The sequence below is a fragment of the Zonotrichia leucophrys genome, chromosome 2 (assembly GCF_028769735.1).
Source record: "Zonotrichia leucophrys gambelii isolate GWCS_2022_RI chromosome 2, RI_Zleu_2.0, whole genome shotgun sequence".
NCBI classification, from domain to species: Eukaryota; Metazoa; Chordata; class Aves; order Passeriformes; family Passerellidae; genus Zonotrichia; species Zonotrichia leucophrys.
The window spans coordinates 126,441,890-126,513,978 of record NC_088171.1 but is presented as its reverse complement, the minus strand read 5'-3'; the positions used below and the strand labels follow the sequence as shown (position 1 = coordinate 126,513,978).

At 38.7% G+C, this 72,089-nt stretch overlaps 1 protein-coding gene and 1 long non-coding RNA gene across 4 annotated transcripts; one reads left to right on the top strand and one right to left on the bottom strand.

Annotated features, from left to right (window-relative positions):
- Positions 1-13,174: 13,174 nt before the first annotated feature.
- Positions 13,175-36,075, bottom strand: EIF3E (eukaryotic translation initiation factor 3 subunit E). Of its 2 annotated transcripts, XM_064706315.1 has the most exons (14): positions 35,849-36,075; positions 34,015-34,129; positions 31,926-31,976; positions 30,927-31,044; positions 28,170-28,212; positions 27,596-27,700; positions 25,626-25,751; positions 24,071-24,195; positions 23,221-23,347; positions 21,236-21,337; positions 20,452-20,561; positions 14,964-15,066; positions 14,379-14,513; positions 13,175-13,337 (listed from the first exon to the last, which is right to left on the bottom strand). In XM_064706315.1, the coding sequence occupies exons 1-14, from the start codon at positions 35,936-35,938 to the stop codon at positions 13,299-13,301; spliced, it is 1,389 nt and encodes a 462-aa protein (XP_064562385.1). In that variant the 5' UTR covers positions 35,939-36,075; the 3' UTR covers positions 13,175-13,298. The 2 variants fall into 2 exon arrangements, with proteins under 2 accessions (XP_064562385.1, XP_064562386.1); XM_064706316.1 differs by lacking the exon at positions 31,926-31,976.
- Positions 36,032-63,456, top strand: LOC135444531 (uncharacterized). Of its 2 annotated transcripts, none has more exons than XR_010439235.1 (4): positions 36,032-36,339; positions 50,252-50,421; positions 52,420-52,569; positions 62,203-63,456. It is a non-coding gene; the product is annotated as an uncharacterized LOC135444531 (long non-coding RNA). The 2 variants fall into 2 exon arrangements; XR_010439234.1 differs by lacking the exon at positions 36,032-36,339 and adding an exon at positions 48,201-49,331.
- Positions 63,457-72,089: the final 8,633 nt, after the last annotated feature.

The following is a 72,089-nucleotide window of genomic DNA, read 5'->3' as shown; positions in this document are numbered from 1 at the left end:
CCAGCACTAGCACTGTTTGCTGAGCCTCATTCAGGTGCCTCAGACTGAGCTGTCTTCTCATCCAAGTTAAAGGCAACCCATGCAAAAAAGCTTTGTGTTGGTATCTGCTTCTCCAATGTCATTTGATACACTGCTGCAGCCAAGTAACTGCTTGCTGGGTCAGCCGAGGAGGCTGTGGCTCTGTGAAAGACTGTGTGAATATTGCTTTGCTACCTCAGCTTATAATTCACACATAACGCTACAGAATTTTTTGAGAGATGTTTGATGCAGGGATGCAGACAGGGAATACCGCATAAAACCGGTCTGTCTAGGTGGGTTTATCCATGCTCTTCTTTTTGTAGAAAGAAATGACTGCTATGTGGGTGCATTTGAATTCCCGAATTTCAATTCTCTCTGTGCTTGGATGTGATCTTGGAGCAAAAAGCAGTGGACACAGAAGATGTCTAAGACCAGGATGATAGGGTTACATATATCATTATATATTTTTGTGAGGAAACTGTCTTGCTAACTTTTCCAAAATGACCACTGCCTGCTTGGAAGACATCCGGAGAAAGGGAAATGGCATTATCCATGCAGGGAACAGGAGCAGGCACTCTTGCCCAGCCAGCAGCAGGACATCCAGCAGCTGACAAAACAAAGGAAACCACAGTTCACAACTGTAAAATCAGCCATTATTAAAAGGGAATATGAAGAGAGGGGAGAAGTTTTGAAAAGCTTATGTGAGTTTACAGGGAGGAAAGGTAGAAAATCATACCAGTGGCAGTAGCAGCAATAGAGTATAAGCATACAACTCTTGGCAAGACTTAGAGCAGATTTTTCCATTGCACTGATGTTTTTTTCACTCTAGCCATATATCATTCTTACATTAAAGTTTGTTCCTGAAAAACGTTTTGCTCCAAAAAAACGTCCTTTGCACCTGTAAAATGCAAAATGCAAACTGTCTTTAATGAAGATGATTCCTCCAGGACTTCTTCCATTCATGTTTATGCTCAGGGTATGACTCAGATGTTCACATCAGACACAAGATATTACTCCATCTTCAGAGGACCCATCAAACCAAGCTTTCTTTCAGACCTGCATTAGAACTCAGCCCTGTCCTGTCCTGTGCCAGATCCTGGCCACAAACATATTGAAATTGCTGGGAGAAATGTATTTTGTACATTTCCAACTATTGTTCTTGTGTGTGTAGTTTGTACTAGGGGAGACCTTGGACCCATGTCATGCCAGCCTTGAAGAATACACTCCTAGCAATTTCTGATGCCTGATTTACCTCTGGCACAGCTGCATAGCCATGTTATGGGTATTCCATCTGGGTGCATTGCAGTGTTTGGTACTGGCACATTTCCATTCACTGGTCTCATGTACGAAGAAATTATCACAGAATCCCAGAGTGGCTGAGGTTGGAAGGGACCTCTGAAAGTCACCTGCTCCAACCTCCCTGCTCGTCTAGCAACAGCTGGTTGCCCAGATGGCTTTTGAGTATGCCCAAGGAACATTTTGGCAACCTGTGTTTGATCATACTCAGAGTAAAAAAGTGGGGGGTTTTGTGTTCAGATTGAATGTAGTTTTTTAGGTTTGTAGTCACAAGCCTCTCAACTTGTCACCAGACCCCACTGGGAAGACTGGCTTTCTCTTTTTCATTCTGTCCCACCAGGTATTTATTTATACATGTAAGATCGCCCTGTGCCTTCTCTTTTCCAGACTGGACTGTTGTAGGTTTATCAGCCCCTTCTCCCAAGTGAGATGCTCGAGTCCCACTTTGCTGGGCTCACTCCAGCAAGTCCATGCCTCTCTTAACTGGGAAAATGAGTGGTGGGTCTTCTGAGCTGGCACAGAAAGGCCATGTGAGATGGACTCTTGTTTTGAGGTGTCAGGCCTGAGACTGCTTAGGAAGCCTGGGGACAAAAGATCTGAACCTGGCTGGGGACAGTCTAATGAGGCTGATAAACTGTCACAATTGTACAATCCCAGATCCAGCAGAACAGAGGCCATAAAATTCTGTTATAAATATTGTTTTAACATCTAACCTGGTGGTGTTGTTTACACCAGGCGAGAGATTTGGCTGAGGTAGCTGCAGCATGTTTAGTTAAATGCCAAATTGTCAACAACTGTTTTTCCATTTGATTCTGCAATACACACAACATAATAATTTTCATTATTTGCTTTTTCAAACTTCCAGCAAGATGCTCTGTAAGGGGAAAGTTTTTCATAAAATCAAGTAGTACATTATTAGAGAAAATACATCAGAATAGCTGATAAAAAAACTTAGTATTTTTAGTAAAAAAATATATGTTAAAACCCAAACTATATACATCATACATGTCCAGTCTGAGACCATGGACAAAAATTCGTGCCATACTTTGTAACTTGTTCAAACAAGCAGTAGAAGAAAGCCACCCTTTGAGTAAACCACCTGAAGTAAGCAATTAGCAGAGCTTTGGTAAGAAGAATTCCTGTTGCAGATATCTCTTATCTGTCAGATATCACTAGCTGATACCTCAGTTAATATAAATCCACTTTGTTTACACTGCTGGAGAGTTTTCGTTATACCAAAACCTTTCCATAAACTGCATCATATTGTAAACAAGGTATAGAAAGCATTTGTGTTGGGATTACTGGATTCTCAAACAATAGATTGTTTCTTTTTCTTACATATAGCTGGTTTGCTTTGAAAAAAGCACTTAAACATTGATTATATGGGAGCAATTATCAAATCTCCAGGGACTGACCTGATCCAAAAATAATTTAAGAATTGCAAAACCGGAAAAGCCTCCTAATGAGAGGTGAGATGCTGAGGTTCAAATCCTTGTTCTATAATCAGGAAAAAGAGGGATGTAAGCCTGGTGTTAAATGTCCTGGGTATGCCCTCAGGCTATACAGCTGACAAATCTCTCTTCTTGGTTTGTTTTCCTGATAGGACAGATCTCAGAGAATGCCCACCAGGTAGGATGGACTCCAGGAAAAAGAACACAACTTCAGCTCCTGAAAAGTTCAGCCTGCATGTATGAAATTGGGCATTTAGCCATATGGGGAAGTCACAAGTCTCAAGGGTTAGACTGAAGCTGTAGAAGGCATAGCAAGTTTAAATTTTGGATGTAGGCACCTGAAAACGAAGTGATTTTCTATCACTGATTCAGCCTGTGGGGTGATAACAGATGGAGCAATGGTTTTCAAAGAGATTCCCCACTAATTGCAATCCCACTATCTGGCTGAAGAAAGGTGATTGAATATTGTGTTCTTACACATTTCTGCCCATGAGACTTACATAACTCTCTTCAACTCCCTGAAGGGTGACTGTGGTGAGCTGGGGGTCGGTCTCTTTCTCCAGGCAACAACAGACAGAACAAGAGGACACAGTCTCAAGCTGCGCCAAGGGAGATACAGGCTAGAATTAAGGAGGAAGTTTTTCACAGAAAGAGAAGTCAAATACTGGAATAATCTACCCAGGGAGGTGGTGGAGTCACCATCCCTGGATGTGTTTAAAAAAAGACTGGATGTGACACTTGGTGCCATGATCTAGTTGGGGTGATAGAACATGGGTTGGACTCGATGATCTTAAAGGTCTCTTCCAACCTAGAAATTCTGTGATTCTGTGATAACCTTTTCTGCAAACTACCACATCTCTTCCTTCTGCTTTCTTTATCAGTAACTATTGTTGAAACAAAAAATTATAAAACACAATTATCTCAGTTTTAGAAGATCTGAGTAAAGACTGCAGGAAACCTGTCACAGACTTGAGGCCAGATACAGAAGTACAGACAGCTGTGCTGTTCACCTGAAAGCAAGACAATTTTGGGAACACAGAGTGTGCCTAGGGCAATAGTGCTGTAGGAATATAGCAAATCCTTACTTTCTGATATTTACAGGGCAATCCCATTGCTGTAGTTTAGGGGATTTTTAACACACAGATTAAACCTTTCCTGAAAGTGAAACTCCAAGGGTAAGCCAGCAGAGAGGTGCTAGCAGAGCACCAGTGGTTTGGGATTCGCCACGGGCTGTGCACACCTGCTGGGACCACCCAGACCTTCCTGGGCTTCTTCTGCACTAAGTCCTGTGACATAGCATCCTCACTGCTATTCATATCTTTATGAGGTGGCCTAAGGCTACTTACTAAAACTTTTAGGAGCAGATCAGAAGAATGTAAAGAATAGGCTTGAGGCCCTAGTTTTTCAGTGAACTTTATACTTTTTCCATTTATAAGTTTGACAGATGCATCTGGAAACACCATGTGGAAGGATCTCGAAAGCAGGTCTGGAGCTGGAAGCTCCTGACCAACACAGCAGTCACATTTCTAGTTCCATATTCCAGGCCCTTTGACAGCATCAAGACACGCAAGCCACCTATAGTGCTTGGAACAACTATGCTCTGGAAACTTTTATACTCATTTTAGATCAGTCTAGCAATAATAAATTGATTCTTAAGGCTCCTGGCAGGCTGCCCCAACATAAGAAGCCTTCTATCCCTTGCTGAAACACAGGATCCTTCAGCCAACCTTCTCTAGCTCAGGGAGGCTTGGACTGCAGTGACTTCTTGCTCTCAGCCATCCCCACATTATGTTATTTATTTGTGGCATTTTGTATAAGAGCTCCTGTGCAAATTAGAGCTTGGAAGCTTTGTCCAGTGCATAGCAAGAGCTGCAGTGTGCCATTCCCCCAGTGGCAAGTCTTCTTCCCTGTCACTTAATAAATCACCCTTCCAAACACAAGAGAAAAAATATAAATATGTTGGAAATTTAAAATTGGATCTTTTCTGTCATTCTTCTCTCATCACAAATAGACCAAAAAGAAAAGAAAGATGCTTGTACTAGAAGCCTTTGGATTGTCATAAATACTAACCAAAACCTCCAATAAGCTGCCAACCAGACTACTTCCCTCAAGTTTATTATTCCATTTCTGTTTCTGCCATGAAACTCCTCAACTGTAATATTGCTATGCAAACAGCATGGTGTGTCCAAAATATCTTATCTTATGTTAGAGAGAAAACAATTTTTTTCAGGGAGAACACCGTATCTTTTCCCCATATGGCTACAACTATGCAAATCCAAAATGGTTTCTCTCTTGGCAGGCAGGCGGGATACCTAATGAGCCAACACACAGAAAACAGATAAAATTAAGAGACAAACAGCAGAGCATGTTTCATCCTCTTTCTTTTCCCACTATGTTTGTCCAGGTTTTATGTCCCAGTTATAACCACTAATGCCAACAAATATTTAGAAATTATATTTCAACCAATGTCACTGGCCAATGTGCCCCATGCACTGATCCAAATGTAATATTGCTCCCCGATATTTGTGGCAATCTGGAATTTTTTTCTTGTCTATATCTCTGTTCTAATTTCTTCCTAAATTTGCCTAGTACTTTTTGATTCTTATATGACAGCTTCTTTTCTCTCTTTTTTATAACATGCCCTATGTTGTTTCACATTGTCCTTGTACTTTCCTCAGGCTTCTCCTCCCTTTGCCTTCTCCTGTTTCGTTAGACAAACCTTTCAAACACTCCTCTGGAGTAGAGGCTTCTCCCATGACTTCCCTTCACATCCTTTATCTTTATTCTCTTATATGGATCCATAATAATTCCTCAGTTTGAGAACAAAACAGATGGAAAAACCCACAGGAGGAAAACACCACATCTCAAATTCCCTGCTGCTCCAGAACCGGTGATGTTGAGTTGATGGTTCCTGCATCACAGATATTTAACAAATGGATGGATGCCACTCGTTACCCAGTTGGAGCCTGCCAGCTGATGGATATCCCTTTTATATCCTCTCTTTTTTTCTCACAAGTGCAGCACTGACAGAGAGGGAAAGGGAGGGCTGTGTTGTCTCTCCCCATGGGACCAGCTCAGAAGCTGTAGGGGAAATGAAGATAAAGAGAACACGGTGGGGTACTGGAATATGTGGCCTTAAACTAACACCACATATATCTCTTTGTGGCTCCCTCTGCCTACACATACAACAGTCCTGCTGAGTCTGGCTCTACTCAAGAGCAAAGCATACACACAATAGCTTATTAATAATATTTAATATCTAATTTTTCCTTTTTTTCACCCCAGGAAAACACTTAGTATTTTATCAGCTTTCAGTTCTGTTGACTTCTAACAAGCTTTTTAGGGGGATTTTTTTTTCCTTGAGTTGGTTTTGGTGGTAAGTAGGAGTGAAGAAAGAAATTCAATAAGCCATCAGGCAATTGCTGCATTGGCAGTGTGTATTGCTTTTCATTTTGGAATTGGCATGAAGGCCCTCCAAGTAACATAAGCTCTCGTTTTTGAGGGAATTGACAGATAAATTATATACACAAGATGTAGTTGGATAGTTTTTGGGGGGATGAGGATTGAGTGAAGTCAAAATGGAAAGCTCATTTCTCATCAGGGATATTCCTTCACTGTTTTATTGACACAAGACACCTTTGATCCAAAAGGCTCCTATAGCACTCCACTAAATGTAGCCAAAATTTGAAATGATGTGGCTGTCTAAATTAAGTTCCTCAGTGTAGAGTTGGCTATACTAGTAACAACTCAATAATCACAAGTGTTTGACCTCTCATAAATTCTGTTTACTTGGCGGGGACACTGCAAATTATTAGTACCTTTAAGATGTGTAATCATAGTTTCGACACTATATTTGTTGAAAACACTCATTGAATTTGTCCAGGAAACTAATATCTAACCTTGTTGAAAGCCAAGATAAATGAGTGCTCTTGTTACTTTTAACCTAATTTGAACCTCCTGGAATTCACAGAAATTATCTGACATATCCTATTCTGGGTAACATTTGCTTTATGTTCAAATTATATAAAATATTGGGTTATATTTTTACTACTAATAATTTCCAATAAGTGTTTTCAAAGCTTTGGAAGCTGACTGCCCTGAGTGAGTTTCAGATCCTTCAGGGAAGCAATATGGCAATAAGGCAATATGAAGTGTGGAGCAGGGAAGAAATGAAACTGAAATAAGCCTCTCCACACATATGCAGTAAGGAAGGCACAGCACCAAACAAATAGTACCAGTTAGATCAAAAATAAACCCATGGAAAAGAAACAAACAGGTTGTTCTCTGTTCTTTACACTGAGAAAACTTTAAAATTTCCTGTATTGCAAGCAAAATTTCTTCATTTAAATTCATTAGGAAAACGGTTTTTACATCCAGGAAATCATACAACACAAGGTTTGTATAAGTGAGAAGGAGGAACTGCAGCTTGATGTAGGAAAAACTATTACTGTCTAAATGTCATCACCTTTTCTCTCTTCAAAAATACCTCAATCTGGCATCATAGGAGGAAAAATGCACCTTAAAGCAGAAGAAATAGGGGAAAATGCCTAAATTATGCAATTATTATCAAATACCACAATGCATTTCTGTGGGTTCTACTGTAAAATATGAAAACATACAGAAATAATTTACACCGCAAAACTCCAAAGCAGTACTTTGACTTCTAATTCCTACGAGGGGACACAAAGCATACATTTCTTTGCCATGAGATTAAACAAGAAATCTCTGTCCATATGTAGAATCTTGATCCTTCTACAGGTGAATACTTTTACATGTTCTTTACAATGGCTCTTTGGCACAGTACAATATTTCCTTAAATACCACCACTCCTGATCTCTGCAGGAACACAATTTAGCCTTCTCAACATGGGTATAAAAAGATAATTGCCTTAAACAATTGCTTCTACATGCCCTGCCCAGGGTCCTTATAAGAGCAATATCATCTGCATGTTCTCAACTCTTACAAACTCACACAGTGCAGTTTTCCAGCCTGTGGCCACTTCAGCCAAGGCAGCTGGAGCTGAGCAGCATGGTCAGCACCTTTCCAGATTCTACTGCAGTGTGTGCAAGCTCTCACAAGCACCTCATTTTTTTAAGGCAAATTCTTGTATTTACAGTAGATGTTCACTGCAACAAGAAGTTCAACCTACTGAAACAAGTTTAAACTTTTATGTTCTTTGCATTAAAATTTCTCCTCATTGCCAACTTAGAATATTCAGGGTTGGTTAGCTCCAGAAAGATGAGATCCAACATGACAATAATCTAATTCATACACCCTTTAAATGCCTTAAGCTGTGGAATATATGTACTGCATTATGATTTCACCCTTCGCTAAAGCTCAGCTTTGTTCAGTGGCCATAGAGCACATATGAACACAACCCCTCACACTGAAGATACTTTGGGACACAGTGGATGGAGAAGTTTAGATTTTTCTACTGGCACAGGGCAGATGGGTGAGGCCTGCCATGTCTGGCCTAGTGTGCTACCATGCAGCCTACTTTTTTACAAGGAGAGATATGGATTATTCATACACTTCATTCAAAATATCATCCTGTCACTGAGGATGCACCGATCAAGAAACAAATGGATTACTTCCGAAGATGTGTGTGATGTGAAGTCAAGGAAGATGTGGTTATGTGGCCTATTTCTTTGCCTAAGCTGCTAAGAAACCATAGCCATCCTCTGAGTGAACAATTCATGGAGAGCTGTACATCAGTGGTGGTTTTGGTCTTGGCAAAGCATTATTCATTCTCACACAAAATCAAAGTATTCCTTAGGAGGCATGCAGATTTGTATTTCCACATCTTTACACTTTATTTAGTCAGGGTTGCATGATGCAAGTAATCAGCTGGGTACTCATACATGGCAAAGAATTTGTTTCACAATTTGGCTTTTAGTGCCAGTTGCCATCCTTTCTAAGGACACCCCATTCATGAATCCAGCTGCAGGGAGCTCACATGCACCTCCCAACGTTCCTGGGTAGCCAATTCTTGGTGCTAATCACCTTACTGTGCTGTTACCCACAGGCCTTGGAAATCTTTTTCTACAGAGGAAGGCACCTACCTGTTGCCATCTTGTTTATTTACAAAGATAGTTCATACACCAAATCTTCTGCTGAGCTACAAAATGATCAAGGAAAGCCAAGTCCACTTTTCAGCCCCTCTGTGCTCTTGGCATTTTCTGTTGATCTCCTACGTTTGCTCATTCCCCATTGTGACTCACAACAATTCCAGCAGTCAGTGCTTTTTGTTGGCACAACAGAGTCTTAGGCTATAAAACCTAGTGACAACTTGGAGTAGAAAATGTGTATGCCTTTCCAAGCTGCAGGTGGGATTTAGGTTAAGCTTTTATTTTAATGTACAGCTTACACTCATCTGATTTTGCTTCTCTCCTGGATATTAAAGGTTATATAAACAATTGCAGAGAAGCGTGGCAGTCCCTCATGCAGTTCTTCCACTCTCATCTGCTATAAAAGGAGCTCTCTACCAGAAGCAGAACCGTTAAAGCTAACTCTCCTGTTAAAGATCCTTGAATGGCTTTTGCAAGCTTAATTTCTGATGGCATTTCTACAATGGGAATTGAGAAGACATTTATTGAAACTATTAAAATTTTATTAAAATAATTACAAACATGGCAACACATCTTCTCTAAATAGGATAGATGAAATATTTTAACCCCCAGACAGTCATAGCTTTACATGTTACAGTTGCTTAACGGGAAAACAACAATCTTTATAGTCTCCAAAAAGTGGGAAAACTTGATATTATAACATTGTATCTGCTCAACAAGTTTATGGAAAAAAAAAAAATCTTGATTTTAAGAGTCCTTGGAGCAGAAGTACAAAATTTCTTTCACCCTTCACCATTCCAAAACCTGAAGGAAAGTGAAGCAAGTCTTAGAACAGTCTTCCTCTCCCCTTTCCAAATCTTCTTTTAGCAGTTACTACAAATATTTTTTTGTACAAGCAATGCCAAAACAAGAGATGAAGCAGACCTTATCTTCATGTAATTTAGAGAACAACTATTCTTGGATGTTTATAAAATATTGCTACTAATGAGATTGCTAAAGCTTAGTCAACGGAAAGTTATGACAGAATTTGCAATTGTCATGCTTGAAGAAAGCTTCATCTACTGCCAACCTACTGCAAACTCACGCTCTGGCCGCATCACCCTCTGCCTGAGAATAAACTTTGCCTTCCCCCTTATACTGTCCCCTGCCTGTGCAATTCAATCATAACTCAGTTCTTTGGGAAGGTGTCCCAGATTGCCAGGCAGGGAAGGCAGCTCATTCTCCACAACCACAGGGACAGTCCCAGCCAAGCACACGTTCAGCCGCATGGAAAAGCCCGCGGGTGGCTGCTGGCAGAGCTGAGGGCTGTTGCAGCACCATCAGCAGAGCCCATGACAGGGCTTGTGTCCTTGGAGATGTAGATTCAGCCAAGCTTTCCTCTCTGAACAGCAGCATTGGGACATACAGAAAAAAATAAGTGAATTCTTACTGGGGTGCTGAAAGCACAGTGGATTTACTTCACCAAGAGGTACCTGGAACCAGAGTCCTTCATTAGCAACATTTTGAATGAAGCATTTCCCTTTCAGCCATTGAAACCAGGTGAAATCTATCAATTTACAAGAATGATTTTTAGAAACATTATTTCATATGTGTAGCAGCAGGTGGGCTTCAGAACACTTACACCACTCTCCAACTATACAACCACCCTTCTGTTTCATTTTTTGTTTTAAAGAGGGACAAGAACATTTTTTAAACTTCTAAGAAGAGATGAGGGGTACTGACAGAAGTACTAAAAATAAATCATTAGCTTAAAACCCCTCCCATCTAAAATTGGAATTTCAGAAAATGGGAAGTATTTGAGATGTCACCAGTGAATCTGTTCACTCTGAATCTTACATCCATTATATGATTTCTATTTTAGTAAACTAACTAGCAAATGTCTCTTCTGGAAATCAGTATGAATTATTTTGAAATCTTGTCCTGAAACCCATCTGTGTACTATAATCCTCAGTGGTGACAGCACTAGCATTTAAATGACAGTGCAAAACCAAGCAACTCCGAGCCTGCCACCCTCCTTAAAAACAAAGAAAAAAAAAAGAAAAAAGCTTTGCATCCACAACTTGAATAAACTCCACCCTTTGAGCTTCCTAAGGACCAAATAAAAGAGTAATGATTGTTTCTTTAGTGAATGTCAAAGTCATAAAAGTGCTGGGGTTTGTGAGCTGGACTGAAATCTTTAATGGGAGATCCTCTGACACATACAGCGTCATGATAGTGCAAGAATTAAAGGCTAGAGATGACTAAGACATTTTGTTGCTCAGTACTTTTACAGAAGATATTGTTATAATTTTGAACCAAAGTTTTGCTTTCAGGTTTTCAAATTTACAGAACATTCTCAAGCCTAAAAACTTCATGGAACTGACATGACACAAAGTTACCAAGCATTTTACTAGTGCTACAATTTGCATGTACCTTTTCTGAGCCTAAACAGCTGGTACTTGAAGGGTCCAAAACACAGAGAAATGAATGCTAACACAGTATCTCACTCCTGGGATGAGATTATTTTAAATCTGTACTTTTAATTCTTCCAGTCAAAGGAAAAACTGCATGTGGGCCCTTTCCCTGCTGTTTACAAAGAAACATTCCTATTTTATCTCATTTAAAAATTCTTTAATTATTACACAACTGCACTTCTATGATTGTGTTAACAGGGAACATGGCTATTACACAATCTGAATAGTTCTAAAGTAACTGCTTTGGGGCTGTAACAATATAGAGTGAACCTACAGATTGCAATTTAATCAATCCCTTGACAGAAAACTTGGGGAATAAGGAACTTGGCATAGAGCATGCTCAGCCTTATGAAACTGCTCTCCAAAAGCAACTTGTTAACTTCAACTGTGTTTCAGACTCCTCAACCCCATCCTAGGAACCAATGTTAGACATAAAGTGAATCCTTGTGCTGTAGACCAGCTTTCTTGGACCATGGTTACACACCAGCAGCTATCTACTTTTAACTGCTTATTGCCACCACTTCTTAAATTCCAGTTGCTCAGCCAAGGAAGGGACCTCTGAAGGCCAGAACTCAACTCCCTCCTCAAAGCAGGTTTAGGTCTATCTGGGTGCTGAGGTAACTTAGTAAATCCAAATGAGGAGAGTGCATATCCTTTCTGGGTGACTGCTTCTAGTGCCTAATGATCTTTTAAGCAATAAAACAAAATATTGTTCTTCCCACTTAAATCTAACTGGATTTTTCCCATGTTTTAATTTGTGTCCATTGCCACTGATCCAGTCTCCGTGCAGCTTGAAGACTTGTCCTGTTGTGAATCTACCCAGTAATACAACAGTAAAAACTTGTCTTCACCTTAAGGCTGTACATCACTAAACTGTTTCTCCTTTCCCAGGCAACATGTAATTCCAGACAGCAAGCAGGAGTGTTGGCAAGCTCAAATGACTTTACACACATAGATGAATCCCAGAACTCAAGGAGTTAAGAGGAAAACAGGCACACAGCTGGAACAAGCTCAAGACGGGTCATTGGTGTTTCCCTCAACCCTAAACACAAAACTGTGTGCAGGGATAATGCCTCTTCCTTTCCAACATCCACACTTCACCTCAGTGATCAGTCACTATACCTGACAGAACTCATAAATAGGATCTGTGATTTCTCTTAATGATACTGAGGCATATTCTGCAGTGCAAAGGTACTAAGGAATTCCAGGCAAGTGTCAAACAGTAGTTGAAAACCCCAGAAACTTGCAAACCCCCTCCAAAATCCAATAGTTGAACTAGAGTTTTTTGCTCTCTTATATTTGCATCATTTATCTTAATAAATAATCTGTAAATTTCAGAATGAAAGTTTCAAACCATATGCAGCTCACTTGTCAGGCCTTTTGTAATCCTCCCTCCCAACCAAAAATACTCCAGAAAGTTTACAACACAGGGCAAGATTAAAAACGTGATTTCAACCAGGAAAAATTCTGAAGCATGAACACAAGAAGTCTAGTCAAATTATTCTACATGTAGATTACGTTAGGTTTCACAGAAGACACTGGCTGTAAGTGCCTTTGCTCTTCCATGCTTCTCCCTGTAACAAACAAAAACATGGAAGCACAGAAGATGATTTTGGCTTAGACCATGTTTGAACATGTGATCATTTGTTTGTTCCACACACATCTAATTTTTTTTACATGCAATGTTTGCAATAGGTAAGAAAAATCTCTAAATCCCTGCTTCCAAACTCAGCCCAGAGAGCAAAAGCATCTTTTGGTACAAACAGACCTAATACAAGTGACATCCTAAATTTTGCAAAATGTGATCAAAAATACTGTAGAATACTATTATGTTAAGAAGTCCTTAGAAAACATAGGAATCTATTTAAATCAAACACACACAGACTGATAAAAGTAGCCAATTTTATTCAAATAACATAAGCGCTAACACATAATTACTTTTCTCAAAAAGGTTACGTATTTATGTGCTTTTTTAGTCAAATAAACAGATTCGTCCCCACTGCAGAAGTGTTTCAATAGAATCCAGAGTCTTGAGTAGCCCAGTTGGGTGCCTAAAAAAATGAAAAAAGATTAAAAGAAATTACTATATTACCTAATACTTACTGAAATGTATAACACATTAATTTAAACAATGGGAATGTTGCTAATAATGAAGGATACCCTACAAGATTAAAGCCAAGTGTTCACATACCAGACACACATACTGTAATTGAGTTGTACAGCTAGAGTCCTCCAAGCTAGTAGTTTCAAAAGGGAGAAATTCTGGAAGATCCCAATATAAATATAGGAATAATTTCTCAGCTATATTTTTAAAAGAAAGCAGCGATACACAAGTTTCACAAAACTTCCCATTAACAGAATAAAACAGTGCACCACTGCCTGTCCAACTTCTACCAGTACTTCAGCCAAGCACTGAGGAAGCACAATAAAACTTATAATGTTTAAGCTCTTTTACTGTGTAGCTTGCTCTGATTTTTGTTTGTTTTAAAGATGTATGGCTGGGCCTCAGAGCCATCCCCATTACAGTGCTGTTCTGCCTCACACAGCTTCTCATATTATAATATGGAGGGAAGCAAAACCAGATGATCTAGCCTACTTTCTCATTTTCACTGGTTCTACTTAAACCTTTCAATGACAACTACATTTTCTAGAATTTCACTTAACAGATTTAACAGTTAGGGTTTTGCACAATTCTTCCTCCATATTCCAGTCTTAAGCACCATTCGTTCTCCTTTCAATACCACATATGCACCGACAATACTTCTGAGTACAACTCACTTGGAAAAGCATTATAACTACTTTCATAAGTGTCACACTTCATAATCTGCTCTTTCCTAGTGGTGAAGGAGACCATTTAAAAGAAGCAGAGCAGCAAATGACAAACAGTTATGCAACAGAATAAAATCTAATGATGAAGAGAAAGGCTAAAGGAAGAAGCACTGTGTTTGTGGTCACTATGTCTTTTCCAACATAATTCCTAGTATTAGAAGTAGAAGTAGGCACACCTGGTGAATTAAGGCATAGGTTAAGAATTATACTTAAAATAATCTCTTAAAAAGGCAAGAATTCAGAAAAACAAAACTTATACTGACCTCAGATCTACCACTCTGATTCAGTTTCTTCTCAATGTTCATAGCCAGCATTTGACTACGAAAAGACAAGCTTTTGGTCTTCTCAATCACTTGTTGATAAGGTGAGACGGCATTGTTGCCCATGACTACATGGCCCTAAAACCCAGCAAAGACAGAATAAATTTAACAATTGCTCAGCATGCAAGGATCTTTAATGTAATACTCTGCTTTCAGAACTTTCACAGGTCTTACAGACAAGCACAAAACACAATAAATGAAATCCACTACAGTTTATCCAGGAACAGAAAGGTTTTTTTCTATTGTTTTTCTTTGCCCATGAAGTAAAAGAAATTTAATTAAAAACTCAACAAACTCACTTGGATTTATCTGGCTTTAAAATGAAAAGAGAGCAGGTTTCGATTAGATTACTGTGAGGGTGGAACAGAAAAACTGTGGGTGCTGCATCCCTTGAAGTGCTCAAGGCCAGGCTGGATGAGGCTCTGAGCAACCTGGTACAGTGGGAGATGTCCCTGCAGGGGGGTTGTACCAGACAGTCTTTAGGGTCCTTCAACAAAAGCCACTCCATGATTCAATGATCAGCCTCACCAGCTTGGAATCCAGTTTGGCATCCAATCGCGCATTCCGGATCAGATTGACAATCCATCTTTCTGCTTCTTCAGGAGTCATATTCAGCTTATCTGCCAACATACTAAAAGATAAACAACTTATTAAATGGCAAATTAAAATCTCTGATGTTGGTAAACATAACAAGGGACTATGGAATACAAGTCAAACCAACACAAAATACAGCACAGTCCAAGATTCAATAAATACTGCATAGCTGGGAAGCTTACTTTAACTGGACTGAAATGACTTAGAAATTACATACAGGCTCTCCTGCCCATCTCCCACCTCCTCTGCAAATAAGAAATTCATATCCCGAAGTGTATACTTACTCATTCTGAACTACACCACACTGCTTTTAAATCTTGACCTGCACAGTTTTCCTATGTTCCTATTAAACCTTGTCTACACAAACATTCTTGGGAAAACTGTCATTTAAGTAATTTCACTATTAGCATAAACCACCACCACTATAAAAAAAAAAAAAGGTCAACTGAACTGCTTTTATTCTTACTTAAATGTAATCAGCAGTCAAGAAAGTATAGATTACCTAGTAGAAAAAATACGTTTAATAAGAAAATTTCTCTCCAAAGTTCAGGAACAAGACCCATGAGACAGAGCTTGGTATAGAAGATATGACAGATGCAGTATGTTAGAACTTCTTGCAACTTCAAGGAAGGAAGGTGGGGGAAAAGAGAGAAAGGAAAACTCTTAATCAAACAAACACTCTTGTCCAGGAATAATTCCTCCTAATAGTGCTTCCTGTGGCTTTCCAGCTAACTCCTCCAGCTTCCTGCTGGCAGCTGGCTCACACAGGGCATTAGTAACGCTCATTCTTCCATCAGCTTGCAGACTAAGGTAACAAACATGAGGTAAAGGCTACAGGCATGACTAAAAAGCCAGCTGACTACAATGAGTTGCACAAGAGGTCAATTTCTCACCATTTTACAGAATCTTGCCTAAACATCTTTTTCTCCACCTGAAAAAGTGATTTTTTTCTTGATGATTATTTGCATCAAGTAACTACTTTATAACATCTACCTGACTGGACTTCTACATACACTTCTTTATAGAGTTGTCTCTCCTATACAGTCTTGATCTTTCACCTTTCTCCCAACTATAAAGACAAATTCCATTTTTTCCACAGATAAACATGAAGTGAATAGAAAAAAAAAAACCTAAGTAAGTTAAAATACTGAACTTACACTGACTCACTTCAGCAAAATAAGAACACAAATGGGTAACAAGTGTTTGAATTTGGCAGCAAAATAAGAACACAAATGGGTAACAAGTGTTTGAATTTGGCAAAGTAAGGGGAAGTAAAACCCAAACCCAGTTGCTACTGTTCCAGTAGACCTTTTAATCTGAGTTTGAATGAGCAATTATAAAGGCAGAAGAGAGCAGAAGACATCAGGCATGGAAATTTTTGTGGAATTATCAGTCACCTGGACAGAACATGAGACACTTCAATACAAAAAAAGTACAATAATTTTATTACCCCCAATCAGTGATGTTAAGCATTTGACTTGAAACTAAAGACATTTTAAACTGCAAGTACAAGGGGGTGAGTATAATTCTCAGATTTCTCTTTTAAAAGCCTTAGTAAGATTTAGATAAAGTAAATTCCCTTCCAGATGACCACAAGAAAGGCTACTGCCACTACACTGGAGATTAAGCAACCCAGCTTTGGGATTACAGTGTGGAACCTCCATTGATGCAGACAGGAGGATTTACTTATGGATTCCTGACTAAGCAGCACAATGGAATACTGCTGTGGGACCTGCTCAGAGCTGCAACTGGGTTCACAGGAGATCAAACCAGATCACTTCCAATCTACAGCACCTATAATTTCCTTTTTCCTTAACACAGTTCTCATGTAGAGAGTAAGAGGGCATATATGTCTAGAGAATCATTCCAAGCCAGAAACTATGAAGTATTTTGCATTTGTTACTAGCAAATAATTTTACCTTTTTCTATTATATCTACATTTTCCTACTAGCTCAGCTGCTTGAGAAGTGGATTTTTTTCAACTAAAAAGTGTTTTGGAACAAACATACAAAATATATGTAGCAACACAACAGTAGTAACACTACACAAGTATTATTTTCCTGCATATGTATTTGGAAAACTTGAAAATCAGAGAATGAAAATGACAGCAGAGCAAAAAGGACGTAAAATCTGTTTTATCTCATCTTGTAGCTTTGAGACTTACACAATGTTTAAATTTTAGTACAAAATAACTGATGTTATTAGGTAGCAAGTATCCTCCACTGAATAAGGAATAAATCTATTAAAAACCTAGAACTTTAACACATCTTGACACAAGAGATAACCTTCCTCTAGTACTTGGGGCAACTGGATTCCCTTTTAAGAGTCTCTCCTTGCAGCCTACACTGAAGCCAGGACCACCCAAAGTGCATGGATGTATAACACAGAGGTATCTTCCTCGTAAAGTAACACACATGACCAAAAAAGTATTCTCTATCTTTCCAGAGCAAAAAGCACAGATCTATCCTGATTACAATTCTGTAACAAACACCACTATTCTCCTATCACAATTAGAACATGTATTTAAAACTCTTGAGATATAAAAGACATTCAAGTTTGACAGCTGAAGTAATAGTGACACATTTAGATTTACAAATACATATTAACATCACTGATATTAAGGAAAGGATGCAACACAATCTGTATTATAGGTTACCATTGTTTATAAAGATTCCTGATATAATTCAATAAAAATCAAGTCAATTATAATGAAATACTATTAAAATTTAAAGAATGGTCTACCATATCAAGGTAGAGTTAATTCCAAATAGCAGACTTTTAAATAATTTCTGTCCCCTAGTTATAGAAGGAAATTCACTTATTTGGATCATGCTAGGGCTAGTGTTCCTTAAGTTTTCATTTACTTAAAAGGCAAGCTGAATTCCCCACATGCTCATATATGAACAAGTCCATCTTATATAGTTTTCATGTATGTGCAGTACAAAAGAAGAATGAAGCATATTCAGCTCTCCAATTAAACACAAGTATATCAAACTAAAACAGAATTAGCATCATCTATTACTTCTGATAAACATGATATTTCAAACAGCAAACCAATTACAGGGTTATTTAGGATGTGCAAACTTTAAGTTGCAACTGATAAAACAAATATAAAGAAGTTTCCTACTGTTTTCAAAACCATTCTGAATAGCTAAGCACTGTGCTACAATCATTTCGTTTTTTGCTCCAGGATTAGCAGTGGAAATCACTTGTAAACAAGAAAATGCAAGAACTATGTCCCAGCCCAACATTCATTTCAACTGGCTAATTTCTTCAAAAGCAATTCAAATACACTAATTATGTACCTTATTTCATCAGCTCAAATATAATCATTGTTACAGCTTGCAAAGAAATTTAAGGCTGATATCCATCATTAAACACACAATGACCTACTGAGAACCACCTCATTACTGATGACTGATTCCATGTGCAATTAACTTAGGGGCATGTGGTAGAAATGTCCATGTCACACTGAGATAAATGTCTCAACTCCGAATCTATCACTTACCTCAGAACACATTAGAATGCTTATAAAGAAAGGACACTGCTACCTATATTTAGGAATTACACATAACAAGGACAGCCAACTACATTTATCATACCTAAAGTTGAAATATCATACACAGCACAAAAAATATGAACTATAAGTAATAAAAACAAAATAAATGGCAATTACCTACCACAAAATTTGATAGAGCTTGCAATTTTTGCCATAATGAATTATTGGTATGTTGCACACAGTTTATCGATATCTTTTGATACAAGACTTGAAAAATTCTTAACATACACACTGCAGAGTGTTTGCTCATTGACTGGAGTCAGGTAAGAGAGATTTCTTAGAAAGCCATCTAGTCTCTAGTTAAAAAAGCTTAAACATCTAATTTCATTAAAAACTTGTGCTTGAAAATGTGCAGTATTCACACCACAAAAAAGACTTCTAAGAAACAGCAAGACACTATTGGATTTTAAATTCCCCAGAAACCCATCTTTTAAGACCACTATACACATGGGTTTTTCTCCTTTCCAAATACTAATTCAAGCCCCCCTTATGCCTAACCATGCAGTACTTCTGCTTTAAGTGATTTCAGACAAAGCATTAGCCCTCTTATAAAAACAAATATTAAGTATGGAAAAGTTCTGCTCACAGAATGCAGTTCCATTTCCTATTAGGACTGTATGCTTAAACCCAATACACTAGAGCTGACTAAAATGCTCAAATTCACTGCTCCCCTTCTACATCAAAGCCACTATTTTAAGTTGATACAAAGGATAAAAATTTTTCCAGAGGCAATGAAAACAAACATCAGCCAGTGACTAAAGATTAAAATTATTAAGAATCAGTCCATTTTCCAACTATACCTATTCATAAAAAAAAGCAATCCTTCGAAGAAGTTTGCAGTATTAAGACAATTTTCTCTCAAATCCTTTCCTTTGAAATCAGGCAGTGTTAAATCCTTTCCTCAGAGGACTAGATGCACTTATTTGCTCTGGATACGAGCTAGTAAGAAGACTGCATTGAACTTGATCAATTCAACAGCCTTCATTTCTCCTGTCTCAAAGATCTCTGCAGTGCTCTCTACCAGTGAGATTTTTATAGCATTCAGAGTTTTTCACTTCCTCCTTTTTAATTTAAGGATGTGGAAATAAGGCAAATGTGGGCAAAGGCCAAGTGGAAAAAGATCTCAAGCATACATAATATCTTCTCATTTCGTTTTTTTTTAATATATATATATATATATATATATATATATATATATAAGAGGCATCAGACCTGATTCATTTGAAAAGCCTGCATTTATAAAATAAATCTGAATAACCAACAGACATATTTGCTAATAACAATTCTTACAGCTGAATCACTTTGTGTCACAGGGAATTAAATCCATTGTTTTCTATTTAATTAACGAAAAAGGCAATGTGATTCAATAAATTTCAAAGAACATATCTATAAGACACACATGGGTATCTGTATCTACCAAATAAAAATAAATTTAAGCAGTTATTGTATTTGCAGTTTGTATTTACTTAATATTAACACTCTATCTCAACATGTGGAATTGAGGCCCAAATGAGGTATTTCCACCAGGACTTTGGTGACACTGGGTATCAAAGTTTCCATTAAACTCAGCAGAGATCCCACTTAAAATCACAGCAGTTGTAGCTTGAAAGTACTGCTTGTCTGGGGGGGCTAGGGGTGGTAGAGAAGGGTTGTTTTGAAGTTGAACACAATAATTAAATTCTGAAGTATAATTATAATTCAAGTACATCACATTAGAGTTATAAAACTAGAAAGAATATTATGCAAATGAGATTCCAGTTAGGATTTCACCTGACAACTGAATACTTCCTGAAGTTTGCACTGTCTGTCAAACTGCCCTCCATGACTGATTTTCTGAACTGAGGAATAAAGACATTCTCTTACCCAATGCTGATGCACTGATGGATGCGACAGAAAGTCTCAAATATAAAGAGACGGGCATTCTCAATGAAGTCCTCAAGGCATGCCACTAAGAAGAAATCATTCACAAGCACCTGCACGTGCCAGCAGAAAGGGAACAAGGAGCAAAACATGTGAGTAGAAAGGTACTGGTAGACACTGCTAGTAAATAATGCCAATAACTATGAGCAGCCCACAGTATACCTAAAAACATTACTGCTATGTTCAAAGATGTGGCAAAAGCGCTATGGACAAACAATATTCTTCATTGTTCAGCATCTTACTAAATTTAAATTGCATGCTAACGTGATCACTGAGGTCTGACTCAAGAAGAGAGTAAGGCTGTAACTCTACTGAAGGTCAAACTCTACTGCTGCCCTTAGTACTGAAGATCCTTTCAACACAAAAGTTGACTCCCCACTCATCTTTCACAACAAAAGGCAAATCTGAGCTTTTCTTCAAGCATTTCTCAGAGTTTAATGGAACACCTGAAGCTCAGCCAAATGCATGATTACCTATTTGCTTCTTCTTCTGAAACTTCTTAAATATAACATTATTACAACATTAAAGCTGTATTCTTAACAGTAAGTCACGTGTGTTACAAAATGAGTTGCCATAAAACCCAATACCACCCAATCATGAATTTAAGTTTATCAGAAAACACTGGCAATGTAATCAAAGACCACCTCAAAGAAATTAGCAGTCCATTGTGAATTTTAGAGGTCTTTACTTAAAGGAAAAGGAGTCTTAAAAATATTTTAAGTCTTACTGTTTCACACTCTCTCAGCTTCTTCTGCGCTCCATCAAAATCGAAGTTAACGTACAAGCATTCCACAAACTCTGTGATAGGGTCCCTGTATGTGTAGGACTCCTATAAAAAATTGGGAACAACATCAGAAATCAAGGCCATGTGGTCACTCATGCATTCCTTAGAGTCTTAAAAAAAATTAATAGTGGAAATAAGCCCATGTATCACCTTAAAAAAAGGCCAAACTTCCAAATTCCTGTTATAAAAGCTACATAAATATGCTTCCTCCCAATAGTCTGGTAAAACAACCACAGGTGTAGTTTCACCTTCAGCATTTAATGCTGCAATCTTTGGGTTAGGAAACAGTCAAGAGATTAGAGCTGTCTCTGTATCAAACCTCCAAATTTCATAAAGTAAGATGGAATAGTCTTCCTAAATTCTGATTTCAAAGATGACTCCAACATCAAATCCTTCATATTTGAAACTGAATGATAATTCGATTTTCATAGACAACATAACTAACCAAAAATGCTACTTTCTATACACTAATTACTTCGGTATTACTGAAGTTACTCAACTTTCTCAATTACCAGGGAGAGATAATGCTACATCTATATATAATTGTGTAAATTCAAGTGTAACAAACATCCCTTCAAGTGTTTTTAATGCATATTATAAACCAGCTTAAATCAGCATGTATCAGTATCTGCTTTAGCATACAGTAAAATCAACAGATTAAGGGAATTCCTAAGAGATATTTTTCTTTCCGGATCAGTTATTTTTTCCTTCCCCAAAGAACTGTACTTACAATCTCATTATTTAGATTTAAAATTCAGTTCTATACATGTTTTTCACATCAGAATTGCACTTGTTAACCATTATTTGCAAAATGGTCATAGAACGCATACTTATCAGTTCAATACTTGCAAAGATGTTGCAAGTTTAAACAATCTTTTACTACTACTAAAGCAGCACCACGAGTTATTTAAAATCTATAAAACCTCTACCACATCATCATTTAATATCATGAATCATACAGAGTTAGAGGAGTACCAAGAAATCTGACAAGTGATTTCAAAACCAAAAGCCCAGTTTGGTATTTTCAAAAGGAATTCCCTAATGGTGTGCAAGATTAAACAAAAGCAAGAAGTTGTAACATGTTACTTCAAGTATTAGAAATTCATATTCTATTAAAAACTCAATGTCACAATCAGATTTTAGATAAAGATAAAAGCTGAGTCACAAGACTAATCACAGATTTATTGCTTATGGTGCCTTTTGTGAGCACTAACGCTTAAAAACAGATTAAGTTGTAGCTAAAATGTGATCTTTGCATTGACTGTGCTTTGCACAGGTAGTTTCCCAAATGCTTGAAGTGGTTAAAACTGACTACTAGCCTATAATAACTGTACTGTCATATTTATATATATACACACAGAGATACAATATTTATTACTCACAACATTATCAAGTATTTGAAGTGCATTGGTTTGTATACAAGTTGTTTGGTGATTTCAGATAAAAATCTGGGCCTTAAACCCCTATTGATTGCTACCAAGCAACTCTTCTATTGCTTCTCTCTGTATCTCCATCCTCATGTCACTGGGACAACAGAACCATTTTCACGAGAAAGCATGTGAACTCAAATCAACACACACAATTCAGCGGCTTTGAAATGTAAGAAAGAACTCTTATTCATAAAACAATTCACTGTACAGACAGTTGAAAAAGAATCAGATCCAAAGCCATTTCACATCTCACAGAATTTTCAGCATTTAGTAATATAGAAAGTAAGAATGGCATGCATACTCTACTGCACGTATGTGTACATGCAGTAGACATGTACGTGAAAGGAGAAAAAAGTTATTCCATCCTCCCACTGACTGATATGCATTTTACTTCAGTAAAAACTTTCGCTGACAAAAAACAAATATCAAAATACCTCAAATCCTAACCCCGATACGTTACTAGAAGAGGCAAAAAATATCAGAAACTGCAGTCCTTACCTGCTGAATGACCTTGACTAGATCTTTCAGCACTTGTCTACGTTTACGAACATCCTTATTTGTTATGACTGCAGTAGTCAAATATCTGAGGATATGTGGGCACATGGTCTGAATTGCATTGAGATACCTAGAAAGAAAAAAAATGTATGTAAGATTCAGAACTCAAAGGTATACTGAAGTTTGCTGATGACACTAAAATGAGAGGAGCTCTCAACTCCTCAAAGGCAGAGAGGCCCTGCAGAGAGAGCCTGACAAAGAAGTCAGAGGGCCGGACAATCACCAACTGTATTAAGCATAACAAGGGCAAGTGTCAGATTCTGCATCTGGAACAGGGCAACTCTAGATCTATGTACAGACTGGGGAATCAGAGGCTGGAGAGCAGAAAGGGATCTGGGGCTCCTGGTCAACAACAAGCTGAATGTGAATCACAGTGTGTCCTGGCAGGCAGGAGGGCCAACTGTGTCTTGGTGGACATCAGGCACAGAATCACCAGATGGGCAAGGGAGGGGATTGTCCTGCTCTGCTCTGCACTGGGGCAGCCCCATCTTGGTATTGGGTGCAGTTTTGGGTGCCACAACATGAGAAAAGCATCAAGCTATCAGAGAGCATTCAAAGGAGCAACAAGGACTGCTAGATCTACATGTAAGTCAATCCTCTCACAAATAAATACAGTGTTTCAATTTTCATTTTTAGTCTGGGATTTCCCAAGAATCTTTTGAAATAGCTTTCTACAATCAGAATAGAACAATACCTTCACCCTGCAGCCCTAAACTCAGCAAGCTTGCATATTTATCATTTGCCTTCAATTTCATTTAAAGACCCCCCCCTCAGATGGTACAACACAACTTACTGTGGCTGATAGAGAAAAAGGTCAATGATGTTGTCTCTCCCTTTAGGATGATTAAAAAACACGAACAAAGACCAGTGGATGAGCCATGTTCTTTGCTGAAGAGATTGCAGTGGAGAGCTGACAGACTAGGAGAAAACGTAACATTGGTTCAAGTCAAACACAGCACAAAGTTTGTTTGAATACTAATCCATGGAAACCTGTAATTGCCCAAAATTTTGTGATTTTGCATCAGCTCTTTATAACTGTCATCACTGTCAGGCTGAGTTTGACCTCCAGCTTTTTTGTCATCTCAATGATAAATCTACTGAAAGTTATAAGCAAGATGATTTTCCCAATATTATAGTCAAAACTGCTTTCTGAATTTGCATTTTTATGGTAAGAGCAGACATTTTAGCTCTCCAAGACCACCACACCAACCTAAGTTACTTCCCTTCTTAATTCTGAATTCCTTGTATTCCCTCCTCAGATGTGATCTGAGTAACTACTTACCTTTTTCACCTTTTCTGTTTTACTTCCTTTCTAAATCCTCACAAGACTTTTTTTGCCATAAACCCTCAGACAATGATAAAATTTTATAATCCCTTTCAGCCAAAAAAAAAGTAATTATCTTTATTTAAACCTGCTGATAACAGACAAACAAGGGTTCAGTTCCAAGTACCTGTATTAGCTCCAAATTTCAACAGCACTTCAAACAGACTGCAAAACAACACATTGAGGATGAACTGACATGACAAGTAATCCTCCCTCTGAAGAGCATGACAACAAACTGCTCTGATTCAATCCTAAAAAAACTCTTGGGAGTGTAATAAACAAGTCAAGTAGTCCATTATAACCATACAGAATCATAAAGACAACAAAATTACAGAAGAAAAATTTTTAACACTAATTATCTGCTACGTAGACAAGGAACGACTGGGGGACAGAGAAAAACTTTTTTCTCAAGACTGGTTCAGGAAAGTGAAACTTTCATATCTGACATGGCCAGTGAAGCTCCACATGCAAAGAGGAAGACTGAGAGGTCCCTAATCTCATCAGTTGCTCTGAATTAGTCCTGCAGCTTCACTCACCCCTTAAGTTCTTGGTACTCATCTGAACTCAAAGAGCTTTGTTAAGAAAGCTGAATTAGCTGAAAACTGTTTCCCAATATAAGCTGATTGCAGTATCTATCAAAAGCACTGTCTTCATCAGATAAAATGGTTTATTTACATGCATTCTATTCCTTCCAGAAGATGAATAGTACAAGTATCTGAAATTTAAACAGCAGTTTCACACAATGATACCTCGGCTTCAAACACATCCTTAAGACTTCTTTGTTTATTGGAAATATATTTGAAAATACAGATGAGAACCTAAGGTGCTAAGAGGCAAGCAATTTGAAAAAGAATGTTTCATTATTTCTTCACTAGCATCCTTCAACTTTCCCACTGCCAATAAGAAAGTATCAAGTGAAAACGTGGTAATCTACTCCTAAATAAGACTGCAAGTGATTAAATAAAACTTGAGTACTAACACCTCTAACCTCTCACCTTGCTAAGATGTCCAAGATTTTACTTACATTATTATCTATTGTCTCCTTTAGTCTTGTGAGATCTTCCATGGCTGCATCCCAATTCTGCATCAGGATTTCAGACGCCAGTTTTCCCCAAAGGGAACTCAAAGCATTTCTGTCTGTTGCTGGAACCTATTTTCAACAATAGCAACAAAGTCACACTCTTAGTATTTTAAATTATTGCTAAAAATTATTATTTACTTTTAAAATTACAAACAGTATTTTCTGGTAGTATTTTTCATTTACAAGATACCAATTTTGCACAGTCCTAACTCTCCAAATTAAGTAGAGATTTTTTCCAGAGAAACAGTTTAGACATGGGAAAAAAACAAACCAGTAGTAAAATTTCTTAAACACAAACTAGGAAATCCTGTCAAAAAAAGACAGATCCGTGCTGCTGCTAATAAAACAAGGTTATTGCTAGGCAGGTTCCTAAAGAACTCATATATACTCTTCCTGCTAATGCCTTGTCCAGAACTGTACTCCTTACAATAACGTCCAGTGGAACTGCAACTTGGCAGCACTGAACCTGCTCCCTGGAAGGGTAGTCCTGAGGTCAAGCTGTGTTAGTTTTACACAGGAATGAGCTGCACTATGCCATTCACAATGTCAAATTCTGCTCTTAGACTGGTTACAATAGTTCTTTCACAGACTATGTTTCATCACACAGGGCTTTGAAACAAATCTTTTCCCATCAGAATCAGTAGCACAAGTTTTACACTAAGCTATTATCAGCACAAAAATCAGTACTCCATTTTTTGAGGTTACTGACATACAAGAACATAATGCTATGCCCAGAAAAAAGGCATGAGGAATTAAGGACAGTTGCCCACAAACCTACTTCCCCTGTTGGCACACAAAAAGAACCTGTAACACTGAAAGTCACCTTTAGCATCAAAATTTAGACCTATAATTCAACTCATTCATACTTTAAGCCCTGTTCTTCTGATTAAAGATACATTTCCCAAATTCCCTTCTTTAATTACAGCCAATTACAGAAATTTTTGTGGTTTACTCCAACAGTATTTCAGAGAGTTAAGATTACCTTTAGATGGGAATACAAACTAGCAAGGAAGAGTATCAAGCTATGAACCACTACATGTTTTCAACAATCATACACAAATTTATGAGATACACTGCTCACAAGTCAGTATCTTCCAGGCAACCCAGGTGCCAGTTTAGTAGATACTGAGTTGAGAAGGTTCACATGCTCTGTGCTGGTTCCAAATCACTTAATTAGAGGTAGCTGTTCACAATAACTGCCTTTAGGTACCACAGCTGTTCCAGCTACATTATCGGGATTTTCGAGCAGTTACTCTGAATTTCCATTTGTTAGTAAAGCAGCACATTCACTGACCACCAACAATAAATTTACTGTGCTGGGATTCTTACAAGACATCAAATCTTTATTCTCAAAATTCACTCCCACCAGTACCAAATGATATAAATTACAACAAGATGAAAAGAGCTGCCTCAGAGACGATGGATCTGGTTCTACACTTATCATGTGAGCTGTCTACATTTCATAGGGAGATGACTTATACTCTTAAATCCATCACAGAATTCAAGAGAGGACAGACAGATCAGAGTTCAGATAAGGAGCTGGCAGTTCCCCATTACCAGTAATTACATTCAACCCACCTGCAAGCTTTTCACTGCTGTTGACTACATCTGTGCACAAAATCAAGTATTCTTAAAAACAAGTATTCACTTCATTGTATTATATAATTAAATGTTACAAGACATACAAATTCAAAGAACAATTCTACTTGAAAATAATGGAATTGCTGAACGAGAGTGATGATTATTAACCATTACTGTAAACTATGGCATACAGTAATGACCTCAAAAAGCTACAAAGTATTATGTGCCAAGAATGATATAGACAATTTACTGGTTTAAGTATTTCACTGAAAATAACACCAAATAAACAAACCAAAAACTAAATCCTAAACCAACAACCAATCAAAACTTACCAGAACCCTAAAGAAGTAGAGATATTCTGCAGCTCCTGAGTAGTTACCACATTCATACTGGAATTTTGCATACCTGTAGAGTGTATCTAGGTACTCCTGCCTAAACTGAAAAGGAATAAAATAAAAGCTTTTAGTCCCTAGGAAAAAAAACCATGCTGTCACAAGCTGATTTTAATGGTAGAGTAAGATTTGAAATATGTAGCTTTTCAAAAGACACTGTACATAGGAAAAGACAATAGAAAACTATTATATTCTCAATCCATGCCATGGAATGAAAGTTTATACCAATACCAGAAAAAGGTGAAATCTTGCATTACAAAGTAAAGCACATCTAAGTTACCAAGTTACCTTAGTTATCTAAGTTACTAAGCCAGCATTCATTTTAAGCTTTTTTTTGTTATAAAAATTAAAAGTTCAAAGGCTTAAATATGTAAGCATTAGGAATTCTACCTATTAGCTACACTGACAGGAGACAGGACAAAATACTAGGCCATGCTTGGTCAAAACACTGTCTGCTGTGAGGGAGTTTGGGCGGACATCCACAGAACTGAATTCCAGCAGCTACAACACTTACCCCGTGCTTCTCAGCTAAATAGTCAAACAGCATCCGACCATCTCTATAATAAAAGGATAGAAAGCACTGCTTTTACAAAAATTGGTAGCCACCATGCAACACCACACAATGCAACACAATTTTAAAGGTAAAACACAACAAAGTGAGCATGAATTTGGTGTAAAATTCTTCCACTTGTTCAAAAGCAGCTGCAGTCATCTATTACGGGTGTCATGTAATTCCAAAATCTTAAAATTATTCAAATTTTAAGTAATGAATGCCACCTGCAACAATAACTACAGTTAGGAAAGAGTGGCAAGTTGTCTTAAATTTGATAGCATCCTTAGCTTTCCGTATGAAAGTTAAATTCTGAATTAGAGCTCTTCCCACTCTCATGTTCCAATTTCAAAGCAATTACTCTAGACAACCTTGATTTTAACAGATGGGGAAAAAAATGGCAAAGACTAAAGTAAATAGAAGTAGAACTTATCATGTTAGCACTGAGACAGAGTGGGTCACAGGAATATCTCTACCACAGCCAATATGAGCAGAATACAGAACCATAAATCATAATCATACTACTAAGTTCTTAACTTCTATATTCATGTGATCACATCTCTGAAGACTGTTTTTTATTTAACATTAATACTAAAAGAACAAGCATTATTACCCATATCAAAGAGAAGCCTCCAGGAGGCAAGCTGCAAATTCCCCGAGACAAAGACACAATAAAAATGGTATGAGAGAGAATAGTTTCCCATTTACTCTGAAATCGACTGCAAAGATTTGAGTTTGTTTAATTGAACTTCTAGTACAAGAGTCTACAGAGAAATGGCAAATTGCCAAGTGAGCCAAGAATGACCATCCTCAATCATACCTCTGAAAGCAATTAAATAATCTCATGGATTTGCTACAGTAAAACATACTTTGAGGATGAGGAATACTGACTATCACTTCCTGTAATTTTTAAGTCAATGTCCTCCAACAGTTGCTTAGAGTAGTGAAATGTTTTGGTTTATTCTTGAACTGCTACCTGCAAATCTCCTTTACTCCTTATCTCCCAGAGCTGGATATTCCAAATAGTGCCATCATGGAGCAAAAGTCATGATCTAAAGTCCCAATAATATGCAGCTATCTGAATTTGATACAAATTTAAAATCACCAGCAGAAATTCTCAAAAGAATCAAAACTTGTTTCTACTATCTTCAGCATAGTACTCAGGTCTAGACAGATGGGACATATTTCAGCCCAACTCTACCTATTACTATCTAACCCCAATAATCTGGATCAGAACTACTCCTGCACCAATAACCAAAACCAGAACTTCTGAGCTGTGAAGTTTCCAGATATTTTACAAACACAAATCACATACCAGTTCTAAACCAAAACTTGTTGCAGATGAGCAGTAGGGCTAATATTCTATAGCATTAGGCAAGTTACATTCCATGCATTTATTGATTGTATTGTCTCTCTTGCTCCCAAACAAGGAATTTCCAATTTGAAGTCCGTACTATTGACCAACTTTTGTGAATCAAAATCAAGTAACAGCATACTCCCCATGAAAAGCTGCTTTTTTACTAACATTTTTCTAGGCTAATTATTATTTAAAAAACTGGCTAAAAGCAAAGCAAGAATTGGACAAGACCTCTGTATATTCAATTAGATTTGAATAATTTTAAGACAGGCTCAATTGCCATAGTAACTGAGACTTTCACTTTCAAAGCTGCATCACAGGTATATTCATACAGAAGATTTCTCCAAACTAGAAGGAAGAGTTTGTACATTCAATACTTTTCTAAGAAATTCCAGAAGCAATGTTACAGTCTTCCTACTGTTACAGTATCAGTGGATGCACAAAGCTTGCCAACAATAAACCCAAGTACAGGCTTCACCTTCAAATTCAAGTTAAGCCATAGGTTCTGTCTGATACAGTATGCTCTATTTAAAATTTTAGGGCAGGTAAGGCTGAAGAAGGAAGGGATCCAATTATTATTCCAGTTTGCCAAACACATTTACAACAGCAGTAACAGTGATTCCTATCCAAAGGAAACAAGGAGTAATTTATGCCAAACAAATACCTGCCCACCTCTCTGCTGAAGGTGGAGTTACTCCTCAGTGACTACAGCTGAATTCTTTCCTACAGAGCCCAATTCAAGCTTAACCATGGTGAAACTTTGATAGATCTTAGATACAATGTGCAGACAAACTCATTCTACTTAAATTACTTCCCATAAGAAAATTTAAAAAAAAAAAAATTGGATGCATCTTAAAAAGACTTGAGCACAACCTTACACCAAAACTTGGAATGGTTTGGGGGTGGAGAGAGTAAGTGGGAAAAGGATAGAAAACCCTGAAAAAAGATGTGCTCTGAGGATGAAAGGATGCTCATCCATCAGGCCTTCCAGACTAATATGACACTCCATAACCTTTTCTGGAAGAAAATATTAACTGTTCCAGCCTCTTTTTCCCTCAAAAAACCATAAACCAAATCAAAGCCAAACAGAAATTAAACTGTGACTGGACTGCACTGGACGATGACTGTCACTTGTAACAAGCTGATTCACAAACATTAAAAACAACAGATGTCTTTTGCACAACAGGGAAAAGCACTGAAAAGAGCAAACTGTGTCCAGCAATTTCAGCTACCTGACCACAAGCACTACTTAAATACTGTATGAAAACAAAAATGTCTTTCTTGCAGTTACTACACAGAAAGCATTCCCAACAACACTTGATAGGTACCAACAAGCCATCCTGACAAATTATGTTAGACATTACCTAGTGGACTGCATTTGCCTCGTAGTCTCTGGATCCTCAAACATCTTGACAATAGGCTCTGTTTCAGCTTGAAGCTGCTTCAGCTGTGCAACAACAGTTGTTCTCTTCTCACGCAAAGCTGAACACAAACAAAAAGACTTAAATAGAATGCTTTAAGCTTTTACATGAACCAGCCTGTAATTACATGGTGCTGACACCTGAATGCATCTTCCCAATTCCTACCTCACCTGTCCTCTCAGTGAAGCCTCAAACCCAGCTGTGTATGACAACTCTGTAACTTAGTAAAACGCCTAACATTTGTTTTTGTTTTTCCTCCTGAGTAGAGGCCACCAGAGAGCAGGTACAGCTGGAGCAGAGTCTGTATTAGACAAGGTCTCTTCAGGCTTCCATTAAGGGAGAAACAGCCTTTAACTAAGTTCACTTATTCCAAATAAACTTGCAAAAAAGTAAACAATCCAATGATACCACGAAGATTGATTTTCTTCTGACTGATGATCAGGTTCTGAAAGAACATTTAGAGCATACTTAACTAAAAATTGACAGGAAAAACTTCAAGCAGCTCTAACCGCAAAATTACCGTTTTGAACACTCTGTGCTTAATGGAAACATTAAGTCCTTTATGAAAAGCTGTTAGGAAATTCAACTAAAAGTTTTAGAGTGATTATTTTACACAGACCCCAAATTCCTCACCAAGTGCAAGTAATGCAATAAAATGAAGACTTAAAATTTAGAAAAGTGTATATGTTAAAAAAAAAAAAAAAAAAGAAAAATCACCCTGACTTTGGCTATGTGAAACACATGGGATCAGAGAAGCCAAGATAAAATCCCAGGAGATAAATGCAGGAAACTGTGAAAGTGAGCCACACACCAGAACACTTAATGCCACAGTGAACAGAGTCAACATTTCTTTCATGATTTGACTACACAGATATTTGAACAGGACATCCAAGGTGGCTAACACCATAATGGTGACCCAACCTAAATATGAGAACAACTTGCCTGACAGGAAGTGTTCCAATAAGGAGAAATTATCTCCACCTGCAGTTGACTCTTGAGATTATAAAAGAGGAAGAAAAAACAGATGAAAGTAAAACATTCAGTTGACTTACTAAGAATACGAAAATGTTTTCCTGCGACATCTCCTGGGTGTGTAATTGTAAGTTGATCTCATGGAAGACAAGACAAAAGCAACTATAAATCGTGCAGGGACATTTCTAATAATAACTGTGTAAGTGAACTTAGTTTTAAGTATTTTAAACAGGGAAGTCTTAGAAAAGGATAGGGCAAACTTCTAACGATCCCAGCAATTCCACAAGTAAGAACAACCTGTCCATGCACACATTGTGACAAGCGCTGCTACAAGAAGATGACACATACCAGAAAGATCTCAGAAGTGAAGGCCTTTGCATAGGAAGCTGTGCAAGCAAGCACCCTGAACAATGTGTGAAAGAACTAGCTCTGCTTATGTTAATTGAATAAAAGCCACACATCAAACAACAGTAAGTCATTATTAAAAAAAAAAAAAAAAAGAAATCCCAAAAAAACCTGCCAAAATGATGAGGTAAAATCCTAAGAGATGTAGTGTTTTTCTCATAGTATTTTCAAACAAGTGGGGAAATTTCTGATTTTTCATGAAGGCAGAGCTCTCCAAGGGAGAAAATTCATTCAACTTTCTTGCAGCTGTGACCTTATGAAGTTATACTCTGAGACAATCTGCTTAAGTAACTGGCTATGATGAGAATTCTGAAGACACTTGGAGTAGCTACTTTGTGGAAGTGTGCTAGAATGCTATTTCTTGTCTTGCTTACTTCTACTTAAGTATTTTACTCCCTAATTACTACAGATAACAGTAATATTCAACAGTTTTAAAAGGCTGAAGCAGGGAAAGAAAGAGGAATACCTATTCAGCATTGAGATTTTTTTTATAGCCTTGATGCAGCCTGACTTTTTTAATCAGTAGAACTGTTAAGTAACCTAAAGGTGAAGCTATTATTACAACTGTTACTGACATGACAGAAGTGAAGCCCCCTGGTTCTCACTACATGTCACAGTACACATGCCCATAGCAATGCCCACCTAATGCCAGCACAGACTCAGCCAGAACACTGACTCCCATGTCCATCATCCTATCAATTCTCCCCTTCCAAAGAGAAGAGTGGCCATCTCTGCAGCTTCAAGAGCCTGAAAAGAGCAAGACCCAGAGGAAGAAAGCAACAGCACCCAAGTCTCTTCCTCCTAAGATGCAGGCAAAAAAGACTGTCATCCCAATAGCTAAGAAAAAGGTGAGGAATTCACTAACACGAAAAACAGATGGAGAGATAGGAAGGCAGTGGATATTGAAAGACTAGGTCAGGAACAAAATGAAACACACAACCCATAAAAAAAAAACTGGGAAAAACTGTTAAAATCAAAACACGCCTGAAGAATGGAAATTAGACAAAGCTAGATAACCTATTTTCTCCCCATTCCCAAATGCTCCTCAAGATGATAGAAATTTAAGTAGTAAACAGAGAAGTTATCAAAATCATGGATAAAATAATAAAAGATCACATTCATTCTAATCTTAAATTTATTTTCTCCTAGAGAAGCAGCAATTCGTATATTGCCAAAATTGAGGAAAACACAGGAAGAGTTCGAGGAAAAATCTCTCTCAAACTGTAAAAATCAGCCACAGTCAGACAAATTAATGGAATTACTTAGAATGCAACTCTAGTCTTGACACACTGGATACTTTAAAGAAAAAGTCACCAAATAACACCAAATCATTATGCAGGTGTTTAATGTGAGAGATGAAAAGCTACTACACCTCCATCAGTTGCAGTGCAACACCTTTAAAGTGCTTGAAATTACCAAATCAGCATTGAAATACTCAAAGAGGTCACTCAAAGGTGAAGTTCCTGACAAACCAACAAACCCAAACTTCCCAGGATTAGGGCATTCTGTTTTTCTCAGTATTGCACATCCTTGGGTAATGCTGAAGTTAAACAGCACTCCAGTTTTTGTACACAACAAGCTATTACCACTAGTTATTTATTATGCTAGACAGAAAAGTTGAAAAACAAGATTGACATCTAAATCAGCAGCTTACCATGAGGAATTTCATCAGAATAAAGATTTTTGTACACATCCATAGCAAAATCCACCATGTTGGTATCACTAAGGAGATCCAGTTTTCCTTGGAGCAGCTCTTTTTCATTGTATATCTGAAACAGGAATTATTAACAGATTCATCTGAATAGTGCTGAAGTTTCAATTCATATTATGCATTACTTTTGTGACACAGTTTATGGACTTCTGTACAACTGAATTGTTTTAAATATCAAATCTCACTGCTCTACCATTAAGAGTACTTACTATAAAGCCTCTCTGCATTTTCAGTCTAGACAAAATATCAAATATTTCCTGCTATCTATGGAAGCAGGTACTTCAAAAGTTAATTATAAGTAACTATTACTAGTCTCTTAACACAAACAGTAATTCCTATTGCAAAATTACACACATATTTTAAAAATTAAAGAACCTTAATCATACTTTTCTTTTAAAGTACTGAATACTTTCCACAAAATAAAATGCTGAACAGTGAGGACTAGTGAAATTACTTAAAGTGGATTTCAGAAGAGATGCACAGGATTAAACTCAAAATTTAATTGTATGGCAGGTTATTCTAAAATATGTTGCTAAGTCTACAGCATAAAAACAAGTTTAGAGTAGCTACGTAATTGAATGTGTACTTTTAAACTTTTCAAATTGTTTTTTAGAGTTCATATTCCATAATTTATCAGAGAGTTGCAAACTGCTGTTAGATGTTGAAGATGTAGGCAAGGGCCAAATCCGGTACATTCCTCAAAAACATATTTGCACAAGAGCCATATTACAACTCACCATGCCACATTTGTGCACATCTCAGATACAGAATCTGCTGAAGTTTAGTTCAGCTCTGAACACTGCATTGTTCAAAACTAACACCACAAAATTAATTGTTTAATTAACTTCAGCTGATACAAAAATGCTAATGTACAAATGCCCCCAAGATGAGAGGCATTAAGCAAACTCCACATGCTACACATGACAGCTGGCTAGGTCAAGTTGTCTCAATGCAAGCATGGTTTAACAGCTCCTAACTAAAGGCTAAAATAACACGTACTTTAAATTCAAAACTTACATAACTTTACTCATTTCGCTCCCATTTTAAAATTGTTTGTACTGATTAGTTTAGTCTAAAGTATCTGAAGTACTCGTCTGAGGTATCTCCAGCATTACTATGCTCTTTGTAGCAATATAACTTATAAACATACAGAAGAAGACCAAGAAGGGATAACTCCAGAAGGGATTTATATTTGTTTCCAACACAAACTCGTGATGACACGGGTTTCAGATTAAAATTAGTTAGTATATCATTGGCGTAACCGCACAGACGGCCCAGAGCTCCAGCTGCGGGACGGCCCGAGCACCAAGAGCTGCGGGGCTATCGAGGGCGTCCCACGCCGCGGGACTGCGGCTGCAAGGGAGAGCTTTGACTTCTCCTTTCTCCAAATATAGGTGAGGGAAAGACACCACGCCAAATCGGAAGAAGGAGAAAGCGCAGCAAGTCCGCGCTGCCTGGAAGCGAGGGGCCGCGGAGCTGCGCGGCGTGATCATGGAGCGGCTCCCTCAGGCCTCCTCTCGGCTCGGCTCCCGTCCCTGCCCGGGCAGCCCCACACGCTTCGTCCCTGGACTCACGCAGCACAGGAGCCCTGAGCTCCTCTCTGCGGAGGCTCCGAATGCCCCACGGGCCGCGCCCGGCCGGCGCAGCACCCAGGCCCGCGGGAGGAAGCCCCGGCCAGGGCGCACCAGGCCCACGGGAAGCACCGGCAGCTGGCAGCACGGCCTACCACCTTCCCGCTCCCACAGCCGGCTTCCCCACCCTTAGGAGAGACACGCACCTCCTTGACAGAGAGGAATTCCAGCAGCGGGAAGACCAAGTGCCGGTCCAAGAAGTGCGCGATCCGGGTGGTCAGGTCGTACTCCGCCATCTTGGAGCCGGGAGAGAGGAAAGGCAGAGGCGCGACGCGGCTCTTGGGGGCGCTGCGCCTGCGCGGCCCCGCCCCCAGCGGCGGGGAGCCGGCGTCTGAGCACTGCGGGCCCCGGCCAGCGGCCAGGGAAGGGGCAATGGCCGCGTCCTCCCTTCCCCTCCCTTCCCTTTACCCTCCCTTCCCCTCCCCTCCCTTTCCCGCCCCGCTCCGGCGGCCGGGCCGCTCTGGGACCGCTCCGAGTGCGGCTCCGGGGCCGCTCCGAGCGCGCGGTGCGGGGGCTGCGCTCGCGTGGGGTGAAGGCGCTGATGGAGCGCGTGAGCAAATGCTGGGCGACACTTTGGGCACCCTGGGGCACAGTGGGATTTCGGAGGGTGAACATCTCCCGAGAGCAGCTGTGAGCTGTGAGTGCAGCCCCCACACCTTGTGCGTCGTGTGTGAGCTTGACTTGCTCTCGGTCTAATCTGGTAGTGAGAAGCACCCAGTGAAATGTTTGTTAAGGGTTCATCCATGTTGGCCATGTTTCCAAGCTCTCCGTGGGGAGGCTGTGCCAGATAAGGGTGGGAAAAGGCTGGGGAGCTGCTGGACAATGGCTTACACAGGAAAATCCAAGCAAGTGCAGAAATGTATTTGCTAAGTTCAGCAACAGAAATGGAAGAATCAGTAATACTGCTGATAGCTTGCTTATAGCTTCCTTATGGCCATTGTAAAGAGGCATTGGTACTGGCTGCCCAGGGAAGTGCTTGAGTCCCATCCCTGAAGGTATTTAGAAAACGTCTGGATGTGGAACTTAGGGACATGGTTTAATCGTGGACTAGATCATAGAGGTCTTTTCCAGTTTAAATGATTCTGTGATTCACCATGTTAACTCACCAGAAAGATAAAAGGTTTCTTTTCCTGTTATACTTTGTAAGTTTTCTAGTGACTTTTGTCAGGACACACAGTTGAGTTCAGTGAGTCAAGCCTCGTCTATTCTCATAAAGCATGACTAAAACCTTTGTCATTAGGAAACTTTTCCTTTCATGAGCAGAGGCATAATGATTTGTTTAGTGACTCACATAACTACAGACTATGTCTACGGTAGCTACAATAGCTGTTCATGTGGAATAGCAAGTTAGTATAGTTGTAGTACCGGTTAATTTTAGACTTGGATGGTTTGTTTTAAATGTAAATGAGAGGTAAGGAATAAGAAGGTCTTGACACTTATTAAGCCATTATTCAGCTAGTGATGTTCTCCTCAACTTAACAGAAAGATGTAAAGGCTACAGAATTAAGGATGTGACAGGCTGTTTTTTAGAGGTAAGACTTCATTGTACCTTAATGATGCCCTGTAAGGGGAAAAAAGCATGCACCATGAATGAAGTAATTCTTCACATGACACTGAATTGTTAACACTTCTGTATAAGTCTATGATATGTGTAATTTTGTATTAATACTACTCTTCTAAGAACATCATCTGTAGAAAGAATCCTTTTTTATCTGCAAGATAGCCTAGTATTTTTCATAGTAGTTGTAGATACTGTTTACTTTGATACCTACATATCACTGATGACATAGATAATCTCTAATGGTGAATACTATCCTCCTGTATGGTTTTTCCCGTAATAACACAGTGGGTTTCACCAAGGCCTGTTCAAACTTGCCACTGGTTTCTCCTCATGACAGTCAGATTGCAGAGCTGCCAGTGGAAGACCCTCAGCATTACAAAATGCTGAAGCATCCCAGGCCCCTACAGTGCTTGGTTTTAGCTGATGAATTACTGTCTGCAAGAAACAGGTACAGTGATGATTGAAAAGGTGTCAAGAACTAGCTGGGAAGAGCCTTTTAGAGAAAGACCATAAGACTTAAAACAATACTCTGCCAAGGCAAAATATCAGGAAAACTGTTTTAAATTCCCTCAGTGAAACATACACTGTGCTTAGGATTACTGTTTTAAGAAGAGGGTGTTTAACTGCTTTGGCTGTATCTAGTGAGATATTCACCCTCTTGGTAGAATTTTTCTAAAATACATTTAAACTTTCATGGCAGAACAGTCTTAGCCAGTCTTAAATGAATAACAGGAAATGTGAGTTTATTTTGAACTGTTGCACAGACACCTGACTGAGGAATTACACAAAGCATAGTACCTCTAGGCCAAATTTCATTTTTGACATAGAACAGGCTTGAGACCAAAGTCCTGTAACCTAATGAAGTTCTTCCCTTCTGGAAATTCTGTACTTAAGGTTCTTAGCACCAATGTACTTAAGATTGCTAGTTTGGTTAATGAAATAAAACCCATTTGGCTAGAATTATCTAGAAGATTATCCTAAATAAATCAACAGGAATGTATCTTGCTTGGGCTAAGTCTTTTGATTTCATAATTCCAAAATACTGAGGAAATTTTATCTGAAGGATTCTGTTTACATAGTTAGTTGTCATTTATCTTATTGTTAACATGACAGTGGAATCCAACATTCTTTGAATTGTTAGAAGTAAATAATCACTAGGAAATCATGATAAAGTATTTTTCTGTCTCACATTATCAAAGGGAAATTGAATCTATTAACTTCTTCCACATCCTGTGATATGATTCAAACCTTATGTAACTTGTCTTGGGCTTCTCTTTTTTTTTTTTTTTGTATTTGTAATTCAGAAATTATGTTTCTATCGTTTTTTCTTTTGACTTTGTATCTGAAAACAATTTTTAAATCCTGCATTCCATAAATATTTTTACACTGCTTAAAGCAAAAATATTTCTAAAATCAAGAATGTATCATCTAGAGGAATTCAGTGCTGTCAACTATTTCTGGATAGCATTCAAATTTACAAAAAGGGTATCTCATAATTCAGCTGAATCATCATGAAAACCATGATTATGTTGATGTGCCATTTAAACCAACCGGGAAAAAAAAAAAAGAGGAAACACAAGAGTCCAAAATGCAAGTAGTGGAACGTGGTCCAGTGGAAAAGGACCTGGGGGTGCTGGTTGATGGCAGCTGAGCAGGCGCCAGCAGTGCCCAGGTGGCCAGCAAGGCCAATGGCACCTGGCCTGCATCAGCAGCAGTGTGACCAGCAGGAGCAGGGCAGGGACTGTCCTCCTGTTCTCAGCACTGGTGAGGCCACACCTGGGTGCTGTGTCCAGTTCTGGGCCCCTCAGTTCAGGAAGGACATTGAGGTGCTGGGGTGGGTCCAGAGGAGGACTATGGAGGTGAGGAAGGGCCTGGAGTACAAGTGCTATGAGGAGAGGCCGAGAGAGCTGGGGGCATCTGATCACTCTTTACAGCTCCCTGAAAGGAGGGTGTAGCCAAGTGGGGTTGGGACTCTTCTCCCAGGTAACAAAGGGCAGGACAAGAGGACACAGTCTGAAGTTGTGCCTGGGCAGGTTTAGGTGAATACTATAATATCTGAAGAATTGAATTATAATATCTGAATGATTGAATTATAATATCTGAAGAATTTCATGACAGAAAGGCTGATCACTGTCCCTGGAGGTGTTTAAGGAAAGACAGTGTCATGGCCTAGTTGACATGGTGGTGTTCAGTCATAGGTTGGACTCAGTGATCTTGGAGGTCTTTTCTAAGCTGATTCATTCTGTGATTCTGTACCACATTATAACTTTATAATTATTTGATGCATTATTTTCTGGTTTAAGATTATTGAAGAACATGTCTAATGTACTTATAATTAACTTAGTGGAGTTACTCTGCATTTTCCTAGTGGAACTAGGATAAGCAGGTTTTCCTCACCTGAAACTGTGAACATATTAAAAAGCCAAGGGCAGAAATGCTTACCTGATGGTACTTTACCAGTGGGCTCTAGACTGTGGCTCTATCCTCAACTTTCAGTGTGGTGTTTTCTATCTTTTTTGACCTATTTCTCTTATATAACACCCCGAACAATTTATGTTGTGTTGCAAGGTTCACTGATTATTTGAATCCAGTTAAGTCAATCAGTTCTAATATATTCTCTGTCAAGATTCCAACCAAACTTATGTTTTTGTAAAACAGGTAAATAAAATACTTTCCCTTTCCCTCCACAAAGGGGATTGGGAAGAACAAGACAAAGTGAAAAGATATTTATTTCATAGGGAAAGGGGGTTTATGTTTACACTCCACTTATAAGGAAAAATACTCTTTTCCTCATGGCTAATACTTCCAAGATGCCTGTTGGAATAAAAGTTTTAAGAGGTGAATCTCCTACAAATGCAGATGCTGATTAATATCCTCTTAAAGGTTGCATCAGGTATAATATAATGACACATGATAGGGTTAAAATGATAATTGTTAAAAAAACCATCTAATATGGGCTTGCTCTTGGTCTGTTACCATGATATTGTTTTAGAGAATATAGTAATAGGAAAGAAATGGGGAGGGGAACCTTTTACACAGGAATAGTCCCTTCCTTTCCACCCTGTGCTACAATTTTCATTATGTTCTTCATGGTAACAAGAGAAGATAGAAGGAAGTATAATTTTATTTGAAAATAACACATGCCTCTCAAGTGTTACCAGCTTGTCTAATTCTGTGCTTTCAAGAGAGACTTTAAATGCTTGCTGTAAGGCAGAACTTCCCTTGCCTGGGAATTGCAGAATACTTCAGTGAGCTTTGCTGGATTGCTAAGGAATAAATGAATTTGGCTCTGTAAGTATGACATAGTGTACTTTAAATATACAAAACAAGGCAAAGGAAATTGTAAGTAAAGCTTTTTATCCCAGAGTATTGGAATCAATGAGAAAGGGCATAATTTAATCTCAGATCTTTATTATTGGTGATGATGGAAGAGCATGAAATAAACCAGGTTTGCTTTCCAATCCCAAGTTGTTCACAGGAGAGAGATTTGAAGAAAAACCATTGCAGTTCAAGTGTACTTGAGCTGGAGATCAGAGAAGAAAAATAAGGCTTTTCAAAATAAGTGTGCTCTAAAGTTATTTTTCAAAACAGCTTTATACATTAAGAGGTACAATAAGTCATGCATTAAGTAACTGGAAATTGTTCCCTCTTTTGAATTATTAAAAAAAAAGGAAGAAAAGGGAAATAAAAAGGAGGAAGAAAAGTGAAATTTCCCAGTGGGAAATATCTTTTAATGTTGTATCCCCAGGATATTTGGGAAAAATAATAGGCTATTATGAAAAAGCTTCAACATAATAAATGTGCAACAACTTGAAGTGAATATTATTTTCACAGAATCACAGAAAAAGCTGAGTTGGAGGGGACCCTCAAGGATCAAGTCCAACTCCTGGCCCTGCACAGGACCATACCCAAGAGTCACACTGGGTGTCCACGAGCATTGTCCAAATTCTGCTTGAATTCTGTCAGGCTGGTGCTGTGACCGCTTCCCTGGGGAGCTGTTCCAGTGCCCAGCCACACTCCAGGTGAAGAACCTTTCTCTTATATCCAGGCTAAACCTCTTTTGACACAACTTCAGGCCATTCCCTTGGATCCTGGTAACTTCACATCTGGAAAGGACTCTACATGCCAGTGAAGAGTAAGCATGGCTTACTGTATATTCTTTTTTTATCCTTGACTGTTGGATCAGTTTAGGTTCAATTATAAAATATTAAGCGGTTATAGAATTATTTGTACATGAAAATCTGAGTTGAAGGTGATACATATATCACTAGAGTTTTTGAAAATATAATTTGAAAACCATCTGAAGTTGATGTAAATCTGGTTATAGGCATGAGTTTTGTGACCTCTGTTTCAGATACAGTTTCTGCCTTTGGATTTAAATATTTCCTTCCCTTTTCATTGTTCAGGAAATGAAGCTTGAAACTATCTTAGTTTTAGATATTTACCTCCAAGTTTCAATATTTTAAAATCTTTTAAAAACCTTTTTAATTCATAGAAAATTTGAGGATTTTTTTTCATGAGGACTTTAGTAAAAGGGTTGTAAACTTTAAGCTTTATGTAGCAAGTGGGTATATTTCTTGAAATGTAAGATACTCACTGAGCTTTTTCTGAGTAAGGGAGGTAAAATAATTTTTTGTCACATTCATGTATGCGAGGTAGGACCTGCAGAAGTTTACCGGTTTCTGTGGAATTAATTTTCATTATGTTTTCATCTTTTATTATATTGTACACTTTTTATCACTGCTTTGCATTTGTTTTTATTTTATTAGTGTGTTATTGGTCATCTTCCTTTCAGTAATTATGACACTTTATGGATACTATATTGCTCTAATAAGGGCTGCAAATGAGTAACATTCACAACCCTAAATTTGACTCCTAAGTACAGGATTCTAAGGTACCTAAGCAAAAGTAATACTCAAATTTAACCACTGTATGCCCTGCTTGCCCACTAGGTTCATTAGGATCTGGTCAGCTCTGACCCAGAAGTCCACAGCTCTTAACATAAGCATGACACAACCTTCTTAGAAGCCTTGCTAACTGGAACACAAATAGATCAATCCCACAGTAAATTAATGCTCAAGTAAGCTGTCTAAAGAGCTTAGGGGGGAAAAACAGGGAGGAACAGGGAAAGGGAGATATATAGTGCTTCATACATATTCAAACTTTTTTAGGTTCAAAATCAATAGCTCTGTAATCAGGTGGTGCACCTGGCCAAAAACTTCACATCGGAAAACAGTTCAGAGTCAGAAAAAGGTTGAAGGGAGCTGTATTTCTTCTAATTTTTTTTTTCTAGGTACAATTCTATTTCAAAACCAGCCCACCCTACACCCTGTCTTACCAAATACGTAATTTTGTCTGCGTGGGGTAGCATTCTCATGCAGCAAGGCTGAATTTTAAGAGAAGAGAGACTTAGGATTGTTGTTCAGGAAAGTGGACAGGGCAGATGAGGTACTGTGAGCATATGGACTGGACATTTATTTCAGGTAACTTAGGAAGAGCTGACAATTAAAAGCAGAGACAGTCTTTATGTTTCCTGGCAGCTGCATATTTACCTGCATTTACTGAAGTAGTAATTTGTCATTTAAGGATTGTTGTCTGTTGTCAGCCTTCTCAATTTATTGGAGTCTGGCTGGCCCTGTTAACATGGAGGATGGGGTGTCTGAGATCACAGCCCTGTGTCCCTTCTCCAGTTCTGCTGTAGGGCAGGATGGGGGCTGCCAGGCCATATCCTGTAGTACTTTCACAGAAGTGAGTAGCTTGGAAAGTTGTGGTGGTGAATATTTGCAGGTAGTGCCAAGTGCCTTGCTGTGGGAGTCTATATAAAATGGATTACAGGGCAGTCTGGAGATGTCAGCTGAGCATGTTGTATAAATATGGGCAGTATATTTCACACATGGGTGAGGTTGTACCTTACTATACCTGTCTTCATGAGGTCAGGAGAATGGTCACAGTCACCATGGCAAATCTTACAAAAAAAGCTGTATTCACAATGGTCTAATACACCCACAGCCTTGTGCATCAGTGTCAGACAGCATTTCTTCAGAAAGGATGGGACTCTGCTGCAGGATACATTACAGAATACTGCCCTGTAATGTTCATGGGCAAGGCAGGAACCAGCAGCCATGGTGGATCTGGTTACTTGGATTCGTTCAAGAACCAACAAGATCAGTGTTTTCACTCTATTAGATTATCTCACATGGACTTGCTCACCTCCAGCATTATATTTAGTAGGTCTTGGCTTCCCTTCCCAGCAGGGAGGTCATGGCTGGTCCAGGAAAGCTGGAGCCAAAGCCATGTTGGATCTCTGTGTGCCACTGCTTGTGGATACTGGCCTCAGTCATTGCAGACCAAGGTCCCTGAGCACCCCCTGGCAGTTGTTTCCACACATACCCCCTGACCCCTGAGATCTTTACTCCAGCTGAGATTTTCACTGCCTTCTTTCCAAGCCTCTTTTTTTTTCTCCTCCAAAGCCATGTCTCTTTTTTTTGGGGGGGGGTGAAACCTTCTTTGAGGCCCCTAGTCTCCCATTTTCTCAAGTAGTCTGTGTAGAAACACAATGCATGATCAGCCTCCTAATTGGGGGTTCTGTCTCTGTATTAATTGGAGGAGTTGGGATGTGCTGCTGTTCAGTCACAACGTTATCAAAATTTATATCCAGACTGCACTGGTTGTCAGTGGAAGCTAGCAGTCTTCCTGAGGTCATAAAGTTCAGTTTCAGATATTCACACTGGTATAGACACATTCATCACCTGCTTGCTATTGCTTAATTTTATTTTTTTTTTCTTGCAACAGCAATGCACCAAAGATGCCTGAAAATACAAAAAGAAACCCTGCCTGTTCTCGGGCTTTGTCCATGGGAAGTGGACTGCGTCACCATGCTAACCACAAGAAAAACATTCCAATCTTACAGTGTTCCCTGTACTCATCTCAAATTAACTTCTCCAGGAGGGATAACATTTTAGGCGCATTTGTTGAGGAGGAAAATTGAAGCAGGGAGATGATAAAGACTTACTGAGAGCTAGCACAATAGCTTGGTGGCAGGACCAGGAAAAGAGGAAGAGATCTGACCTCACTCTGGTCTCTTGGAGTACTTAATTGTTGTAGGGGCCTCCAGTCGGTAATGAGTCTAAGACAGTGGAAAGCACAATTTCTCACGGGGGCGGGGGTTGTGGTGAAGATGTTCATTTCTCTCCTTTTGTTTGAGAGCTGTCTTTGAAGGCATTGTTCTTCCACAGCTGCAGTAGCCTACATTCATTGTGATAATTGTGGGACAATACATAGAATGGATGATTGATACATGAGATAAAGTTGTGTAAGAATATTACTAGACGATCATATGGAGATAATAAATTACACAAAGACAGCTCAAAGAAATAAGCTAAGGACAATTTTAGTGGGGTACAATGTGGGAGATGGCACAGCAGATCCAAATAGGGATAAAATGAGTAATAGGGATAAAAATGAGTAAGAGAAACAGCAACCAAAACATTTGCTGGAACAAGTCATATGACAAGTTTGCTGGACACAAGTTAAAGTATTAAAGATAGGTGAGTAGCTCATGGGCAGAAAAGGAAACAAATTCTCTGTGCTCATGAAGATCTCTACTGCCTATGCACCCTGTCATCTTTTTTTCCATATAAGAAGGAGCTGGAAGTGCACTTCTTTCTTTCTCCAGGTTTACTTATGGGGTCTGGATTTTTAGGAGGTTGAGTCTGAGAGTCACCGCAAAGCTCGCAGACCAGTCTGGACATACTCAAAGAGTCAGTAAGGTGCCGTAGTAAAGAGATTGCTGCCTTACAAAATGTGAGGTGAGCTCAATGGTTTCGAAGCAGAACACATATCAGTGTTCCTATCTGATGGGTGTAAGATGGAGAAAGCAAAGAGCAGACAAAGTTTGGTTTGGATTTTATTTTATTTTAAAATTCTTTTTTGAGGACCCTTTGTAAATTTGTTGCCAGTTCCATGTTGAGATGTCTGAGAGACAGGCTTTCTTACATTTTCCAACTCTTCTAAATTCTCCCTATTTATCAATCATACTGTATGGCCCTGACAGTTTGAACTCTCAGTGAATATAGTTTTAAGAGCACCTTGAAAATTTTTATAATGAAAGAGTAGATTAAAAAGGGAAGATGCAATTTTTACTACTAAAGTAGTATCTGAAATAAATATACTCACTTATTACTAACATTCCTCTACTTAAGTTTTTTAGTACATATGTAATAAACATGGTTGCTTCAGGAAAATTCAGTGGAAAGAGAAATGGTTTAGGCACTTCTGCCAACTGATCACTCTGTGGCTGTGGGCTTCTCTTCCATCTGAGAACAATAGCTACTTCATAATGCTGTGATTGCTGTGAATCCCTGCTCTGAATGCAGCCTCAGCCAGGAAGGTGAAGGGGAAGCTGACTTTCCTTTCTCACTGTTGAACTTCTAATACAGATGTTGATCTCTACAATATGTGTTACTGCTTTCAGTCAATAGACTATGATGTCTTAGATCTCAATAATTACGCCCTCCTTGCCTAACATGACTGGTATTTCTAAATGTCTGGTATATCCCATAGATGGGTTGTCTGTGGCATAATGTAATCTTAAGGACTTTGATCCAAACTTGTTGAAGGCAGTGGGATGTGTCTGTTGACTTCAGTGGTTTTTAAGGGGTCTGAAAGAGATAGAGGATTTGGACTAGAGCATAAGTTTAACAGCTAATACTGCCTGCAGCAGCACAGCGTGTTCACCACTATGTTAAATCACCTTTAATGCATTTAAAGAGGTCAAATTTTTCTTCCCCTCTCAAAGTACTGAAAATGTTTCAGTAGGCTATGCTAATCTTTTGCAATGCTCTTATTTGAATATAATGAGCATCATGAGCTGCATAATGAGCACAGAATGTTGTGAAACTTACGTGTTTTAAATTTTGAAGCAAGGTTCATTCATGACATCATGTGTTAAGTTTCATCCCCCAGGGAAGGTGCGTGTGTGGTTTTTGTTTTGCTTCTTTTGGTTGGTTATTTTTTTCAAACTGAGTTATTAGGCCCTGAAAAATGGAAGTGCTGATATAATCTGAAACAGTATTTCCTGAAGGGCCCTGTTAGAGCAATAGTCTAAAAGTCTAATAAGTCCCATTGTGGGAGTCATTTGTCATTTTATCCCTGCAGGCAAATTTTTAAAGGTTAGTGAGGGCTATTTGTCAAAGTTAAATGATGCTTTAAATTTTGTTCCCAAAAACCAGGCATTTTGTGAATATTCCTAGTGGTCCTCTTCAGATTATCTTGGTAAAAAAAAAGTTTGGAATAGGATAGATGGAGAAGAAAGTGTTTGAAGCTAATTGCTTATACACTTACTTAATTCTGAAGAACACATTTGCTGTACAAAAAGTTTCAACTGCACAGTTTTGGTCTGTGCCAATAGCCAATATGTGGAAAAATGCAGGTATTTTTAATAGGATTGGTTTAAAAGGTGAAACTACTTCATTAGTGGCTAAAAGTATAGGAATCTTGCTGTTGGTTCTTCTCTAGATGGGAATGCTATCTTGAAATTCCAAAATGTTGTCAGGATAGTTTCAAGTGTTTATACTTGTTGATGGAAATCAAGCTTCCAGTCTAGTGAAATCCTTCTGCTTATCTCTGATAGGATTTAACAAAGTTTTGACATGCAAAGTATTTACAATAGTAGGGAAAAGGATACAAGAATGCTGCCTTTAAAGTAACAAAATGATTCATGGTCATTGCTTTTTGACATGTTCTTTAAAGCATAATGGTATGAAAATGCTTACAAATTAAAATTGTATTCCACTTAACTATGGCATTGGCATTTTACAGGGAGTTGGGTAAGAACCTTTCTCCTTTTAATTAAAGCAGTCTAGTGGGGATTTTGTATTTTTCATCAAGTTACTAGTTATTTTGTCTGACAGTGCAAAACTGGAGAGTTGAGATAGACGACTTTATAGTCAACATGTTGCAGGCTTATAGGATCTGATTTAAAGTAGCCCATAGAGAAGTGATAGTCCTTCTGTGTACCTTGATAATCAGACACCCCAACAGATAAAACAAATAGCAAAACAAAAAAGGGAGTACTTATTTTTCCTGATTTTTTAATCAGCAAACTCTTCCCTAAAGATGGATCAAATCCTCTTATTTAATTTATTCAGCATAAATGAATTAAATTAAAACCTGATTAGCCCACAGCTGGGAGAATCTCTCTGCAATGACTTGGAACACTTGCTAGGGATTAACCCCAAATCCCAATTCTTCTTCATTGCCTGTTCTAATAGCATCATTTGTTCATGACGTTAGAGTCCTTCTTTCAGAGGTTACTGAAATACTTACGTGCCTTTAACCTTTCACATTTTAAATGCTTATGATTAACTTCATCAACAAGAATTTTCTGAGAATCAGTCTGTGATTCAGTATTTATGAAGCTGAGTGCATGAATTGCACTGAAGTATTATTTAACTCTAAGCAGGAGAAGAATTGCTGTGATTGATTCCATTAGCTTGCTGTCAAGCTATGGATGCATCTTTTCTGCTAAAGACAAAAGCCCTTGTGAAAGTACTTGCTCATTATCCTGAAATAATAGGATAATACTATGCAGTTCAGTATGAAAAGTTTTATTCTTACATCAACAATATGTTAATGATAAGCATAACATTTGCCTATTGACAGACTGATTTCTTCAGAACAATCAATCATTACATATCTAATGTTTTTAGAAATTTTACAAAGAAGTTGCATTTTTAAGGCCAGATCATAGCCAAAAGGTGGCAGTATTCTATTCAATATTCATTTACAAAACAGTATAAAAATGCATGTATTTATTGACACTTTGCTTCTAATATCTGATCAAACTGGATAATCGTATCCTAAAAATAGTGTCCATTTATGAAAAGGACTTATTTAGACTGAATGTAGAAATTAAATTTGTTGCTTATACATTAAAGTTTGCTAAAAAGAATCTAGTTTGTAAATTTTAATTATTATGTGTTTAGTGTTTCACATGACACCTACATTGTCACCAAAAGAGAACTCTGTGGCCTGGGGGTTTTTATGAAGTGCTTAAGAACATTAGAACTTTTTCTGCAAGTGTTGGCAGAGTTAACTCATTTTACCTTCAAAAAGAAAGAAATTAATCTCCACATGCTTTTAATATGAGCCAAAACTGCTGCATTAAAACCAATTTGTTTTATACACCCTAGAGATTGGTAATATTTTTCATTAAGTAAGTATGGGCTTTTTTGTGCTGAGACAACAATAACTTGAAGAATTGCTGAAATATTGCTTTTCCTGCCTGCCAAGTTGTTTAGCTGTACATCAGTGGTTTGTGTCAGGATAGATTGAGATTGAAGTTTGACTGTTAGTAGGAGAGAATGCTTGCAAGTGCAATTATGTTCAGGCAAATATTTTCATGTAAATTTTGATCCATTGTTACATCAGATGTTATTATGAATTTACTGTAGTTACAGAGTAAGTTTAAGTCAAATAAGGTAAATATATATTGTGTTTTAATGTATGAAATACTTTTAAAAATCACTTCTTGTCACAGTCTTTTAGAAATATTTAAGAATGAAGGATCTATTCTCCAAATATTGGCCATTCCAGTTTTCTGTTAATATTTTGTTGGTTTTTTTCAGTGTTGAAAAGCTTTGATAAATGTTATATGTGAAATGGAAGAAAACATGATTCAGTGGGCAGGACATGGGAAATCCAAATGAAATGGTACTGCTTTTTAATATGCTTTGGTATTCACCTCCTGTAGAGAATAATTCACACCTATCAATCTTTTGTGATGTCAAGCAAAACATGGTACAGTTCCCAAGAGAACTGGAATTAATAAGTCTTTTGATACATCACTGACTTCTCTGTTTTGCCACTTAATTTTCTCCAATAGCTCACTCACTGAATCTCTGAGGGCAGTTTCTTTTTCCAGAAAAAAAGGATGTGGCACATTTTTATTCAAGAATCATTTTGGTGTTCTCACATGGACAGGAAGATGATGTGAAATTTCATTCTTTATATAGTCAAATAAGGCAGAGCATCGTATCAATAGCACAAACTCTGGAAACATCATGAAGGTAAGAATGAAGGTGTTGGACAAACATAGTTGAATACCACAGATATTACTAAGAAACTGCTCAGAAGACCAAAATGGATGATGATATTTTTTTACCAACAAATCATCAGTTTTAAACATAAAGTCCTGAGGAAGAGCAAGTGTGCAAATGCTGACTTTGCTAATAATCTGTTTCCTGCTGGGCTCCAGTGTTTGTGATCCATCTCCTTCTAGAGTTTATTCCCAAAGAGTATTTTAGAAAAGCTTACTTATATAGAATGGCCTAGAAATTTCATGAAATTATTCTGGGAACAAATCCAGATAGTGAAAACTGTGGGATATATTCTTGTTTATGGATATTGAAAAGAACCATTGATTATGGCAGTGTGCTCCCAAGATACTGAATATATATCCCTAGAGGAGTAGAGGGAAATCTTGTCAGTGATGTGTCACAGTTTAAGCAAATTTAGTCAGGAATCACAGCACAACTACAGCAATAATATTTTTTTTACATTACCCTTCAAATGATATGAGCACATCTCCATCTAAAAGCAAGAGTATATGCTTTTATTAAAAGTAAAGTGTAATTGTCCTAGCAGTCCTCATGTAGGAGAATATGCCTTATGCATGTGTAGTTACATAGGAGAGCAAATGATGCTTAGTGTTTTCTTTTTGTGATTACACTGGGAGGGATTTATGCATTGAGGTACTAATCTTAAGGGTAAACTTCCTTGTGATAGTATGTAAATAGAGCTCTAGGTTTATGTTTTGTCTGCTAAGAGAAGGATGAACTCCCTGAACAAAACAGAACAAAAAGTGGAAGGATTTGGAAGGTTTTTGTGTTCATGCACAGGATGAGGTTTTGCATCTGCTGAATGCAGGTCTGCTCTATACCATATATTTGCTGCTGTGGATGACCAGTGCCTGTGCACTTGCTCCTAGGGGCTGCTTGTTCTGTACTCTAGAGAGGCCATGGTTTCCTGTTGAACCTCTGCCTTTGCCAGCTCCCTGTTTTGTCCTGATGCCCAATGCAGCAGTAGGTGGAATGGGAGACACTGCACGAGGATGGCCATTGCTGAAGTGCATGTGTTGCATCACGTGTTGCTCATCAGGTAAGGGTTATCCCTAAGGCTTGCTGGCATTTGAGTAAAAATATAACTGGCTTGAAAATTTTTGTCTTCTGTGTTCCTCCAAGAAAAACTTGTGATGTGCAATAAATTAGCAGTTATTACAAAACTGTGTTGGTGTTTCTGTACTAGACCTTTTAGGAGATAGATTCCCAGCAATGTTTCCAAGCTTCAGTTCTGATCAAACAGACTTGTTTAACTTTAATAGATTTAATTGGTGAGCAAAACTTGCCAAAATCTAGTTTATTACAGTTGTATGCCTCTACTCAGGATTGCTTTTGGGGAATAATGGCAGGGCAGGACATAGGTTCTAGGAAATTTTGTGCCTCTTAGGAGATTTGATATTATTTAACTTGGGCAATAAAGTGCAAATCAGTCTGCAAGGGAAATATAATTCATATGAACAGTTGCCAGCTCTCTTGGAAGTTAAAGGGAGACTTCTCAGGGACTGAAATGGAGTTTGATATGCTGCACCTCCTCTGAAGATACTATTAACAGTGCCATTGCTAAAGAACATACAGACTGTGGCACTGATCCTGTGCTGTTTGTGCTCTGAAGTTGCTGTGAAATAGTAAAAATCCATTTTTTTCCTAACATTTTTCTCAGGTCACACATTTTGGAGAAATACATTTGGTGAATGTCATCATGCACTCAATATATATTTTTCTCTAGAGGATTTGGAGCTTTGTTTTGAGGGCTGTTTTTAATTATGCTGTATGCTTAAATACAGTATTTTAAATTTCTATTTTTCTACCTAAAATTTAGAATGTTTTCAGGACATTTTTATATTTTTGGAATTTTTGGAGAAATTCCCAGTTTTCCAATTTCAGTTATGTTGTACATGGGATAAGTGTCTTGTTTAATTCATCACATTTTTCCTTCAGGTATGTATAGGAGAGACTTGAAAGAGGATTATTTCTTGCTGGAGCTTTAAACTGAGAGCCCATTATGGAACCTTTTGAGGTGGGCTTCGCTGGCTTTAGAGAACTTAAAATAGTAGAAATAGTAAGATACTAAGATAGGATTTTTAAAACTTAGAGCTACTTCTTTTGCCTCCTTGAGCATGATCTGATAAAACTTTAATAAAAATGCCCAGATGGACAGCTTTTCTTGCATGCATCAGCCTTGATATCATATGTAGTAATGTCTAACATCAGCTGTGAGTCAGTTTTTAAGCTGGCTCACTAAAGAAGCGAGGCTTCTGCTGTCATGCCACAGGGACCCCTGCTCATCCCTTTGTAACCTGCAGGTCAAATCAGTTTAAAGGTGGGGTAGAGATACCAGAAGGGAAAATCTTCTGCAGTAATTCCAGGGACTGAACCCAACCCCTGAACTTATTTGTTCATGTGCCAGAGAATGAGAGACTTGATTTTCAGGGAGGACTTGAAGATGTGATTTCAAAATGTGTGTGTGTGTGTGTGTGTGTGTTAAGGGGTAGGAGGGATTGTTGATGTTCAACCCAGAGTCACAAAGACAAAATCAGCTTTTCCTATTCAAAAAATATTTGGCTGCAGCTAATCAAGTGCAACAAACCTTAAACACTTATTATTAATTGCTATCTAATGTATCTACAGTTGAAAATGTGCCCGTCTACTCAGCACTAGTGAGCTGAGCATCTGGAGTATTGTGTCCAGTTCTGGGCTCCTCATTACAGGTGAGACATGGAGGTCCTGGAGCTGAGGGTCCAGTTGAGGGCTACAAAGATGATTAAGAATCTGGAGCTCTTATGAGGAGAGGCTTAAATACAGGGGCCTATTCAGCCTTGAGAAGAGGTGACTGAGAGGGGACACCATAAATGTCTACAAGTATCTGAAGGGAGGATGTCCAAGGATGGATCCAGGCTCTTCTCAGTGGAGCCAAGCAATAGGACAAGAGGCAATGGGCAGAAATTGATGCACAGGAAGTCCCACCTGAACTTGAGGAAGAACTTCTTTACTGTGCAGGTGACCACATACTGAAAGAAATTTGCCCTCTCTTCAACAGAGAGATTGTGGAGTCTCCCTCAAGAACATCTGGACATAATCCTGTGCCATGTGCTCTGAGATGACCCTGCTTGAGCTGGGAGGTTGTACCAGACGACCCACTGGGATCCCTTCCAACCTGACCCATCCTATGAATATATAGCCACACAAGGTAAAGGAATTTAATATCCAAGAACCTAGCACTCTTGGAAAATTACTGTTGGTTTTGGGGACTTCTGTGCTGAGTCTCAGTCATCCTAAATTTTTCTGAAATTATTAAAAAATCTAAATAGTAGAACTTTAAAATGTTGAAAATCTTCAGGGAAAAATACAGCCTCTAAAAAGACAAGGCACATCCATATGGATGATGAAGCTTAAAATACCTTACTTGATCTTTCTGGCAACCAGCCTATAATCAGTCTGCAACAAGACCTCTCTATGTATCAGACTTTAGGAACTGCTGAACTCATGAGAAATATGAAAGTAGAAGTGAACTTGTTCATACTTCTTTTCCCATAGTGGTGAAGTAATGATCTAATACATGACTGAGAGGAAAGGTATGGGCAGTGCTGCTTGAAATCATGACCCCAAGGGCCTTGCTCTTTTGGGTTTAGGTCAAAGCTATAGCAAAGGTGGTGTTTTCTATTCCTTTAAAAGGATGTCTGTGTTGCTAACACAGGCCCTTGGAGGCATGATTAGTTACTCAGAAGAAAACGCTTGTCCTCCGATTGGCAAAATGTGTGTAGAAATCACAGCTGTTACTACAAATAAAATGAACATGCACTCAATAGCTGTAAACTCTGAGCTTGGACAAAAACTGTCTGGCTCTAGCTATTGCTGTTCTGGAAATCAAAATTTTTTTTCATCTACATGTTGCTTTGTCCTGCCTAAGGATAAAAGGGTATAGATTTTGAAATGTTGGACTGCTTATATAGGTAGAATATTTAATGATATTCCTTAATGAAAATGCTTGAGCTGATTTACTTAAATGTTGACATAAATGGAAGCAATATCTGATTTTCATAGGAAAGCTAGTAGACTGGCTACCTGCTTGAGAACAGAAACTCATGTGAAACTGCCCAAAGCAGAACACTTTGTAGATAGTGGGGTTTCAGAGTGTACAGTACATGTTCATTGACAGACTATAAAACACCAGTAGGATATCTTACAAGGTGTCTTCATATTTGCATGTGTGTTACTGGCTATTCTGTCCCTCCATAAATCAGTATACTTCTAAAGATTAGGAACAGAACTGTTTAGGCAGTTTCATGCAGACTTGAAAATAAGGGATGATTCAACAAGCTGCCTTATAAACAACAAGTCTTCTCAGTTCACTAAAAATTCACTTTTCCAGGTTTTAATCATCAAAGTAGCTTGGAATACAATTCAGTGTATTTGTATTTTGATTTCACTGCTGATAGCTCATATGTCATCCTATTTATATTAGTTGTGCTGAAATTAAAAGAGAGTTGCAGGATCTGGATGAAGATATTATCTGCCTCATTAATTGTAATGGAACTACTCATTGAATGAGTGTGAACGAGACAGATTAATGCACATTTAAATCCATGGACTCAAGTGGGACAGTTTTCATTGACAAAGAAAATTATACAAGGCAAAGTCATGTTCCTGCAGATCTTTGTTGCAAACAAGGAATAGCTAACTTCAGGACAGGTTAATTAAGGATTAAAATGATCCTGATGTATTTCAAGTCATATAGAATAAAGAAATGATCTCCTAAATTGAGACAAGGGAGTGCAAAATGAAATTACTACAGGAAATACCTTTTTGCTCTGATCATGCTAGAGATCGAATTCTGTGGCCATTCTTTTTTCATCATTTGATTGATTGATCGACTTTTCCTTTAGTGTTCCTTAGATTTGATTTTGCCACTGAAAGCAAATATAATAAATAGAAATAGAAATCAGTGTGACAAATACAGATAAATTATATCAATCCAGAATATTGATTTAGAAATTCACAGTTCTCCTTGTAGAACAACAGAAATATTTTGTATATCGGAATATTTTGTATAGGAAGCACTTGCCAATATTGCAGAAAGCCGCTCAGAGGTAATGCAGTAGATCTAGATTGTAGGAGCATCAGGGAGATGAGAATCTTGTCTTCCAGAGAATTCCAGCTGTTTACTACAAGGCTTAGAGCAGATATCTTACAGAACCATCCTGAAGCATAATAGTAGAAAAAAAGCATCTTTCAGATTTATTTTTCCTCTAATTTTAAAAGCCCTTTGTCTTTACTTGGCACACATTTTCAGAGGTGCCATATTTCTTTTTTTCAGGTCAGTATATATCCTGGAATAGGCTAATCTTTACCAAAGGCAAATCCAAACCTACCCTGTCATCAGAGACTGTAGGAATGTGACTTTGAACTTAGGGCAAATTGCAAAATGTCTCTTGTGTGCTTCAAGTACAATGTAGGTACAACTTACCTGTGGAAGTTTGGAAGAGCAGTGGGATCAGGTTTCATCCATTCCTTCTAAGTGTTCTAATCACCTTTGTGATTAATAAGGTTGTTGGCACAATCATCATGGTGGGCTCCAGCAACAAAAGAACACCAAATGACTGAATTTCAATGAAACCTCAGGACCTAAGCTTGGGAAGTAGTGGCCATCTCTGAAACCCTGTTTAATGTGTCACAGCATTCTGAGTTTGACACCATTAGAGTAACTTCTCTCAAAAACAGACAGGTTTTTAGACATGTGTTTTCTGATAATACCATTGAGCAAGGAGGAGAAAAATTTCACTGCAGGTGTTAAACAACTTTAGCTGTAACTTTGGGAATTTTTTCAGTAGGACAGAAAATCAAATGATTGATTAGCTGCCCCCATTGACTAATCTGTCAAATCTTCCTGCATGCCAATCAGAATTTTGCCTTTAAAGTGAAGGAAGTAGTTCTTAGGAGCTTAGTTTTAGAATTATTCATGTCGCAGAATGGCAACCAAATAATTAGTGGGTTGAGTAATTTCATTCACTGATGTGCAGAGATGGCATGTAGGAATTGTTTGAATCATAACTGGGTTACTAAAGACGTGGAATATGTGGCTGAAATGGCAGCTTTTAATACTGTTTGCAAGTAAAAGAACTTCATTTTCCCCATTGTTTTAATCTATATTTCATTTTACATTGTATTGTTCAAAGGAGGCATCAATAATCCAGTTTTTCTGCTGTCATCTGTGTGTCCTCTGTGGCTTGGTACTGCAGATCCTGATTATTGAATGTTCCTCATGTCAGTGCATCCATGCAGGACTGTAATTGGAAAGAGGAAAATCTGTGATGCTGCTGTGAGTTGTTCCTGAAGGAAGAGTTGCAAAACCAAGCAGTTCTCTGGGGTCTTAGACTGCAAGTACCATAATGCAGTGTGCCAAATGTGCATAGGAACATTGCAAACTTTGGTGAATTTTCATCATCTCCACTGAAAAAAGAAATCTTTTTAGTGGTCCTGTAGGCAGTGTGGATGGGAAGATTGATTAACACGTGCTGTAACTAAGCCCCCATATTGCCTAAACTTTAATTTAAGTGGGTAGTTAAATGTTGTTGTCAGAAGTCTGGCACAGTTGAGGAGCAGGATTCCTTCTGTCATGCATTGATCAGTTGATAGCTCTTACCAGGGGCTGCCAGGAGAGAAGGAAATCACGTGCTGTCTGTACAAAAGCATGTTGGCTCTGGTGCCTGGCCCGTGCAGACAAACATGGGAAAAGTGTGCCTGTATTGGGGCCTGGGGTGGAGCCTTTCTGTCACCTTCTCACTGTCAGTTTCTGTGTTTGCACACCACTTTCTGTCAAGCTTTAAAATCAAACCAACTTTCTGGAATTCAGAGCAGGCTCTGAATTCCAAAAACTTGGTTTGATTTTAAAGCTTGACAGAAAGATATGGATTCAATAGCTCATGAAGCCTCTTTTGAACTGCTGGTGAAACCTTGACCATGTTCCCACCATGGGAAGGTTTGAAGGCTGGAGGTTACAACTGACTTGATCAGGATTAGACTTTTGCCTTGTGGATCTGTGCATGGCTTATAATTAAATTTCCAATTACTTTTAAAGATGCTGAAAATGTGTGGTGCCCATTGACTTTCTGTAGGACCTCAATAGGATGTTAACATTTCAAAAGACAAATTTTTTGTTTACTAACTTCCAATAAGAATTTAAGATCAATTTTAGACTATTAAATTTGATCTTTTAGCTACTCCATTAACTTAAGGAAGCAATAGTACCTGTCCTACCTGTAGCTACTACTAAGGTGAGCACATAGAAACCCCATAGCCTTGCACTGCAATCTAGCCATTTGCTAAAAGTGCAAATGTTCTTACTTGTTTACCAGTGAGCTGTCAGCTGGGATTTGCTTTATTCTGCTGTATTATTGCTGCTTTCTCTTTTTGCTCTTGATGTTAATAAAAAGCTCAATATGAAAATAAAATTGTGAAAATCAGAACTGATGCATGAATATGACATTCAAGAGCTTTTTTTTGTCTTTCTTTTTAAAGAGAGGCAATATTTGCTGAATGTGAGCAGTATGTATGGCTCTGTGGGTGTGCATACCAGAGCATGTTTCTGAGCCTTTTTGCAATAAACTGCATGATCATACTTTAGCTTTTTTGATCCCAGAATCTTAACACCACCTTGCAGCCAGTGACCCTATAATGAATGTTGCATTTACATTACCAAATCTCATCACCATATGTCCGTGAGTGCTGTGGGGCTCAGATCAGTTGAAGACTGCTGAAGTTAGGTCTGTGAAATAAAATACAACTGCTATTCTTAGGTGAGGTATTTCTGCAAAAATTGTTTAACAGTATGGATGCCAAGGAGAAATTAATTTGAACAGGGTTTTTCATGAGGAAAATAGTTTGTTAAATACTGACAGAGAGAATAAGTAAACTGCCTGAGTTTTAGTTTGAAAATGTACATACAACAAACACAGGAAGATAACTGTACTAGTTAAGAGATTGTTACTAACTTCTAGGGTGCATTTTTTTCAATAAAGTTATCCATGTGCTTTGAGGAGATAGTTCAGATTGTTTTTCCTTAGAATGATTGATGACAAAGGGCATAGAAACAGACACCCAGGCTGAATTTGAGGGTGAGTCATTCAGACCCAAATACCAAGTAAATCCAATTATTTTCATTGTACTTCTCTGAAATGATGGTTTGGTATATAGCTCAGCTGGGACAGATTTTTGGACTAGCATAGTGTCATTTTTAATGCCTGATGGATTTCCTTTCTGATGTAGTGATTTTTTTTTAATATCATAAGAAGACTTAGTGAAGATTTAAATTTAAAGACAGTTTCATACCTTTATAAATTTCTGTATGTTACATATGCATATATATTTTCTCACCTGAAGAAAGGTATGACAAAGAACCATTTTTGTATATATATTTATCAGTTCTACTGAAAATACTTAATTATTCATTGTAAAAAAGCTTTTTCTACAGGGTAATTTATTATTTATTCACAAAATTTTTGACAAATGAAGTTTGAAAGGTTTTAGATGATGATATTTCTACCATGATCTTTGGAAGACTCTTGATGATCAAAGAGGAACATCATTATGAGCTTTTTCCTTGATTCACAGCCTACTTTCAGTGTCCCTTTTATTTCAAACTCTGTAAGGAAAGAAATTACTTGATTCTAGTGCTCTTTTGTTCCTCTGTCCTTTCATGTGCTTGTCTAACAATTGTCTAATAATTTCTGAACTGGCAGCCAATTTTAACCAAATTTGACTGAGGATTAAAGGTCCCAAAACTATTAAGGTCTTATACACTTCATGAAAATTGATACTAAAGGAGAGAGACTCAAGTTAGTGCCCCACTGAGCAAAGCTCACTCACAGCTTACCATGGGGAATCTGCTTAACTGATTGCAAGTTCATGCTGGTAAAGTTAAACAAATGTACATATACTGGCTACTTCAAGCCTTAATTTTGTAGTGAACAACAGTACTGGCTTTTAAAGATTTTGTAGCAAAAGTTTTCCTTGTGCTTTTTGCATTTGGCCCTCCCTTGACTTTTCATCTTGGCAACTGATTTTTTGCTTCTTCAGTAGGAAGCTGCAAACAGCTTTTTAAAAGTGCACTTGAATCAATGTCTACTGAATTTCAAATGCTTTCAAAGTGGCAGCCTGTATGTTGAGCTCACAACTCACGTGTTACTAGCAGCTCGTATTCTGTGAGTCATTACAAGGAATCCTGAGAAGTTATGGCTTGGTTCACTTCCATCTTAGATTGATCATTAGAACTTTTTTTGGATGACTGATACAATTTTGCTTCAGAGAGATTAATGAAATCCCTTCTGATGTGATAGAGTAATTAAAGTTTGTTACTAGGATAAAATGTGTTGCTTTAGATATTTTCAACATAGTTTAATTTCCTTTCTTGCCAAAAACCACTCTTATTTTCACAGCATCTTTCACTTTGAATCCATAAACATGCATGGCAGTGTAGCTTGGAGTACATCCTTACTCAGGCTGAAATTCCACTCATTTAGGATTAAAATTTTATTCTTAATCATAATGGCTTTAATCTAGATTAGTCCTCAGTGGAAATATAGACATAGACATTTGATTTAATCTCTTTACTAGACCACTTATTCTGTCAAAGTTGGAATATCTAAGAGATCACACAAAAGGCACCAGTTAAACATGATGGGTGCAAGCTTCCTGAGTGCCATGAGAATGCAGTATTTCTCACTCTGTACTCACAGGCTTCCAGGCTGGTACCCTGGTACCACAGGTGAGAATTTATATTCACCTGGCACTGGAATTACTGTCCTGCCATCTTGCTTGGCTTGCTAGACTTTGACATATCACGTCTCCATAGGAGACCTTTATAGGAGTTCCTCTTTATAGTCTTCCAGGTCAAGAGGCTACAGAAATGGTCCATTGACAATTATTTCTCTTGCTTCCCTGGGAAGCTGTGCTACCATTTCTGGAAGTGACTCTGCTGTCTGTTCTTTGCAGTGGTGCACTTGGTGATATTACCACCAAACACTTTTCACTTCTCTCCACTGACATCCCAGATCCAGGAAAGGCGTAGTCTATCAAGCTCTCCTCAGTTAACTTCTATCCAGGAGTTTCCTGTAAAGAAACTAAAATTCACCCAGTACATTCATGCTGTAAAAATGTGTCTGCTGAAGACTGTGATGCCTGGCCCACAGACCACCTGGTGCAGGATGGTAACATCCATGCTTTACAGAGCTACTGTCCTCTGAAACAGACTGGTCATGTTCATAGTGTATGAGTTTTCTGAGCTTCACAGGGTGGCCTTACAAGTTGCTATTTTGTATGTATTTTTATGATCAAAGTGTAACATGTGGGTTGTACTTCAGTCTTCTAGAGTGGAGATTTCATTATATGAATCTTAAGGTATATGCTGCAGGGTATGGGGTATAGGCTGTGGGGTATGACGGAATGGAATGTGGGTTTATTTGCAATGGTGTTGGAGGACTTCACTGAGCAGGACCCACAGAGTGTAGGCTGGTCTGTGCTGTCTTTTGGGAAGAGTTGCTAGTGAGCTACCCATAGAGCTGCCCTCCTGCTTTGATGTGAACAGAGCTAGCTAATTTCCTTCAAAGGAAAACTGGAGAGTAAGGTAGACAGGTGACCTCTGTCTGGGAGATTGTCAAGGAGCTAAGCACAACGTGGACATGTCCGCTGAGGTGCTGGTGGGATGCAGCTCAACTGCTAAAAGATATGATGTCATACTGGGGTATTGCAGGATACAAACCAGAATACACAGCTCCTACAGGAGTTTCCTGGAGCTGTTAGTGCTTCCAATGTAAATCACCAGGTTTCACCAGGTCTGGAAAGTATAACTTTTGCTGTTTTCATGGCCTTGATCATGAGCCTGCCCACAAGAAAAATAAGGCTTAGGACAGCACAAGAAACTTAAAGAACATTTTCCTTAGCTTGATACAACTTTTTAATAATGTTACTTTACTTTATAATCATCACTTTGGGTCATTTCACACTTCTTCCAAGTTTGCAATTTGTAATATTGTACTGAATGTCCTTCACTATTTATTTAAACCAAAACTCAGTTAATGTTTCTCACCATTGTTGAATGAAACTATTGTTTTGGGTAGTAAAAATAGGATTCATTTGGTATTTGGATGCTTCTGGATACTAAAATGGTTTTGGTCGTCTCCAAGCACATGACTAAGCTTCATACCAGGCTCTGAGTCATAAAAGACTATAAGTAATGTCTAAATTCATATGCACTTCCTTGGAAGCATTTCCAAATTTTTTTCTTGAAGCTTTCACAGCTATAGGTGCATTAATCTGTCCTTGCTGTGGAAGTAGTGAGAACTAGATGCTTTTTCTAGGGCTTGTTCTTTTACTTTGAGAATACAGAAGGCATAGTTTGTGAGTTTAAATTATCTTTCCTCTCCTTCACAATGTGTGCCAATGTTGATATTTCAGGGCAAATAAGGATTGCACTTGAAAATGACACTCCCAATTGTCCCTACTGAGTGTTCCTTGCTTCTCGTTGCGGGATGGTTTTGGCACACGTGCTAGATGCCTTTGGGTGAAACTAAATTGGAGTATGGACTCCCAGAGCTCATCAAATGGACTCCAGCCACAATAGGGCATTTAGTCTATGCGACCAATCTAGAGTTAGTCTAGAAATCTCTAAAACAACCCCCAAGGAAAAAGCAAGAAAAAGATCCTTTAAATGTGAGTACTGTGGGTTTCAAGTATTTCACACTGAGTGTTCTGCTCTACCAATGCTGTCCTCTTGGTCTTCTGTGGATGTAGAAACCACGACACACAATGCAGATGTTATGTGCTTTTGAAGAAGAGAATGTCTTGGAGTTATGAGAAGAGCTTCCTGATTCTTACAGAACAAGAATGTATGGGCACTATACTATCTGGGGTTTAGTATCTGGGTAACCACTACAGCACTGAACCTTGTCTAGACACATAGTTGCATGTTGCCCTTCATAACGAATTAAAGTCCTCCTAATTGAAAACCTCTTTGTGTAGGGGGACTATGGGAAAAGCAGAGCAGTTTTCAGATGTGTATTAGGGTTTTTTTACATTGATTTTACCTTTTTTTCAGAGGACTTATTCTAGAGTTGCACTTTTTAACAATGGAAGAATCAAGGGCTATGACTTGCCGTCCCTATTTTATTTATGTGCCCAAAAATACCTTGGAGGTTATTCAAATAAATGCAATCCATTCCATTTACTTGACTGTCTGATGGCTTAATCATGCAAATAAATGTGAGGATGATATTTATTTGACTGTCTGTCATGGCGTTTTTTTGACTGTACAGTAAAGCATACTTTCTTTTTCCCCAAAGAAAAAAATTAAATTAAATGTGTAAAAACCCACCCCATGTTGTAATGCAACAGTTCAGATTTTAAACACACATAAGTCAGGACATTCAGAGTTATGACTCCCTGGAGCTTGTAGCTCAGCCATGTTGTACATGTGGTGTAGATTAAAACAGTGATTTCCTCTCCTTTCTGTGCTCCTTTCTCTTCTGAGCCTTTTTTTCTTTTAGCTTTTTTTATGGTGTCTGTGCTGGAGCTCCTCCATGGGATGGGTGATCCAGCAAAGGCCCTGGATGACATGCATGAGAGGGCAAATCCCGTGCATGCAAGACTAGTCTGCTCGCAGCAGTAGAGGAGCCCAGCAAGGAAAGGAGGGAGCCCAAGGACCACTTCTGGGGAGGCCAGCACTTCCCTTCATGGGGATGGACCTGCCTCCACTTCATACTCATCTCACACATGCTATTCTGTGCTGTCCATTTTGCAGCATTTTCCAAATATTTTTCTCTTCTCCCAGGCAACTCGCAACAAGGCAAGCAGAGAAAGCCTCAAGCAGTGCCAGGGAAGATTCAGGTTGGGCATCAGGAAGGATTTTTTCACAAAGGCTGTCAAGCATTGGAACAGGCTGCACAAAGATGTGTTGGAGTCACCACCCCTGGAGGTGTTCAAGCAACAACTGGTCATGGCACTGAGTGCTACGGTCTAGTTGACAAAGTGGTGACTGGTCAAAGGTTGGAATCACAGAATCACAGAATAAGCTGAGTTGGAAGGCAGCCACAAGGATCATCAAATCTGACTCCCTACACAGCACCATCCCCAAGAGTCACACCTTGTGCCCAAGAGTATTGTCCAAACTTTCCTTGAACTTTGTCAGGCTGGTGCTGTGACCATTTCCCTGAGAATCCTGTTCCAGTGACCAACCACCGTCTGGGTGAAGAACCTTTTTCTAATATCCAACCTAGCCCTCCCCTGACACAACTTCAGGCATTCCCTTGGGTCCTGTCACTGGGCACCACAGAGAAGACATCAGTGCCTGCCCCTCCTCTTCTCCTCACAAGGAAGTTGTAACTGCATTGTTGTAACTCTTCTCCAGGTTGAACAGACCGAGTGACCTTAGATGTTCCCCATAGAGCTTCTCCTCGAGGTCCTTCACCACCTTTGTTGCCCTCTTTTGGATATTCTCTGCTGGTTTTCTATTTGACTTCTATTATGGCACCCAAAACTCCCCCAGCACTCAAGGTGAGGCTGCCCAGAGCAGAGCAGAGCAGGACAATCCCTTCCTTGCCTGGCTGGTGATGCTGTGCCTGGTGCCCCCAGGACACACTTGGCCCTCCTGGCTGCCAGGGCACTGCTGGCTCATGTTCAACTTGCCATATACCAGGACTCCCAGCTCCCTTCATGTGGCACTGCTTTTCAGTCTCATTCCTCAATCTGTACATACACATCTGAAGGTCTTGTTCAGCCTAAATGATTCTATGAAATAAAACTTTTTTTTTTTTTTTCAACAAATGTGCACTTGTCTTGAATCTCTTCCTCAATATGCTTTACTTGTGCTGGTCTCTGTTATGGGGGGTGGCAGGGAGGGGGATGTAGTAACTTCAGAACAAACCTTTAGGTCCTCATTCTGTGCATGTCACAGATATTCTGTTGATAAGAGAACTGCACAGTATGATAATGTTTCTCCAGAGCCATATGTAGTCTATCTTGACAATGAACGATGGATGCTTCTCAGCATTCATATTGGCAAAAATTATCTGAAAAGAGAATGTGAGTTCCCACAATACTTATTTTCTGGATCTTGCTCTTTTTCTGTGTTACTTTTTATATTCTGTATTTCTACATAACTGAATAAAATATTATATGCTCTTTTATGTGGTTACTGTTTCTTTGCTGGTCTCATAAATAACTTGCAGTGTTTTCTGACTTGGCATAGTAAAACTCCCAAATTTCCTCAACAGTATAAATTTCTGGAGACCAATAGGTGTAAATTGCCCTGAAGAGAATGCTGATTTGTTTGCTCTTCTCTAGGCCAAATCCTATAATGGAAGAGCTTATCTGTCCAACTGCTTTCTTTTCTACAAGTGCATATCATTATATCAGTCTCTGGATTTTCCAAAGAAAAAATACAAGTATTTGAGACTGTCATTATTAGTAATTTCTGCTTTTTCAATTCTATAAACATTGAGATAATTAAAATATTATTCTAAATTCTTTTGAAATAATAGTTTTGGTTTAGTTATTGTGTGTTAAGCACTTACTGAAGTAAAAATAAACACATTTCTATTTCAACTTATACAAGCAGGATATTATTTCCAAGGTCCTCAGGGCAGGGATTGTACTTTTCCTTGTATCTGCAAATTATTTATTGGAAGAGGGGCCCTATCCTCCTTACGGCATTAATACTAAGTGATGATCTTCATATGGAAAATATTGAATCTGAATACACAGAATTTTGTAAATACCAGCAACCTATTGTACAATCATGACAGCACTTTTCTTTTTTCAGCTGCTCGTATTTCTCTCCTTAGTTTTCCTACATCTCTTTGTTTAACTGACTGAAGGAGAACAAAGCAGTAAAACAAGGGCCTAAAGTTGATATCTGAAATGCAGTTGCTTGGAGAGATCTTTTTCTGGTTTTCTATGAGGTGCCTAAAGGATTTATGTCGTGGTATGTTGAGCGTGATGAGTACATGCACTGCTGACTTTAGGAGGAATTCTGTCTCAGGTCTAAATCTTCCCTCTGCTTCACAGACCAGTCCCCACCAAGTGCCTGCTGTGATCACCCATCTTCCCTCGGGAACAACGTTCCAGTGTTGCGGGACTGCCGTGCTTGTGGCAGAGCTGGTTTTGGCTGCCCATTTCCAGCCTGCCACGTGCACAGGGGCCAGTCATGGTTAGCTCTGGAGCTGTACACCTCCTTCTCGTGGCTTCAGGTTACTGGGTTCAGTCTTACCTCCTTTCCAAAGATGGCTCTTTCCTCAGGCACATAAGGAAAGCTTACCCAGACACAAAGTCCGTAACATGCTGCTTCTCACTGTGATCGTGTGACAGTATAGATTGTGTGACAGGAATAGACTGGCTCCTAGGTAGAGATACCAGTCAAACAATAACTGTGATTCGTGTGCTGGAGCTGTCTGTACACAGGGACTTTGTGTTGGTGCCGTGCTAAGAACATTCCTGATGAACTCTGCCTGTTCCTGCAGGTTGATAGCTTCATCCTTTGCAAAATTCTTGCTTACTTGGTACGTGGAGCTGAAATCTGAGGAAGGTTGAAGAAGTCCAAGAAATAAAAGCAGATGCAAAGGAATTGGTTTGGATATGTGGTTTTAGTGAGTGTTGCCAGCTTAGTTTCTATTTTACAACAAGCTTTAACACTGGATATATGTTGTATTTTTAGAAAAAGAAAATACGTGCTAGTACAAAAGAAAGTATTCCAAGATTCAGTAGAAATTATACTACCTTTTCTTCCTTGGTCTGAAGAAAGAAATAAACTAAAGTAATTCAGGCCTGGTTTTGATAATATAAGAGAAGAAATTCAGGGCAATCACAAAATGGGAGAAAGTAACAGACATTATGAAAAAGTATTGGAAGGAGCAGCAGTCATTGCCAGCACTACACTATAATTGAGTGTACTAGGTTATTTGGTTTGTTTTTAATGAAATGCTGTAAAACCCAGTACCTTTTGTCCCTGGTTAAATATTTACAGATTATATTTGGAAGCTGCCATCAGAGTTAAATTAAAAGATCCTACTATTTTGTATCTCATATGTTTGCATAGACCATATCAGTTCACATTTAATAAGATTTGCTATCAAGAGAACCACAAACTGTTTAAATTCTTAACATCTGCAGCTTTGTCAGGTTTTCAGGGGTTGCATGTCTGAGTAGACTTGTTTAACTCAAATAAGGAATTATGGAAACAATTAAAGTTCTTCCATATTTTCATTTCAGTGACAGGCTTCCAGTCCAGCTTTACAATATGGCATTTCTTTGCATACAGCCAAAACAAGACATTCCAAGGGAACAGAAGAATTGCCATTTTTCTTATCACCACAAGCATATGATATCTGCCATCAGCAGTTGGGAAAGTTTCCATTAAAATAAATATCAGAGAAATAAATATTTCAAAACACTTTTAAACTAAGTCCCAGTAGGTGTATATTGCATGAGCACACACCAGTGTAACTTGGGATTTTATTGATTTTCATTTTTTTTCATTCATTGGGGTAAGCCTGCATTAGATTGTTTGTTTAAATATGTTCACGTATTTACACAAAACTGCTCCACTTATGCACACCACGCCTGCCATTAAAAGTTAACTATTGAATGCATATTGGCTTATGAAAGATTTAAAAAAAGCAACACGTTTCAACCTGCAAATTGTTGTCAATGATGCATTTTTAAAGAGTCACCATGCATTGTTTCTTTATTGAAAGAAGGTTATATTCTCTGAAGTATTATAAATGTGAGGTTATTATAAATGTGAGGCTGCTGTCCCACAGCAAGGATCTACCTGGCAACCTAGACTGTTTTCAAAAGCAGTAAAAGACATGCATGATAAAAAAAATTACTTAATAGTTCACCATGTCCTTCCAGCTTCTAATGAAAAATTGTCCAATACAGTGTATTTTCTGTTACTTTGCCCTGTCCACTTTTTAATAACCCTTTTAATAACACTTTTTAATATGGTCCTCTATAGTTTCCTGATGAAGTCTACTCTTACGGACATCTAGTTACTACAGTATTTTGTAAGTCTCTAAATCCTCCTACGAGAATCTCTCTTTTCTCTGTTATGTGCTCTTGTAGTGCCCTTCACAACTTTTCCTGGTGGTAGAGATTCTGACCACTTGCCACTGTCACGACATAAGAAGAATTTACACTGCTCTAATTGGCCTAAGAGGAACTAGGCCTTTGTAGGCCGCATAGGGTCCAGCTGGAACCAGTTAAATTTTTTAGAGCTTTACTTTTACACGCAGATCAGATCATCTAGGGAAAGAGGAACGTTTGTCCTCTTTTTCATCTCATTAGCACAGGGCAGCATATTTGAAATGTATCAGACAACGCAAGAATATTAAAACTCTTGTCTATTATAGCTTTTTCCTAATCATCGTCTTTCTATCTGTCAGCCTCTATGGAAAAAATGCACTATCCATTGTCTTGATCTTGAGACAACTGCACTGCCTGAGCAGAGAAGAGAAAAACTGGAAAAGAAAACTAGATTTGATTTGGAGCAAGTTGTCAATATTTTTAATACTGGCATATTGTTACTGTGTGTTGTATAAATGCACATTTCCAGAGCCAGTCAGCTTTTGGATATGGGATTTACAGCAGTGTGTGGAATGACAGAAATGTATTCCTGTGCACACCTGTCTTGCACATTGAATGGCTGACTTGGACATCCGTTATAAAATTAATTCCTTCCAGGACATTTCTCCAGCTGTCCTTGTCCTTCAGAACCAGTCTAGAAGAATATAGGATTATTGGTTATGAAGAAACACCTATGACTAATCTGTAAGTTTAGAACATATCTCAGAGGTTGTAAGTGATTTCCAGACTACCACAGGAGCCACCACGCCTGGTCAGACTACAAACCTGTCCAATCTACTTACTCTTCAACTTCAACACCACTGTCTTAGAAGTAATGTGAACATCCATCTCAGCCTTTACAGAGTCATGGAATCACCTGGGTTGGAAGGGATCTCAGTGACTTACTTCCACCCCCTTCTGTGGGCATGGTCATCTTTCACTAGACCAGGTTTCTCAGAGCTCCATCCAGCCTCATCTTGAATGATTCCAGAGATGGGCAATCCACAACTTCTCTGAGCAGCCGGTTCCAGTGCTTCATCACCATCACAGTGGAGATTTTTTCCCTCATATCTAATCTAAACATACTCTCTTCAATTTGAAGCCATTCCCCTTGTCCTGTCACTACATGCTCTTGTAAAAACTAACTCTCCAACCTTCTTGTAGACTCCCTTCAGGTACTGGAAGGCTGCAAGTAGGTCACCACAAAGCCTTCTCTTTTCTAGGCTGAACAAGCACAATGCTCTCAGCCTTTCCTCATAGGAGAGATTCTCCATCCTTCCAATCAATTTGGTGGCCTCCTCTGGACTTGCTCTGACAGGTCCCTGTTGTTGAGGTACCAGAACAGGATGCAGTTCTACAGGTGGGTTCTCCATTTGGGAGGACAGAGTAGAGGAGCAGAATCTCCTCCCTTGCCCAGCTGGCTGCATTGCTTTTGATGCAGCCCAGCAGCACGAGAGGCTATGTTTGGCTTTCTGGGCTGGAAGTGCAGGTGGCTGGGTCATGTGCAGCTGCTCATCCACCAGCACCCCCAGATCCTTCTCAGCAGGGCTGCTCTCTGCCTGTTCATACCCCTCACCCTGGATTGACACCAGGGGTTGCCCCAACCCAGGTGCAGCACCAGCACCTGGTCTTGTGAAACCTCATGAGATTCCCATGGGCCACTTCTCAAACTTATCCAGGTCCCTCTGGATGGATCCCATCCTCCAGGTGTGTCACCCACACCACTCAGAATGACTTGGTGTCATCTGCAAATTCGCTGAGGGTGCACTCAATTCTTTATGTCATTAATAAAGATATTTAATAACATTCTAATGCTGAACCCTGAAGGACACCATTTGTAACTTGAGTCTCAAAGACATTGACCACTGCCATCCCGATGTGACTGTCCAACAACTTATTCATCTAACAGTTCACTCATCTGTGAACTGTTATCCATCTCTCTCCAATTTAGAGAGGATGTTGAGAGGCTCTGTATCAAAGGCTTTGTAGAAGTCCACATGCCTTGTGGGTGGCATGAAAATGTAAGAGCCATCAAAATACTAGGGCAGCTGTCTATCCAGTTTTTCTCTGGCTTGAAAACTACTGATAATCATAAAAGAAGTTAAAGTCTGCTCAGTAACCTCAGACAGTAGGAGGTTATTATTCTATATGCTTGAAAACATGCCAGTTTGAGCATTTTTTGAAGGTGGAGAAACTCATAAAGGTCTCATCCCTTTGTCCCCGCTGTTGAACCTGGCATGCATGATCCAGCGCTAGGAAACAGCTGGAGGACTGTAGGGTTGGGTCACTCCTGTGCTTTGGCCTGGAAACACGCAGAGGCACATGTCCTCCTTCAAGCTGTCAAGTGGGAGTTTTGCTCCAGAGGGAAATATTTCTGAATTAAAACATACTTTTTCCCACCTGAACCAAAAAGTTTATTTTTTTTTTCCAAGTGGAGCTTATTCTATCCCCCTGGGTCATTCCCTGTCAATCCTTTGTGCCAAGTGGAGGGCAGAGATGAAATACAGTCTGCTGCTAGCAGCAGAGCTGAAGAATATTGCCTGTGTAGGTGAAACAATGAACAATCTCGGCTCTGGACACTGGTTCAAAACTGGTATAATAACAATGACTATCACATATCCTTGATATGAAGGACTTTGCCATCATCAACAAAGGCTGTGGAGGAGCTGCTATAGCCAATTGGAGGGACCTTCTGTGAAGCCTCTGCAGCAGAAGGACAACACACTATCAAGGTATTAGGGCTTCTCCCAGTCCTCAGCAGCAAATGAGAACAGGTTAAAAGAGATTTATATCCCATTTTTAGCCTAAAATATTTTTCTGCTTGTTTTTCTCAGAGTTTCTACTGAAATTCAGCAGTGTTGGGTATCCCCACAGTGCCTCCTGCCAGCCATGAAGCTGCCTTGTGAGTGGAGGTGCACCTCAGGCTCCTTTGTCTGCTTCAGCAACTGAGAGCTGTTGCTTTGCTTCAGCATGATGGAGTGGGGTTCTGTAATGAAACCAGCCCTGGTGGGTCAGAGGAACATTTGGCACATATTCCCTATTTTTAGTTTTCCACTCCTTTTGTCCACAATTAGGTGGTGATCAAAATCAAATCTGATTTAGTAATGTTTAAGATAAGTTGCTCCAAACTCAATTACAATTAAGGGGAGTTTTCTATTGATTTTGTTAATTTATATTGTTCTGGAGGGCTACAGCTCAGATCCAAGTGGCAGATAGGAGAATATATATCTGCTGTTTTTTCTGAAGTCCTGGTGAAGGAGGAGACCAGTATGTCTGTGCAGAGTATTTGAGCCTCTCACAGCACACAGTCCCTCCCTGTCCCTTCAAATTAAATTTGCTTCCTGCCAGCCTTGCCTTTCCAGGTGTAGGTGGGCTTGGGATTCAAAGCAACAGCAGAGGGGCCAGACCTTAACATGATTGCTATTTTCTCCACTAACAGAAAGCAGACTTCTTAACCTTTTTTAAAAGCCCTTTATCAGGACAAAATTCAGAGGAGGCATTTATCAACATGCATAATGATTAATTAAGAGGAATAGAGTTCATCTGTGTTCCTTAATCAGATTATTTCTTATAGCAATATGTTTCCCAGACAAATTACCAGATGTGGGAAGGAGTCATTCTCTTTCTAAATGCAAATTTAACTCACAAAAACTTCATGGAACTGAGAAGAAAGGTGCAGAAATGCAGAGTTTCCATCATTCTGCAGTAACATTAAGAGTCAGAGAAATTCGTAGTTGTCTTTAAACTATTTAGCTTCAGGAGGAATTAAATTTCCAGGAAGTTGGGTTTGGGGCCGGGGCAGGGGCGTTGGAGCAGAAGTTTTAAATGAGGAAAATATCATAAGTAATTGGTTATATATAAAAAACCTTTTATTATATAGTAATAATGAGTAATAGATGGAAATTTTTTAGCACATGTAGTACTACTATAGGTATATACTTGTAAGGCAAATTTCCTTTTCTTTTCAATTGAAAAAGCTACCTCCACTTGGTTGTTTTTCAACCTTTCTTCTCCTTCATCTATGTTCCTGTTTGGCATACCTTTTGCCGACAGAATTTCCACTTCTGTTAAGGGTTCTGCAATCATCAGGAGTTGATATTAGAAACAAAATATTACTACATTGGCAACCTTTTTTTCGTTTTTTAGAAGACCTAAAGAAATTAGAAAGAACTCCTAACAAAATTGTTAAGGTTTTTTGTTGTTGTTGTTTGTTTGTTTCTCCAGCAAATACGACCCAGAAAACCAGAAGTGATGTATTTCTGTAAATGAGGATTTTGTATATGATAGACCTAGAAATGAGGTAAGGCTTTCAGCTTGCCAACTGCTTTGAGCTATTTTGTCAATCCACCTACCTAATCCATTACAATCTTTTCCTCGAATTTAAAATATTGGAAATTGAATTTAAGTTGCTGTGGTGAGACACTTCTCATTACAAAAGAAATGGTCTTGGAGCAGAGCCTTACCTCTGTATATGACTGTCCAGGATCCAGATCAGGACAGCATTGCTCATCTCACCTCAGGAGGGATTCAGAACTGTCTTTTTTGATTTTCCTTCTAAACAGGGAAGTGGGGACCAGAGCCGGAGGTGAGCCTTTATGAGGTCATCCCTGGATGCCAGCACACACACTATGGTCTTGTTTTGATGGTTTGTTCTCAAGGCTTAACTGAGAGATGGTAGCACAGAAACTGTATTTCTCTGAATAAAGCTTTAATTGTACTACTATCAGGAACTGGGTGTTCATTGAAATATCTCCCAACCCTGAAAAAGTTACATTTTTTTTTTCTTTCTTTGTCTTTTTTTTTTTATCCTTTTTAGGGGATATTTCCCCCCTGATATCTGAAGAAAAGGCGATGATTACAATAAGAGAAATTTAAGAGGTTTTTCCTATCTAGGGTCAGTGGTGACATCCCAATAAATCATGGATAACTCTAACAGGGTCTTAAAGAGGCTTAGTTGTCATACATAGGTACAACTGTTCCCATTATATTTATCTTTCACTCCACACCTTATAGAAACCAAATATCTGTCATCAACAATTATTAATCATCCATTTACCCTTCTGAGATATCTAATAAAGCATGAAACACAGAGTTTGAACACTAGAGAGAAGGAGAGAAAATGTAATCCAAATTTTCAAAAGTAAAGGGAAGAAAAATCTCATGCAACATCTGTGCACCACATGTTCATAAATTACAGCAGGCCTGTGAACAATTTTTCTCTCTTCTATATGTCATACAGATTTAATAGTTCATCATTTCACAAAAACAACATTATTATGTGCCGTGTTTAAAAGAAGGTGTGATCATGTCTCCAGCAGCTCTGCTGCAAGCTGCTCTCCACTGAGGATGAGCTGCTGTGCTTCAGCACCTCATGGTGCCTCAGTCTGTGCATGCAAAGCCCCTTCTTGGCAACACTGAGGGGAAGCACCTGACCTGCACCTCAGGAGGCTGGGCCCAAGTGTGATAACCTGTGACTCTCCAAGGAAATTGATCTTTTTTGCTTAGACCACCAAAAAATGTTGTTGGAATGTGGGAGCTTAGAAACACGTCTCACCCAGAAGACACCTTTCCACCAGCACTGCATTAGAGAAGAGGCCT

Excerpts from the sequence above, each read along its gene's own strand:
- EIF3E (XM_064706315.1), bottom strand. The coding sequence starts at position 35,938 with ATGGCGGAGTACGACCTGACCACCCGGATCGCGCACTTCTTGGACCGG. Across the intron at positions 28,213-30,926 it reads AGGCAAATGCAGTCCACTAG|AGATGGTCGGATGCTGTTTG; the intron begins GTAATGTCTAAC and ends CTTTTATTATAG. Across the intron at positions 24,196-25,625 it reads AGGAGACAATAGATAATAAT|TCTGTCAGCTCTCCACTGCA; the intron begins GTAAGTAAAATC and ends GTTTTCTCCTAG.